General features: G+C 34.9%; 3 protein-coding genes and 1 pseudogene across 8 annotated transcripts; 2 read left to right on the plus strand and 2 right to left on the minus strand.

Moving 5' to 3' along the window:
• The first annotated feature begins 10,148 nt into the window (after positions 1-10,148).
• On the plus strand, positions 10,149-35,671 carry LOC142619342 (uncharacterized protein At3g06530). 3 transcript variants are annotated; one of them, XM_075792411.1, is made up of 39 exons: positions 10,149-10,416; positions 10,509-10,722; positions 10,810-10,905; positions 11,003-11,120; positions 11,305-11,478; positions 11,938-12,108; positions 12,806-12,861; positions 12,966-13,055; positions 13,144-13,292; positions 13,572-13,654; positions 13,742-13,855; positions 13,952-14,026; positions 14,379-14,547; positions 16,430-16,569; positions 16,719-16,811; positions 17,521-17,701; positions 19,995-20,092; positions 20,215-20,364; positions 20,489-20,648; positions 21,537-21,661; positions 21,846-21,927; positions 22,029-22,191; positions 23,189-23,264; positions 23,371-23,544; positions 23,627-23,692; positions 23,789-23,893; positions 24,823-24,912; positions 26,532-26,749; positions 26,884-27,094; positions 27,212-27,394; positions 28,267-28,362; positions 28,465-28,532; positions 28,617-28,965; positions 30,446-30,661; positions 31,373-32,059; positions 32,166-32,575; positions 33,636-33,894; positions 34,665-34,835; positions 35,162-35,671. In XM_075792411.1, the coding sequence occupies exons 1-39, from the start codon at positions 10,254-10,256 to the stop codon at positions 35,390-35,392; spliced, it is 6,474 nt and encodes a 2,157-aa protein (XP_075648526.1). In that variant the 5' UTR covers positions 10,149-10,253; the 3' UTR covers positions 35,393-35,671. The 3 variants fall into 3 exon arrangements, with proteins under 3 accessions (XP_075648526.1, XP_075648527.1, XP_075648528.1); XM_075792412.1 differs by having other exon boundaries at positions 26,541-26,749; XM_075792413.1 differs by lacking the exon at positions 13,952-14,026.
• A 1,099-nt stretch (positions 35,672-36,770) lies between these two features.
• Positions 36,771-43,197, plus strand: LOC142621004 (uncharacterized). Of its 4 annotated transcripts, none has more exons than XM_075794324.1 (8): positions 36,771-36,891; positions 37,137-37,311; positions 38,105-38,318; positions 39,987-40,153; positions 40,746-40,870; positions 41,534-41,594; positions 42,208-42,256; positions 42,837-43,197. In XM_075794324.1, exons 2-8 carry the CDS (start codon positions 37,144-37,146, stop codon positions 42,908-42,910), a joined length of 858 nt encoding a protein of 285 aa, XP_075650439.1. In that variant the 5' UTR covers positions 36,771-36,891; positions 37,137-37,143; the 3' UTR covers positions 42,911-43,197. The 4 variants fall into 4 exon arrangements, with proteins under 4 accessions (XP_075650439.1, XP_075650441.1, XP_075650440.1 ...); XM_075794326.1 differs by having other exon boundaries at positions 38,135-38,318; XM_075794325.1 differs by having other exon boundaries at positions 36,814-36,985; positions 38,135-38,318.
• Positions 43,198-45,008: 1,811 nt separating this feature from the next.
• LOC142618628 (F-box protein SKIP23-like) lies at positions 45,009-48,087 on the minus strand. Its single transcript, XM_075791575.1, has 3 exons — positions 47,953-48,087; positions 46,614-46,729; positions 45,009-46,513 (listed from the first exon to the last, which is right to left on the minus strand). The coding sequence occupies exon 3, from the start codon at positions 46,510-46,512 to the stop codon at positions 45,205-45,207; it is 1,308 nt and encodes a 435-aa protein (XP_075647690.1). The 5' UTR covers position 46,513; positions 46,614-46,729; positions 47,953-48,087; the 3' UTR covers positions 45,009-45,204.
• Positions 48,088-61,153: 13,066 nt separating this feature from the next.
• Positions 61,154-72,089, minus strand: part of LOC142620409 (cucumisin-like) — a 14,554-nt pseudogene continuing 3,618 nt past the window's right edge.

Raw genomic sequence — 72,089 nt, forward strand, 5'->3', positions numbered from 1 at the left:
ATAAAGAAAATGATTTTTTTTTTAATCTTGAATTTCTTTTATTTTCTTTCCCATCCACACAAACACAATATCCAACAACACCCCAATTTGAAACCAAATAATAGCAGAGTTGGTGAGCTAAGGTGCATGAGTGAAGCAATAGCAAGGGGAGCGCCTGATGAGGAAAGGTGCACTAATCAAGAAGCATGGACAACACTAGAGCCTACCTGGGCTAGCACAGATCTTTTAGAAGTAATTGAGGAAGTTCCCTATCATGAGCTGTTCATCCATAATTTTAAGGAGTTAGTTCCATGAAGTTAGGCAATTAGAAAGTTTGTTACGTGTGGATGTCACGTGTAAAGCTTGGATGGTTCTAGTAACTGATTTTCATGCCAAATAGGGGAGTTAGTTATTTTGCTTGTTCAAACTGTATATAAGTAGGATTAGGCTATGTATTTTCAACTTAGTTGCTTGTAAACTTCTCTTTTGATCAATGAAATTCTCTGAGTTCTATTTAGAATGATTATTCTATAAATTTTACATGGTATCAAAGCAACTATCATAGTTTTACTGATTTCCTAGCTTTTTGTTCTTCTTTGATTTTAGAAGTTTCTTTTCTCTCCAAACAAAAAATTTTCCTAAGAAAATTTTACTTTTTCTCTTCGATTCCAAGAAATTTCTTGAGAGATCTTGTTTTTCGATCTTGAGAAATTTCCTTTTTTTCATTGATCTCAAGAAACTCTTCTGAAAAAGCTTTTTACTTTTTTCCAATTCAGTCAATTTTTTCCCAATTGAGGTTCTGTTAAAGCTTGTGAAGCTCATCAATGGCGTTTGCTGAAGCAAGCAATCATTCTGATCCTACTTACACTCAATCTACACAACCAAGCTCAAGTTCTAATATTGAGTCTAAGTCTCCCAATCCATTCTTTCTCAGTGCTAACGAGAATCCAGGCAATATATTGGTTACTCAGTCATTGTTTAGGATGAAGAACTATCAATCTTGGTCTAGAGCTATGGTTTTGGCTCTCACTGCCAAGAAGAAGATAGGTTTTGTGAATGGAAAAATTCCAATGCCTTATGTTGATTCTCCTCTATATGAAGATTGGCAAAGTTGCAATACAATGGTTCTCTCTTGGTTGATCAATTCCATGCACATCGATGTCTTTAGTGTTAGGATTAGTGCCCTTAAATCCTATTGTATGATGCTATGTATGATATTATGTATAACATTATGTATGACTTAATATTGTGATTGATAAAGTTATTTTATTATTATCTAAAATAATGGTAACATGAATATGGGACATTATCATATAGTCCATGAGATGCATTGTATGTGATTTATGTGAAAAGTCACAAAAGATGTAAATCACAAATTCTTTGTAAACTCAGAATTTATAGTTCGTAGTCGGTGATGAAATTGGGCATTTCATCTGCGAAGACTATAACATATCAACTAAGATGATTTGTCTTGATCATGGAAGTGGAGACTTCTAGTTGATATGTTGATATGTTTTAAGAGTTAAAACATATTGAACAAGACCGCTGTGAGATTTATTATTATTCTAACGATTGTCAAATGAATAATAAATCTCACGACTTCTATTTGCATGAACTCTTAATCCTGAGAGAATAATGGACATGATCATGAGGTGTAGGTTGCTTTGATATATCAGGAGTGAGATCTAAAGTGATGGTCAAAACCTCAGTATGTTGGGCAGCCACATTTAGTGTTGATGGAACATATATTCTCAAGATGGAATTCATAGTCTCTTAATGGAAATATAAAATATTCTCTTAAGATAAATTTAATGGGTTCAGTTATTCAGAGAGTTAGGCCTAACCATTTTAGTAAGAAATTACTAAAATATATATTTATGAATTGGATTTCATAAATATATAATGAATAACTTTAAATGATTAAACTGGATACTCAAGGATAAGATGTAGTAATTTACAAAGTGGCAGTCTACATTTATGACTTTGTGTTACTGCGAATATTTTATGAAGGGGTTGCATGTATAATAAAGTCTTGGGATATAATTTATTAATAAGGCCTAGAGTGCAATTATATTTATATAGTGATATTAAATATAATTAATGGTAACTTTGGACTTGTCAAGAGTTGACGGAAAAGCCCAAGACCCATTGGAGCTAGTGTCTTATTGGTTTCTTTTGGTCCCACTCAAAGCCACGCTCTAAAACCCAATTGGAAAGGCCCAATAGGCCAATCCAATTAGATAATCAGTTAGTTATAAAGGGAGAAACATACAGAATTTTTGCTAAGAAAAGAAATAAGAAACGGTGTGAGAGAGTGTGAGACACACTTTCATTCTCCCTTTGAAAAATTGATTGAGAGACCACACATTTTGGGCGTAAAGTGGAATTGGAGTGAAGATTAAAAGTGTTCTCAAGTGCTTATAATCTTTGTTTTGAATTTCTCCATACCAAGGTACGCCATCTTGTTTTTAAATTCTGAAATTTACACAGTGCACGTTATCAATCATGAATGAAATAGATCCTTGTTTGTTGCTTCCGCTATGTGTTTTGTATGAGATACAAAACCAGAATTTTTCCTTCATCTAGCAGCATCATGTATTGTGAAACAGCAAGAGAGATGTGGATTGAGCTAAAGAATCTTTTTTATCAGGGCAATGATCCTAAAATCTATAATCTCCAGAAAGAGATCTCACATATTTCTCAAAATCAAATGTTAGTGACTAAGTATTACTCCAAGTTCAAGAAGCTTGGGGATCAATTGCTCAATTATGAGCCATTACCAACATATTCTTGTGGAGCAATGAAGACTCTGAGTGTTGCATATGAGAAGGCCTATGTTATGAGGTTCTTGATGGGGCTAAATGAGAATTTTGAGACTGTGAGGAGTCAAATTCTCATGTCTGAGCCTTTCCCCTCGATCAACAAAGTGTATGCTTTGGTTCTTTTAGAGGAATCACATAAGAGCATTGGACAAGGTGCATCTTTCTCACCAATGCCTGATTTGGTTGCAATGTATGCCAAATCCAAAGGCAATTATGGAAATAAAGGCGGTAACAAGAAGGAGAGACCTTTGTGCACTCACTACAACATGCTTGGGCATACTGTGAACAAGTGTTACAAGCTTCTTGGGTATCCACCTGGATACAATCCCAAAGGAAGGTCCAATGCTAATGCTAATCAGGTTTCATATAACCAAAGCAATGTTGTTAAGATCCCTTCAAGTACATCTATTCAATGTCCTATTTCTAAGACACAATGTGAATAACTACTTGTCTTTTTCAACACTGGAACTAGTTTTGGTGACAGTCATCATGCTGCCACTGTAAGTGCAGGTGATGGAGTGCAGGTGCTAATGCTAATCAGGTTTCATATAACCAAAGCAATCTTGTTGAGATCCCTTCAAGTACATCTATTCAATGTCCTATTTCTAAGGCACAATGTGAACAACCACTTGCCTTTTTCAACACTAGAGCTAGTCTTGGTGATAGTCATCATGTTGCCACTGTAAGTGCAAGCGATGGAGTGCAGGTGTTAACGCTAATCAGGTTTCATGTAACCAAAGCAATATTGTTGAGATCCCTTCAAGTACATCTGTTCAATGTCCTATTTCTAAGGCATAATGTGAACAACTACTTGCCTTTTTCAACACTAGAGCTAGTCTTGGTGACAATCATTATGCTGCCATTGTAAGTACAGGTGATGGAGTTTCTGGCTTGATTTTTGGAGCTTCTGGTGTGTCTGCTGCTGCTAGTGTGGCTTCCACTTCTTCCTAGCCATTAACTAGCACCAATTTCATTGATACCATGTTAGGTATCATTTCCAAATCTATCTTTCACACTTACCTTAAAGCATTCAATTTTCTCTACTAAAGTAGTTAATAGAGAAGCTTTTCATGCCACTGATTGGGTCATAAACATAAGGGCAATTGATCACACGATACAATCTCATTTGTCATTACACCTTTGGGGTCATTGTGTTCTTACTATTGTATATTTGATAAACAGGATACCAACCTCAGCTCTATCACACAAGACTCCTTTTGAGATTCTCTTTGGACATGGTCCTAGTTATTCACATTTGAAAGTGTTTGGGTGCCTATGTTTCACATTCACTCTTTCTCATAATAGGTCCAAATTTGCTCCTAGAGCTAAAAAATGTGGAAAAACAGACAAAAACCTGAGTGTGAAAAGGTAAGGTTTAGAAGCCTTGAAGGAAGAGAGATTGGAGGTCAGCTCTCTAAAGACACCCCATAGTAGAAAGTCAGCAAGAGGCTTTTAAGAAAAAAGTACCAAAAGAAGAAAACTATGAGAAACAATGAAGGAATTAGTCATCAAAGTTGCTGGCACAACATGGGCTCTGGTATCCAAGGGAGCAAAGGAAGGGAACCAGTAGTACCCTGGAACTCTAGAATGACACTATAAAAGGGGTAAGCAACCAATAGTGAAAATGCATTCAGCAACAATGAATCATAATAGAATCATTGAGAAAATTTTGTCAAAAAACTCAAAGAAAGTAGTAAAAGAAAGAGAAATATTGTCCGATGTCCCAAAATAGCCACTATAGAACATACTTAGATTCAAAGGAATTCAAACTTTGCAAGTCTTAGAGGCTTAGAGAGCCATCTAAATGTGTAATTTTTGAGCTTATTTGGACCTTGTAATACGTCTTAGTGAGCACATTGTAATTCACAAATTAAGAAAATAATAAGATATTCCTTATTGTTTCAAGGATCCTTAACGTTCATTTTGTGTCTTTCTTTATACATTGCTCCTTTACTATTTTCTTGCTGTTCAATACATATATATTCTTGCTTGTTAGTATGCACGTATTGTAGGATTCCTGCTCTGTGCACCACTTGGTTTGTAAACAGCTCATTTAGCTGCGGTGAACCAAGCCCAGTCCCTTTAAACAATAACTAAAAGACCCAGGGTCCTTGCTTCAACTTAGGCCTAGACACTGTCCAAAAAAGGACCCTCGCAGAAGTTATGAGAAAAAAGTAGATAATAGGAGATTAAATCAAATATGAGATTATTTCAAAGAAAAGGAATATACAATGAAAAATACAAATTAATACTGTAATTAAAACAATATTAAAGGAGATGTACCTTTCTTAATGAAGAGATAGTGATGAATTGAAAAAAGAAATTGAGGAAATCAAAGTGTGTGTGAAAAAAATAAAAACTGAAACGTGATATATATATACACACACACAAATAGAGCATGGCTTTTAAAGCTTGTAATGGCTGATCAGATGGGGGGGAGGGGGGTAAGAAATTTGAATTTAAATAAAATAGGTGTTGAATTCAAATAAGAAATTTGAATATAGGGAGTTTTTTTTTTTTTTTTTACATTTGTTTCTAATTGATATATATATATATATATATATATATATATATATATATATATATATATATATATATATATATATAATGTTCCTCTTTTTTCGTTTAGACGAGGGATTAAGAAATTGGAATTCAATTAAAAGGTGATCAACATCTATGTGTTGGATTGTATTTGTAGGAATCTATTTCTATATAGAGATATAGAGAAAAGATTTAGATATGGATAAGGATAAGAAATTTTTTTTTAAAGGAGCAATAGGCTAAGGCCTAGTATTTGAATTTAAATAGAACATAGACATTGAATTGATATGGATTGTGAGGTAAACAAAATTTTAATGTGCTTTTTTATATGAATTTGAATGTGTATTGAAAATTGAAAGTCCAAAGAAGGGAATCCAATTATATTTATAATAAATATAATATTGATATAGAATCACATATATAAATAATAAAAATAAGAAATTGTCAAATCATATTCTTTTCATAGTAATAAATATAGACATGCGCATAAAAGATGAGGGTGGGGGGGGGGGGGGGAGTACGGATATTAAACCATAGCCAAATGAGTTACTCATGAACTTAGTTTAATCATGGATAAAATCTAAGTATGGTCTATCCTCGAGATCATGCAGACCATAACGCAAAGCTGGAATGCTTTTGTTTCGAGCATGAAGTGTTGTTCGCATTTATTTGTACATTGGGTTTTTGATTTTTCCATTTTGAACTCGGCTTTACATTATTGTTTTTCATAAGGGTAAAAGACAAGTGAAGATGGAAGGCTAGAATCTGAATCTAGCGCTTAATTTCCATTATAATTAACACAAGTACAATCAAACCCATCACCCTCCCTATTAGACTAGACTTCCAATGCCTACACCTATAGCTATAACATTCCAAAAAGAGCTCCTACTAATTGGAAGTGGATGTAAAACTATGATTTATAAGGTTCTTTACATTTGAGTGTTGCCGATGTATGCAATTAAGATATAATAGTTTGAATTTATCAAAAAATATATAATAGGTTGAATTTATAGCCCAACATTTTTCTTATTCAATATAGAACTTTTCATTTAAATAAAACAGTTTTAAAGAATAGTGATTATTGGTGAAGTGTGGAGCTTTTAATTAGATGAATTTAGTTTGAAATCATGTCTCTTGACAAGGGCCATGAACTTTGTAAGTTGTCATGCAAGAACCTACCACTAATTTCCCAAAAGAAAGTTCAGTGGACCTAAATACTAACATTAACTTTAGAGTGCTAATGTTAAGGAATAGAAACATCAAAGATGTACAAGTACCTGGTACATGTTATCATTAATATAGTCAATTCCACAATTCGATCTAACCAAACACTTCACGCTTCCAAATTTATTGAGAACTATTTTTAATACAATAATCTAGATAAGTTAAATCATTTGAATATCAAAATTCATGGACGTTCATTTAAAAAATTTAAAAACACATTATTATCATTTATTGTAATTTAATATGATCCTATGAATCTTTAAAAATCATTTTATTATAAAATAGTGAATGAAATATTAGAACAATATTTCAAACAAACAAAAATTATGAATATGTTACAAAATCTTCCTAATGACATGTTGGTGGAAATATTTCAAAGGTGGAAAATGATTAAGCAACACCATTGAGAAATATCAAGTTAAAGTATAACAAAACAACTTTTTCAATGTATATATACTAATTTGTTTCCCTCTATATAAGTTATACAATCTATTAATTCAATTCTTTCATTTTTCTTAATCAATTGCAAAAGCTTCAACGAATTAACAGGAAACAAATTGGTCCTCTAAATGATTCGACTCGCTTCATATTTCAGTCACCTGATCCTACTAGATGACAAAGCAAAAAAACTGAATTTTTTAATGTTATGAAGCAAAGAATTCCCATGCACTACTCATAATGGGAACATGCAAATACTTCTTGAATCAAAAAATCGTTGAAGGAAAAAGATTGATTGAAGAAGCTATTGCATGTGGCGATTTCATTGCAACATGTATTCATGGAGTCATTATGCTTTGTGAATCAAATTCTGAAGGCATATGTAACCTTTTGGAAGTTTTGGATGATGAACATAGGCTTCTAGAAGGTTAGCTATGCCTTTCGGATTTGTTTCAGAAAGCAGAATGACTACATGAATATATGTTGCAATGAAATCACCATATGCAACAACTTCTTCATCAATCTTTTCCCTTCAACAATTTTTTGATTCAAGAAGTATTTGTATGTTCCCATTATGAGTAGTGCATTGGGATTCTTTGCTTCATAACATGGAAAAAAATAGTTTTTTTGCTTTGTCATCTAGTAGGACTAGGCGACTGAAATATGAAGTGAGTCGAATTCTTTGGAAGGCCAATCTGTTTTCTGTTAATTCGTTGAAGCTTTTGCAATTGATAACAAAAAAGGAAAGAATTGAATTAATAGATTGCATAACATATATAGAAGGAAATAAATTAGTATATTTACATTGAAAAAGTTGTTTTGTTATACCTTAACTTGATATTTCCCAATAGTGTTGTTGAATCATTCCTCACCTTTGAAAATATTTCCACCAACATGTCATTAGGAAGATTTTGTAAAGTATTCATAATTTCTGTTTGTTTGAAATAGTGTTCTAATATTTCATTCACTACTTATAATAAAGTGATTTTTAAAGATTCATAGGATTATATTAAATTACAATAAATGATAATAATGTGTTTTTAGACTTTTTAAATGAATATACATGAATTTTGATAGTTTTTTTTTTTTTTTGTTGAGAAACACATGAATTTGGATAGTCAAATGGTTAAACTTATCTAGATTCTTGTATTGAAAATGGTTCTTAATGAATTTGGATGTGTGAAGCGTTTGGTTAGATCGAATCATGGAATTGAATATGTTAATGATAACATGTAGCGGGTACTTGTACATCTTTGAAATTTCTATTCCTTAACATTAACACTTTAAAGTTAATGTTAGTGTTTAGGTCCACTGAACTTTTTTCTTTTGGAAAATTAGTGGTAGATATTATTATTATTATTATTATTTTGGTTTTCAATAGGGATAAACATTATTTTAAGCATGAAGAGGCACTTTTACCATCATGGTTTCCCTTGTTCTCATTCTCAAAGTATATTGTTCTATTCAAGTAAGAATCCATGATTAGTCATATTAAAAGGTTATAGTGATTAATATATATTGTTTGTAATTTATAAGCAAAATTAAGATATTTAAGTAATTGTAATATGTTATCATTTGATTAAGTATATTCAATTATAATTAAAAATATCAGATGATTTTTTTTAAATATTTTGTTTGTGAAATCATCATTGATGACCAAGGCCTTCCAACTTACAGAAGACGGGAAGATGACCTCTTTGTGCTGAAAAATAGTGTGGAATTAGACAATTGATATGTAGTCCCATACAATATTAACTTGCTGGTGAAGTATTAGTCACACTTAAATGTTGAGTGGTGTAATTAGTCAAAGGCCAGCAAATAATTTTATAAGTACATCAATATAAGTACAGATTGTGTTACTGCTATTTTGGAAGAAAATTTGGTTTGTAGTTTAGATGATGGAACATAATCTATAGTAGAAAAAGATGAAATAGAAATAATTCTGAATGTCCTTGACTTAGACCCCGTCAATTTCAGCAAGGGTCTTCAATAATGGACAAATATGAAGTGAGGTTGGGCTCTCTGTTACGGGGCTCATAATGGGGATAAAATGGCAATTGTGGAAGAAAGAACAAAATTTAATGAACAAACAAGGAAACTTCAATGGCTTGGAAGCACAATGAAATCATTTTTCTTTAAACAATATTTGCTCCCACACTTGAGTTGATATCAAATTATTGCAAACTAATTCAATACAACTAGGCCTATTGGGTTTTATAAATAACAATTTTAGAGAAGACTCACAGGGCTTCTAACATTTTTGAAAATTTTCATTAGGGTGAATAATGAAAGTATAAGCAATATATAGATTATCAAAATCCACCGATAAAGTGTTATAGTTGATAAGTAACGGCTAAAAAGAGTCTTCAAATGTTCATAAATGTATAAATATCTAGTGGCATAATTCTTAGTACTAATTTTGCGGAGAATTGTAATTTTTTGCATAATTTGTAAAATGGTCGTTTTTATGCCCCTGAAGTGATTACTTGGTAGTCTTTTAAAATCACACATTGCCACAACTTGCACATGTGTCAACTTCTTATTATATTACATCATTAACATATAGATCAACAACAGTGATTTGGTAAAAAGTACCCCAATCATCACTTAATAAATGTGCAAGTTGTGTTAGAATATATGTTCCTAGACTTTCCCATGTTGTTAAGCCATGCCATCTCTAAGTATTTATTTATAAATCCAAGATTTTCCCCAAAAATATAAAAAACCACATGATCCAAAATCGAGCCATATTTTTAAAAGAGAAACAACGTGGACACAATTTTTGCCACAACCCCAACGAGACTAATTGCAAATAATAGATAAAAAGTTATAAGCCACCCACAACCACAGTTTGCTACCTTAATTGTGACATTAGAAGAACTTATTTTTAAGTGAAAAGTTAATCAATGCCCTTTAAAAGTTCGATTTTTGAAATACTATATAAAATATATAAAATTATGCGATTTCTTCGCAGGTTTCTATATTTTCCATAAAAAATAGTATGAAAACCTTTTGAAAGAAAAAAAAAAAGCAGGGTCGAAACCTCGGGCAGATTAGACCCGACCCACTGGGGAAATACCTGGCAAGAAAACAGACAAAACCCTCCACCTTTTTTTTCATGTAAGTTTAGGGTTTAAGTGCTCCCTCCCACACACACAACACAAATACAAAAACCAGAGACCGCTTCTCACTCTCTCTCCCTTTGTCTCCGCTTTCTCACTTCTCCTTCGAACTCCAAAACCCTCTTCAATGGCGATGACCTCTCTAGCCGCGCAGTTACAAGTCATAAAATCGTTCGTACCAGGAGACTCTCAGCCTCTCAAGCGCCCTTTCACTCGCCCTTCCATTCTCTACGATCCCAAAGAAGCCGCCGACATCGATGTCGATACCATTCTCTCCATTGCTATCCAAGGTCCCCCCCCCCCCCTCACTTTCCTCCAACAATTAGCTAGATTTTCGGTTAAAATAGATTCTCATAATTCAGTTTTCGTTATTTTTTGTCAGGTTTGGAGGTTTTGATAGATACAGATGAGCGTTTTAGAAACTACAAGAACGATTTGTTTAGCCATAAAAGCAGAGAATTGGATAGAGACTTGTTAGGTATAGAGGAAAACAATCGAATTAACGCCTCAATCGGTTCGTACTTGCGGTTATTGTCTGGTTATTTTCAACTTCCTTCGGCCCTCAAGACGCTTGAGTACTTGATTCGCCGATACAAGTAAATATTCCGCTTCTTCGATCATTGCTGCTTCATTATGATTCTAACTTTACTGCTTATTTATTAATAATTTGGTTGGAATTGCAGCGTTCATATATACAATTTTGAGGAATTGATTTTAGGTACTTTGCCATACCATGACACACATGCGTTTGTTCGAATAGTACAGTTAATCGACACGAGGTTAGGAAGTTACTTTCAATTTGTTGTATGTGGTTTCGTAAATGGCGGTTTAGTTAAGCTAATGGAATCTGATTGTTTGCACCTATTTATGATTTAGAAATAGTAAATGGAAGTTTCTTGATGGTGTGAAGACCACGGGTGCACCGCCACCTAGAAAGGTCATAGTGCAGCAATGTATTCGGGATAAGGGGGTTCTGGAAGCTATATGTGACCATGTGAGTATTTTCTTCGGATATGTATTTGTTTGTTGAAGAAGAGCCCTTTGAACTCGTCTACGAGCAAATCAGTTGCCCGAGTAAGCTAGGGGCATTCACCCCTGATGGGCTACTTTGGATGTAGTTGATTGTTTGGTTACTTGTTTATTGTGTGGTCATATACTTGACTGTTCTACTGCTGCAGGCAACTCCGTCAAAGAAGAATCAGCCTTCAAGGTTCGTTATCAGCTTTTGCACGGCAGTTGTTGTAGAGGCTTTGGGTTCCATTACAACTGTTGAAGATGATGTTGTAAAGAGAATCCTTCCGTTTGTAGTTTCTGGACTTCAGCCTGGCACAAAAGGAGGGTCAGATCACAAGGTGGGATTTAAAGGCATACTGCCCTTAAATGGGAGTAGACACTTTTGATTATGCATAATGTTTATGAGGCAATGAAGATAATTCTTTCTGAATGATGTCACTCAATTTCTGAAACATCTTTGTAATTACATCTGTGGATAAATGGCAAACCAGCATGAAATCAAAGTCCTTATTGTGTTTTCTTTGATGTGATGGATTTGGAATTTTGTTGTTATATTGTATGCATTTGTTGTTATTTTGTGAATATTTTTCAAAATTGTTTTTGCTTTGATCTGTATTTTGCAAATATATTTCTCTTCCGTAGTCAATTGTGAATTTCGGCTGCATATTGTCTAAGTCAGCATGGTTTGACTTTTGATTTTTGTTCTGCCTAGATCTGTTCCCTCAACTCTAGGGTTGTGGGTTAAACATGTGTTATTGCTATTAAATTTTTAATTGAAAGTTCTCTTTCATATGTAGGCGGGTGCATTGATGATTGTTGGTTTACTTGCAAATAAAGTTGCATTGTCCCCTAAACTTGTGAAGAGTTTGATTCGGTCAATTTCTGAGCTCGCTCGAGAGGACGCAAAAGAATCAACTGATTTGCAATGGTTTCGGTTGTCACTTTTGGCTTTAATTAACCTTGTTCAGGTACCACTGTTTGTATAATCAGTTAGCATTCCAGTTGCATGAGCCTAGAAGCATCAGTCAATTTTTCTGTAGTTATGCTCTGTCCCTTTCTAATTAAGTTGCAATAATCTTCTCCTGTTTTATATAGTCATTTAACATTCCAGTTGCATAAACTTAGAAGTATCAGTCAATTTCTTTGTACTTATGCTCCGTCCCTTTCTACCTAAGTTGCGATAATCTTCAAATGTTTTGTAGGTTTTTTCCGCAATTCTGATATGTGTTTAGCAAAGTAGTTCCCCTTTTTTTTTTTTAAATTTTTTTTATTACCCCTGTACCAAGTGGTATGACTATTGAGTTCGGATCTTTTTTTATCTAAAAAGTTAAAAATCCTATATGTTGGTCTTTACTTATTTAAGGGGAGTCTGTGCCCACATGTGTGGGGGGAGTATTTAGAGTAATTTATAATGATTAAATTCATAATTTTCTAAAATCTTTATCTTTTGGGACAAGTGGTTGTTTTTCAATGGTCCTAATGGGTTCTTTTTCAACATAGGAGCTGAATGTGCCTTTTATTGGAGACAACCGCCAATTTTGTTGTGTCTATTTGAGAGTCATTTTTTAGTATTACACAAATTTTTTTTGAAGTAGTCGTATATTTGCTGAATATCAATTTTTTGTTCGTGGTTTTCCTCACTTTAGTTTGCATAAATTTTGTCAGATGCAAAATTTTGATGTGTTTCCAAAGAAGGCTTTGGATATTTTGAAGGATATAAGGTATTCCTCACTACCATAAACATCCTTGAGCTTATTAAGTGCTTAATATTTTTCTTGATTTTTCATTTGTGCTTTCTAAAATTCTTTCCTGCCCCAATTTGTAGGGATTTGGCTGTGATTCTTTTGGGATTGTCGAAGGAGTTCAATATTGATAAATTCCTTCATATGCTTTTCGAAGTCCTGGTTGACTGCAGGTGGGAAACCGATTCTTTTTTTCCAATTATCCTTATATTTGTCACTTTTTTTACTCAGTATTTGAAAATGATGATTATATGTTTGCAGTTCTTCTGATGAATTGTGCCATCTTGCTTTGGTATCAATGATAGAGACAGTTCCTGTAAAAGACGAAGTTTTCCATGTAGTCAGTAAGGTGCTATTGTCCTGCTTGAAATTGTCACAAAAAATTGGCGACCCAGGATCATCTGAATCTGGTATGCTCTTATCATACCACCTTTTTTGGTGTTTTTCTTTTACAGCACTGGTGTATATTGTAAAGACTCAAGTATTTGATTGCCTTTTCATCTTCTGTCATAATTTTTCTATATTATTGAATGTTTGTTTGGTGATTACTTCCTCAGATATGTCACTTTGTTTTTGTTTAAAAAAAGAAAGTCATTTTAGAGCTACTTCGCTGAATATTTGTCATTCGCTGCAAGTATCTTTAGGTAGTTGGCTCTTATTTCTCACCACAACTCTGAATTTTTAATCAGGAAGCTGGGCAAAGAGAATTTTGGTGGTTGTGAATAAGCATTATCCATCTGAACTACGTGCAGCAATTCGCAAGTTCCTTGAGGTCCATTGACCACCTTCTCTCTTTCTCAAACCCTCCCCCCCTCTCTGATTTTAGTTCCAGCTCTAATCTTTTGGCCATTTTCAATAGGATGTGAAAGGGGAGTCAACATATGAGATATTGGGGAAGGTGTTGGATACAAATTTGGATATGTCACTGGGTATATCGGATTCAAAATTTTGGTTGGCATTGCATCATCCAAAGGTATTAGTTATTTGACATCCTTTTTTGGGGCTGGGTTTGCTAATGCTTTTGCTTTATTTTTGTTTGACACTTTTATCTTGTCAACATATGGCATAGGCTGTGGTCCGATGTGCTACACTGTCCCGTTTAAATTCCTCTGGCATTCTGAAAATTAAGGCTGTTGATTCACAGGTAGTATCTAGTGCTATACACATATATGCACACCCAGAAACACAAGTGTGTGAGCCTTTTGTTTAATTTACATTGTTATAGGGTTTTAAAATATCAAGAAAATGACGTGATTTATATATATATATATATATATATATATATATATATATATATATATATTAGACAACAAAATTCCAGATTCAAAATCTTTGGTTCTCAATCATAATTTCCTTCTATTCTCTTGTGACTCAATTATTTTCTAATAAAGTTGATTACTTATAAAGAAAAATTAAATCTTTTCTTGTGGACTAGTCTTGTAACTATTGAAGATCTGGTTCTTATTCATACTTTTTTCCCCCTTATTGTGTACTAGAGTCTTGTAACTATTGAAGATGCCATATTACGACAGCTTCACGATGATGATCTAACTGTGGTTCGGGCAGCTCTATCTCTAGATGAATTGTCTGATATGATAAGTTCTTCCGATCTTCTAAAAGAATTGCAATATGTGCTTAAAAGATGCATTGGCATTCTAATGTCAAGTGAGTATGAAGATATAGTGAATGCTTTACCCTAAATATTTTTATTCTATATGCTTCACTATTTCTGCCATTGCACTAATATGCTTCTGTTATTATGTTAAAAATGAAAGTCACATGATGAATGTGATGGTGTTTTGCACTGTAATTAGAATGCTTTGCCCTGAATCTTTTTATTCTATATGCTTCACTATTTCTGCCATTGCACTAATATGCTACTCTTATTATGTTAAAATGAAAGTCACATGATGCATATGATGATGTTTTGCATCATAATTTTATGTTTTGGTGCATCATAGTCAATTGACATCTTACATTTATCAAATATGGTTAGAAGGGGCACAGCTTATATCTGGGTGCTATAGTTCGTGAAATTTCCATGATGAGCTATTGTTTTCTGGAATCACATTAGTTTAAATGGGTGGTTCTGACTCTTTTTTTTTTTCCTAATTGTGCAAGTTTGGATATTGCCCCCTTGTACCCAATGTCGTCTGTTGGTCAATATTTGAATTAAAAATGGCCTTATATTCTGCATTAGAAGGCTGTATTAACATCAAGACTGTACCATTCAATAAATTTAGCTTTGAGTTTTAGGGAGCCGGTGAGTAGTTTCTTGTTTCACATATGGTCCGTTTGGTTGGGTGGAAAAAGGGGAGGATGAAAATTGTGGAAGGAAAATGGGAGTTTTCCATTTTTTGGTTGGGTGGATGGAAAATGATGGGTGGGGATGTCTTCCACCCAGGCCCACCAAAACTTATAATCCCAAATTTAAAGGAAAATGGCAATGAAAATGTGAGATTGAAAAGGAATTATTACCCCTATTACCTCATTATTTCAAACTAAAATAAGGGCATACTAATAATATAATTTCTATCCTTCCACTTTTCCTCATCTCCTACCAATAAAACTTAGTGGAAAACTAAAATCTTTTCTACCCAAGAGCCCTGTAGCTCAATTGGTTAGCACCTCTTTGTTTTTCCAAATGGAGACATCTAAGGTTCAAGTCCCCCTCCACTAACTATTGAATTATATAAAAAATACTAAAATCTTTTATATTCTCCCAACATTTGCCATCTTCTTACTTTCTATCATCTTTCCAACCAAATGGAGCCTAAGGGACTTTTTGTTGTTATGACAGTTGATGTTCCTTTAAAACTTTATTTATCTAATTTTCTCCCTGTTGGAAGAAGGTTGATTCAGGATGCATAGAAGAATCAAAGGGGTAAAGGAACTTGTAATGAGTGGACTGCCTATAAGAAAGGCATAGGGAATCAACTTGTTTTATAGTTTTATTCTGCTTAGAAGGAAATTGCAGTGTAGCTTTTCTGGCCAAGAAATTTGTCCCCTATTAGGCCATGTTTGGGGGCTTAATGAACCCATGCTTTTGTTTATTTTCTGTTCATATTATACATCAAATTATAGAATTGAGTCTGTGGTGTGCATGCCATCAAGCAAAATTTCTGAGCAATTATGAATTGAAGATATACATAAATGCTATGCGGAATAGGTCTGTTGAGCTATAGCTCAACTGACTTCCTCCTCCCATAATAATGGATTGGATGGTAAAGTTATGGGCTCAAGACCTACTTGGTGCATGTGTAACTTACTAATACAAAGAAGAAAAAAAGAGGCAGAATGGGCTTATTATATAATTGTCATTAGGAAATTATAAACTAGATGTCCAGTCAGAGAAGATTCTCATGGAAATTCTTGGAGTATTTATCAATCTTAGATTTTATTGAATTCTCTACCTAAATAAGTAAAACTCATTAGATATATTCTAGCAGACTAGGGAATAAAAAAAAATTGCTAAATTAAATTTCTTTCTTTGTCGTCTAGTCCGTTATAAAACATGTCTCATTTGTTGTTCTGTTTCTGTTTGCAGGTTCATCAGATAAAAATAGTCTAGCTACTGATGTAGCTATTTTATGCCTGGAGAATGCCAACTCAAAGTTTGGTCAAGATGATGATTATCTGAAGACATTTGCTGCCATGCTGTTTCCTTTACTCTTAATTCTACCAAAGGTTTTTTGTTCTTTATCTTTGACCTTATGTTTGATTTTCTAATATTTCCATTGTGGCATCAATCATGCATCTTATACTTTTTATTTTTTATATATTTTTATTTTGTTTGGTTGTTGATTCTTTTATTTTTTCTGTCTTACTATGTACAGACACAGAGGCTAAATTTGAAGGCTTTGCAGTTAGCCAAGGAAGTAAAGTGGCCGCTTTACCAGAATCTTGCTGTTGCCCCCAGTGCAGAAATGGTAAATTATTTTGACGTGTGAGATTCTGTTTAGCTCACTATATTGAGTTGGTCTATATTTTCACAAGAACTCCTGTGTGTAATGTTTGATAGATTATCTTGATCTCCTGATCATTCTTGGATTTCCATAGAAAAGGAAAATATTAATAACTTTCTATTTGTGTGTATTGGCCATAGTCAAAAGGGGGTTCCTGTATGTTCATGTGCCCCTACAATATAAACTTAGGTTTGGAGTTTTCAATTCATGAATGACTAGTAGCACTGCCAAATATCATGCTATGAATGATCTATATATTTCTGGAAAAGGACTGTGATTGGTGGATGAGATCAAGGAGCAGCAATGTAGTAGGAAAATGTTCATTTAAAGTCAATCTAAAGAAATATTAAATGTTATGTGGAAATCCACTTAAAACATTGGCATTTAAATTGTTGGTGTGGATAAAAAATTGCCATTGCTTATATGCATTAGGGTCAGCTACTTTGATTTGAGTGTGTTAACATGAACCCCGATTAGATGGCTGGTTCGACCCATACAACATGATTTTAGTGTCATGTCGGTGGATAGTTTAGCATTCAGTTGTTATTCTACTTTGCCTGATATTTTTATTTTATGGTTCATGTCTGTCGGATATGTTTTTATGTTGGTTTATTTATTTATCTCCTTATTTATTTATTCTCCCGTGAATTATGACGTTGCATTTGAAATGCAGAAATTGCAATTTGGAACCCTTTCTTCCATTAATATGAAGACGGTTACTAGTTTGGCTGAGGCTTTTTTGATGCACCCTGAAGAACATATGGCTTGGCTTAACAAGATTAACAATGATTTTCAGTTGTTAAAGACACACTTACTCTTTATGCTGATGCAGTCATTTATTATGATGAAAAATGGTGTGTTCTCTTTTTTCACTTTAATCGAGAATTGATTTATCTATTTTTCTGTTTTAATGGTTGTGATTCTCTTTCTTTTTGAACTTTGATCACATGTTTAGTTCACACTGTATTTTAGAAGGTATTTTATTATTAATTTTTTGTTGAAAGCATGGTATATTATATATATATATATATAGATTTTTGATAAGTAATGGTATATTAAATATTTTATATGCTCGCTTTTTCTATATGTCTCATTCTCCTTGCTCCTATAAACCCCAAGTCTGTAATTTAGGTATTCTCTTGAAAATTGTGTTAGAGCCAGTTAAATAGCAAAATCATTAACCATATTTATAAGTTTGAATTTTTTAGGGTGGTTATACGAAAGCCCTTTTTCCTAGAGTCATGTATATATATGCATGTATTTGGGACATTCTTATTTTCTTTCCCTCTTTTGAAAAGTAATTTGGGTCTAGCACATTTAATCGTGGTGGGATGTGGGGTTTCTTATGTGATTTAGAACATTAATCCAAGTTTTTCTTTATAATATTGAACTTAATTTTGCTGTTTTTACTTTTGCAAGTGGTAAATTTATTAAAAAAAGCACATTGCGCTAGCCTATCGTGAAGAAATGGTATTTTATCTAAAGGTGGAAGAGTCACTCTGATTAATACCATGCTTTCTAGTTTACCTACTCATTTATGTCTATGTTTACAATTTCTGTTCGTTGGATAATCTATAGGCAACACCACAAAGGGATATTTTGTAATATGGATTGGAATATGGTGTAAAAAGTGACAACCTTTAATCAATGTTTGGTGGGGGAGTAGTTTTGGTGTTTTGGGGGTGAGCAGAGTCATCTTTGGAGGTGTGATGTTGATTTGAGATGTGGAAGGACTGGGGTCTGTGGTGAGAGGGTCCAACACTTTGAGATTGCAGTTGAGCCCAAGGTGGTTAAATTGGGAAGCATTCTTTGGACATTTGGAATGTTGCTTTGCTTTGTTGGATGCGGCTATTGTGGAAAGAATGTTATAGTCGCACTTTGAGGATAGGGAGAGACCTCTGGATCAGCTGAAATCCTTGTTAATCTGCACTTTGTTTGAATAGTCTCGTGTGTGGGGTTTTGCTCATTTTAACTTCATTTTTGAGTTCCAAAATTCATTCTCTTTCTGTATTTGTTGTAATTTTTAAGATTCTTTGTGCTCATTGCCGTGTACATGAAGTACCTTTTTTTTCCCTTTCAATATAACTTTATTACTTAAAAAAAGAGTGTAAGGGGAGTGTGAGTTGGTAGACTATTTTTCACTTCATTGTAGGGTGGTGAGAAATTTATAGTTCTTAGCGCCAACTCTTTTTGGAGTATGTTGGGTGATGCATAGGACATTTGCAGAGGCAATTACTGTTGTAAAGGGTCTGTTTGGCTGTAATGTGAGCTATGAAATATGGGTGGCTGCTGCACAATGGATTGTGGCAATAACACAACTTTAGATATTGGTTTCTAGAGTCAGTGTATGCCTGTTGTCTGCTTGAGTTATTCTTCTACCTTCTACTAAAATTTATTAGAGTGGAGAGGAGATGTAATTTGCTTGCAGGAGATTAAGATGGATCTGTTTCAACGGAGATGTTAAGGATTTTATTATTGGGCGGGAGGACACTTGGAAGGCAATTGAAGATTGAAAGTCCTTATGAAAGTAACTTTCTTTTGTTGCGTGAGCCTGTTAGCTCAGTGGAAAACTCTGGTTTCCACTCCCCTCTCAACTCACAAGGGGGAATCTGGGGTTCTTGATGGGGATTTTCTGAATTAACAATAGCAAAAAAAAAAAAAAAAAAAAAAAGACTTTTTTGTGTTCAGCAGCATTAGGGAATTTTCACAGTAGACAACCTTATCAAATGGGGAATTTTTATAGTGAATATGTGGTGTGTGTGCAAACAATACTGTGAGCATGTACTTTAAAGGCATTGCATGAAGCATAATGGGACCATGTTTTGAGTCATATTACTCTGGTGCCTACTAAATTGCATCCAACATGCCACAAGATGCACAATAATGCCTTTTCTTGATTAAGACAATCTAAAAGATTATTCTACTGAGCTACTATTGTTGCTTTTCTGGTTGTACTTAACTGTTGCCTGTTTCCCTGTTGCTGGGGTGTTGCATAGCATGGTATGTCAAGTTGTTGAACTCTTTTATTCACTTTTGTGAGACTCTGCTTTTATTATTACCTTGATCCTTGCCTCTTATACTTATACTGCTCTGATTCTTTGAATTATGATAGTAGGATACTAAGTTTTGTATTTTCTTGCATGTTAGAAAGAGGCCAGTTTTCAATTCTCTTTGAAGCTGTCTTTCCATTTCTGAAGAGAGAGTGGGAAGCATTTGAATCTGTGGGTGATGTTTCTGTGGAAGAGGTACAATTGTGCAAAGGGAAATTAGCAGCAGATGGGCATTGTTTTCTCTGTTCATCTCGACGAAGCTGAGTTCGAATTATTTTTTCAATGTCTAATGTTTGTCTTTGGTGTTTGATTGACAGTTCAAATCTGAAATTCAAAATTGGGATGGCAAAAGATTCTTAGAACAGCTATCTGATACTAAACTTAGAGCATTAAATACAAATATCTTGATTTTCATATTTTGGAAGTTACTGGAGGCATTATCAGAAATACCTGGAGATGTTTTAGTGGTTAGTGAATTATTTGGGTCTATCTATCATATCTTCTAAGACTACTTTGGTGACTGGTCATTGACAGTGTGGCATGACTTTTTAATGTGGTCTCAGCTGAATGTATAACTTTTCATTATTGCAGGATGATAATGACAAATGGGTTAGCATTCTTGAAGATTTGTTCATTTTCTTCTCTACCTCTAAGTATAAGCATGTTTTCAAGGAACACCTTCATTACCTTGTCAAAAGCTGCAAGGTTATTGCTCCTGCCCGTTTTCTGTCCAGATTTTTTACGGAAGAAGGTACTTCCCTGGTTTTCCCCTTCACTACTTGCCTTCTTATTCTTTTATTTACCTAAAAAACATACTAGGTTGTTTTTGGTTTTTCTAGAAATGCTTACCTTGGCTTCCTTCTTTGCAACTGCCTTTTCATTCTTCAATCTACCTTGAAGAACAATAAAACTTTGTTGTACATGCTTAGATTCCAGGCTCAGATAGAAACACCCCTAGGGTGGCGCTTGGCCATGATTCACACTGCTGAGCATGACAATCATCATGTGCTGAGTCAGCACATTGATTTTTGGGCAATGTCATGAAAGAATTATCTTAAATTTGTACAAAATAAAATTTTTATTTCTGGTCAATTTGTCAATTTGCATCAAATTCCATAATGATGGGGCCTTTTTTTTTTTTTTTTTTCCTGTATTGAGCACCTTTGCAATGACTGGTAATGGGCTTAGGGAGAGACATGTTTGGGTCAAGTAAAGATCATGCTGGTGGCTGGTTGGTCACATAATGTGTGTAGGGATAAAATTGAGGGTTGACTCTTTTTTGTGTTTTATTAATATTTAAGAATTGAGAGTTTTTCATTGACGTGCAAGTGTTGGATCATAAAACAGCTGAATGATATGTGTCAAACTCTGAAAATGGGTGTGTTGTCCACTGATGCATTTTTCAGTGATTGTGTAACAGGTTTATTGGGTACTTTTTTTAATTATTGTTTTTCAATCATCTGAATGATGAACATAAAATTTATTTTGTTTCGTGGAAAATTTCACTTTTTGAGGTATATTTTATATTTCAGAAACTTGTTAATAACAATTTTTTTTTTAAAATTATTATTATTATTTTATTGTTGTTCAGTATCAGATTACATTCACAAGATATGATGCTGTCTATTACTTCTTGTAGGTGGTCCCGTTGCTGTCAAACTTGAGAGTCTCCGCTGTTTTTCATTTCTTTGTTCTCATCTACAAGATAACTTGTCAATTCAATTTTTTCCTTCGGTTCTTGTTCCATTGGCTAGTGATAATCAGGTATCATTGCAAATTATTATTACTTTTTCTTACTGTAATGGCATTTGTGGCCTCTTCGAAGTATTAGGTTTTAGAAAAAGTGTTTCCTAAATGTTCTCTTATGAAGTGAGGTGATTGTTTATTTTCCTCCTGCAGTTGTTGCATTGTAAGTATATAGATTTTTGATGTCTGTCTTTACTTTCAGGATATAAAGATTGCTGCGATGAACTGCATTGAAGGATTACAAGCACAGTGGGCTCGTGTTGACTTTTCTAGCAAGAAAAATGGTATTCCTGCTGTCATAATTATGTGTGTTATATGTTCCCCTCCTTGGTTATATCTATTTTTTGCTATTGTATGGCTATATTTGTAATCTGTTAATCAACAGGGAACAGTGCAATTTGGAGCCATTTTCTTGATGAGCTTTTGGGCTTAATGGTTCAGCAAAAAAGGCTTATTTTATCAGACAAACAATTTCTCCCGTCATTATTGGAATCTTTGATCAGCTCATCTTGCAGTAGCCTTCTAGTGCCACAAAATATTCAGCAGAGGTATTTATAATAATGTTGTTTTTAATGCTTCACATCACCATCTTTGTCATCTCAATTCATCCTTGTCATCACTTGGAAGATTTATGATATGCTATAAACGAATTGATCCTTCTCCAGCTTCCGTATGTTATATTAGTTTTATTTCTTTGTTTTACTGCTTTTTCACTTGGCTGTTGGAAGTTGGAACAGGTCTTTATTTGGGGGTTTCTTTTCACTTTTCTCCAAGTGTACATTGTACATCTCTGACCATACTTCATGTACAGTATGGATATTTCTAAGCTGTCAATAATAAGTATTGTGTGTGCAAATTGGTCAATAGTAGGGATGGTTTAAATGAGTACTATGGATACTTAACATTCAAATTTTTATGATTTAATAAATAATTACCTCATGGATTTATAAATGTTTAGTAGAAATAAATAATTACCTCATGGATTTATAAAATTTTAGTAGAACCCTCTCCCCGAAGAATTTGCTCAATTTATTATAGATGATTATATTTGTTTGAATCAGTACCTTGTCATGTTGGTAGCTTAGTTGATATATTCTGTTTGTAGAGCCTGATTCCTGCACACTACTGTCAAATGTCAGTAAATAAAAATGAAAAAGACTTCAATTTCAAAATCACACCTTAATAACTTAAGTACGTCTTCATTAATGTTTCTTGCCTTGTGTTTCTGGCTTCATCATAATGCCCTCTGAGCTACAGAGCCTTATAATTGACACACACGCGCACTCTCTCTCTCTCCATCTATTGCCTTTTAGCTTCTTAATGGTTTATGCCTGGAAATGATTTTTTTTTTTTTTGTTTTTTTTTTTGCATTTTCCATGTTTTATGGTTTCTCATATCTAGGAAACCTTCAAGTTACTCATGCAGTTTTTCTGTTTGATAAATTACCATCATCATCTTAGTAGGTCAATTGTGAAACTTGTTGAAGTGTTTGATGTTATGCTTACGTCTATTATTGAGTATATGAATTTTTCTTAAACCTTTCAGGTTTGATCAATCTACAAAAGAAAAGATTCTTGCCTTCCTTTTGCGTTCTGCTCTAAGCATGTCTAATTATGGAAAGGTTTGCACTCTATCTATTTTCACACATTTGTTTCTTCACACACTAGAACTTTCCTATATAAGTTTGGCAGGAAAGCAAGGTTAACTAGAGTTGATGTCTTTTGCAGCTAATGATTCTATCGTTACTCAAAGGAATCGGCAGTACCATTATGGTTTATAAGGATGTTTATTCAGTTTTAAGTTTACTTTTGGAAAGACGCAGTCGATGTTACTTTGACTTGGATAAGTCATGCCAGAAATTGTCAAAATCTGAAATTGAAATGCTATGCCTTCTGCTGGAGGTAAGTCAATGGATGTTTTTGAATGATTGTTTCGTTTGTCTGGTAATTGTGTTTAATTTCACTTCATAATATGCTGTATTAGATCTGTGCTGTGCCCTCTCTGTCTGGTGGATATGCTCTTGAAGACCATTTATTTCAGGCTTTGCGAGTAAGAAGTCACTTACAACTTGTACAGATTTTATTCTAATTTTCTGGACTTTGATGTTACCTTGCTCGTATTGACTTCTTATTTTGATCTCTTCAGTTGGACAGTATGGGCTCAGAAGACCCTGCTGTTATACAGCCCTGTATCACTGTTTTAAAGAAGCTCAATGGTGATCTATACACTGAGTTGAAGAAAGATATGCAGGTGAGCTTTTTTAATTAACCAGGACTTCGCACAGCATATTTCTTGGAAATCATGATTCTTGAATATATGTTTTGACATGCCACTACCAGCTAGTTATTATTAGGATGATTGTTCTGGTCCTTCTGGAGTCTGGATATGTATAGATACATATGAAATTCTGGGAAAAAGGAGAGAAAATAGTTATAAAAAAAATTTCAGGGTGCCATTATTTAATAAAAGAAAATAATATTATTTTAGGCCAACAGTTAACGACATGGTTCTTGTACCCATGATATGCTTTAAAATAATGCATGCCACTTAATCTATAATTAGAGTAACATAAAATTGTCACTATGCAATATACAAGCGATTGCAATGATAGAAAAATACATTTTTGATTTATAAATGCTTGAGGTAAGTGATTGTTGTCTTTTCTGATACCAGCTTATATAATTTGTCTTTTTTTTTTTTTATGACATACATATATATATATTTTATATCAGATAGATGTTTGTTATGTTAAAAAGGAAATATGTACCCTGCTTGCGTTGTTCTATTTTTGTATCAAGTTTGCATGTAATGGTTGAATACTTGTACATAAATCATTAAAAAAGGTTAAAGAGTGATTTCTCTTTTTAAATTAAAAAGACTGAGTTTGTAGACTTTATGTGTTTAAAATGCATTAACTGCATAACTTTATCCCCTGCCCTTTTTACCCCCAATCTGTATTTTAAGTTTGTTCATTAAAATATTTGGAATCTGCCAGAATCTTTTTTTTTAGCATTATTTTTTAAGATATAATTGCAATTTCTGGACAAAAAAATTATCAAGAATGACCTGTAGGCGTGAGTTTTTAATTACATGGGAGTAATCATTTCTTTGAAACACTGGGTATTTCTAATTACTCTTGTTAAGGGCTAAAAATCTCTCTTCTTTTTTGGTCTGAGCAGGATCTTCTGTTTTATCGGCTTGTATTTTTATTTCGGAATGCTAATGGTGATGTACAAAATGCAACCAGAGAGGCCCTGCTGCGCCTAAATGTTTGTCTCTTACTCTTTAATTTTTTTAGTGTCTTTTCTTTGTTGTAGTGCTTTCAGCATATTTTGTTATGCTATAGTTTTTCGAGCATATGAATTCTGTTGGTTGAAGGTTTTTTTATTTCATGCCACTTATTTACTTCAATTTTGGAGACTGCTAGTTGCGGGTGAGCTGCTCAGTTGCCCTTTATTTGGGAGGAGGGTGAGGGCGTGGGTTCAGGACCCACTGGGTGTGTGATAAATTGGAGACTGTTATTTGATAATCTGAGGGAGAAGAGGAATTACATTGTGATGGTCACAAACACTAATTGTTTATTGTGTGGTTGGTTTGTGCATGAAGGAGCTGAATTGGGCTTCTGTCCTGCTGTGCAAAAGATTAATATGGCTCTCAGAAGAATTGTTTCTTAAGATTTTAAAAATTAAAATGCACATGGAAGCCTTCACATGGGGAATTATGCAGATAAAATATTCTCAGAGGGTTATCTACTTCCTTTATAAGCTGCATATGATTTTTCCTTCTAAGAATAGAATATAGCAGATAAAAAAAAATCCTACTGAGCAGCCCTGTTTTTTCTGTGTCCATCGTGCGTACCTACATACAAGTTGTTATTCATGGTTAAAAAAAACATTATAGTATGAAGCTTGATAGTTGTCACTTTACTGAGAGTTTTGAAGGATATTTATATTTAAAATTTTAAGATGGTGACTATTTAATTCACGGTTTTTTGAGCTTGAAGGATAAGATATATACAAACAAAAGCATATCCCAAACAAAATTGTTGTTTCTATGTCAAATTTTTTTGAGTGGCCTGCCAATCTAGACTTTTGTTTTGTATCCATAATTGCAATTTAATCTTCTTGAAAGCTTTTTACAATGTGAATCACGCTAGATGTTTCTTTGTTTCTAGAGTGACAGACTTTTCCACCAAAATCATCACACCATGCCTTTTTTATGTGTTGGGTGGGGCCCAAGTAGGGTGTGTGTGTGAGGGTGATTTTTTGGGTAAAAAAATTGGTGGCTCTAGCAAAACTCTCTCAACTTTTTGTCTTGTATCATCTAGTTAATAGGATGGAAAAACTTCAAATGTATTTTCTGTGGGGCAGAATGGGCAGTGCCTTTAAGTTCATCTAGTTAATTGGGATACTTCTTGTGCTCTAATTAGCCAAATGGGGTTGGGTATCAAGAAACTCTTGGGCTTAAATAAAGCCTTGTTGGGAAAAATTGCTGTGGCGTTATATGCACAAAGTACTGGCATTGTGGAGAAAGTATATTCTAGGCGGTTGGGACAACCTCCTGTAGTTCATCAGATATAATATTGGTGGTGGCTCTAAAGTTCGGTTTTGGCATGATTAGTGGCAGGGGGAGGCTCTGCTTAAGGAGTTATCCCAACTTGTATCGTATTGCAAGAAATAGTGAGTCTGTAGTTGCCTCCTGGGCATGAGGATAAACCCCTTAGCCCAGTAGCGGTGAAAATCCCCTGGATTACCTGTTAACTAGTTCTAGAGGGTGGGGTCAATTTTTTTAATTAATGAATTATTTACTTATCAAAAAAAAGAAAAATTCCCTCAAAGTCTTTGCTTTTTTGTTTGTTTGAGTAATGTAAACATAACTGATGCTTTAGATTTTGCAGATTTCTTGTTCTACTGTTGGGAAGATGCTTGATTTTGTATTCAAGCAGGAAAGTCTTGCAATTAGTTCAGTGAATGGCAAGAAAAAGAAATCAAATGTGCACAGTTGGTCCAATCTGTCTCCGGATGTGATATGTAAAGGAGAAGATGCACTCTCTTTTCTTAGCTCTCTTCTTGATTTTTTGCTACTGAAGAAAGACATAGCAGATAGGTATATGCTTTTATGAATGTGTCTAATTCTGGATTCTTTAAGTCATGCTGTTGGGGTTGGCATATTACTTGCCACTTCTAATGCCATGACCTTGTACATTCTCATACTAACTGGTTTCATGTTATTTGTTTCAGGGATTCTCTTATAGGACCCTTATTCAAGCCTCTTGGAAAAGTTTTTTCAGATGAGTGGATAGGTGGTACTCTTACTCGGGATGATAAGTTGGTCCAAGTATCGCCCAGCATTTCTCAGTCCATGTCCAGCACAATATGCTACATTCAACAGACACTGTTAATAATCTTGGAAGATATTTGTGCTTCACTCATCAATGCTGTTCCAATTAAGGTATGCCACCAATATTTCTGGATTTGGAAATTTAGGATGATTACGGCTTCTGTTGGTCTGCCATTTCAGTATTAATTCCTGTTTATTCTAATTACACGTGATACATTTTCATGGCAGGATGACATCTTAAATGAAATCAACATTAAATTGTTGGTTGAGTGTGCCCATTCTGCGAAGGATGGAGTCACCCTCAACCTTGTATTTTCATTAATTTCCTCTGTTGCAAAGGTTGTCCCTGAAAAAGTTTTGGAGCATATACTGGATATTCTTACTGTCATTGGAGAATCTGCTGTCTCACAGGTTTGTTGATATATTGTCTCACATTTTTGTGTGTACGTAACAGTGGTGTTTCCTGTTTGATCAATGTGCTGGTGTTCAACTAGAGGTGAAAACAATTTAAAATTTATCCTGGAGACTATGAGCAGCTTAGTAGATATTTTACACAAGTATCCCTCTTCGGGATAAGATTCCCTCCCATTGAACCCTCCAATTTTTATATGTAAGACATTTGGCATTTAAAAATCCAATAAATGTCACATCCATCTGGGTGAAAATGGGGAGTAATTGGAGGGGATCCTTTCCCTTGTACTTCAATTATGGGTTAAGACTTAAGAGTGATGCAGGGGAGTCTAGGTTTCACCACCTAGAGCAGCCTGAAAACCTTAGGCCTCACCACTGATGGTTTGCTTGGAATCATATTTAAAAAGCACCACCTGGAGCCTTTTGTAGAGTTTCCAGGAATAAAGGATCATGTCCCATTAAGCTCTCAACTAAAGATAATCTAAAAACTTATTCCTATCTTGAAAGATATGAAACCTAATACCTATTTGAATTCAAAATAAAATGAAGTATAAAATAATCCAGTCACATAAGTTGAATTAATCCCTACCTAAAAAAAATATAAGATGAATTAATCCCATGAAATGTGGTGTCTGCACCAGAGTGTGTCAGTTGCCTGATGTTAAATGTCCCCTTGTCCCCCCATTGGATAAAGTGGTAAACAAAACTTATGCACCCATATGGGGTTGACCCATGACCTCAACCTTTACCCCTTATTCATGGGGGTAAGAAATTCCGTTTAGTCCAATGACTATTGTCTAAAATTCAATTCCATTCTTGGAATGACAATTCTTTGCCTTAGATTTGTACTAATCCCTTCAATCTTTCTATAGATTGACAGTCATTCGCGGCGTGTATTTGAGGATCTTATATCTGCTGTTGTTCCATTTTGGCTATCTAAGACGCACAACGTGGAAAAATTACTTGAGGTAAACTTTCCACCTTGGTGTTTAGCATTAGCATCTCTTCTACACCATTGGTCGTAATTGTATGTAAGCTAGTTTTCTAATTTGGTTGGGTTTGTCTTTTAGGTTTTTATGAATGTGTTGCCTGAAGTTGCTGAGCACCGGAGGCTGTCAATTGTTGTCTACTTACTAAGGTGCTGTCAAGTTGTTATTTTTTTTAACTGTACTTCTGTTGTTGGTTCTTCATCTCTTGTTTACGTTAATGTTCTTATCCTCAGGACTCTGGGAGAATGTAGTAGCCTGCCTTCGTTGCTTGTCCTTCTATTCCGTTCATTGGTTTCAAGGAAAGGATTACCTTGTGTTAAAACTTTGCAAAATCCAGATAGTTTCACGTCACTGATGCATAGAGAGTGGGAGTATGTCTTTGCAGTGCAAATTTGTGAGCAATATTCATGCCAGATATGGCTCCCTGCTCTTGTTATGCTGCTTCAACAAATAGGGAAGGGTAATTTGTGCCAAGAACTGTTTATGGAATTGCTGTTTGCCATGCAGTTCACTTTGCACAAAATGCAAGATCCAGAATTTGCGTTCAAGCTTGAATCAGGGGAACGTTCTGATGACATTCAGGTATGTGTCTTTTACTCTCTTCCCTCTAGCTTTGTTAATTATTAAATGTTGGGTTGTTTTCCAAGAACTTGTTGGCTAGATTATGTCCTGTTATCTGCATCCTTACATTATTGTACCCTGCTATCCTGTTGAATGATAAAACTGCAGGATTCCTCTCAAATTGTCACAACAGATGTTGTATTGCCATTCTGATAGAAATGTAGTGCAAAGGGAATCATCTAGTGGATTATAACGTTATTCGTACTTTAAAATAAGTCTATGAATAAATAAAGTTCTTGGAGAAGGGAATGGAAATGGCTGGTTTTTTTTGCAATTATATTCTTGATTGGTTGATCCATATTTATACACGTCACTAGATGTGATTTTTTTTTTTTAAAGACATGAGATATAATTCATCTCTCAATTTTTTTCTCAATTTAATGAAATCGTCCACTTTTGATCTGACTGATGACACTAATATAGGCTCATAATGTGTGCCTTACTATGCTGCTTTCTCCTTGTTTATTGGAGGGTGATGAATGCTAGAACTTTTGATGGTCTAGAGTTATCAATATTTAGATTGATATCTGATTTTTTTTCTCAAGATATCTTTAGACGGAATGAAGTCACTTGGGGGATTCCATTCTTTCTCTTTGTTGGATTTTTTAGATCATTGTAATTGTATGGATTGATTTTGTGAATCTTCTCTATACTTCCCACATACGACAACTGTATCTAATTATTATTATTATTATTATTTCTTTTTGTTACTCTTTTGGGGAGAGGAAGGAGTGGGTCAAATCTGCCACACAGTGACTGGGAACTTTTGGGGGGGGGGGGTGGGGTGGTGATGGTAGGTGCCAATCAGACTTCAAGTCTGATGGTGTCTTTATAATAATAAATTGCAATTAATCACCAATAGCATTATAGCTGGTGTTATCAATGGAGGTATCTAGGATTCAAATCTCCCATTCTTTGTTGTAATTATTGAATTATCCAAAAAAAAAAAATCGCAATTAATTATTAAAGAATGTTATCTTCACTACTTCAGTTTCCCATATCCTTCGTGTTTATGTTTGAGCTAACATGAGAGTGACCGTTTGTACTCTTCATAAATTTAATTCTTTTTTACAATCGACATGTTTAGTGCCACTCTTTTATACAAAAAATTTTTGTGGTCATCATTTTACATGTTTAGTGATCAAAGTAATCGACATTTTTTTTATCCTTTGTGTTCATCATCGTGTACATAATTTTTTTTTTCTTTATCAATAAAATTGCGTCACTTACCTTTAAAAAAAAATCTTTTATATATGTCAGAGACTGTTTGAATGAGTAGGGGAAGATTATTTATTTATTTATAAGTGTGATCAGGGGAGGATACTGTGACATTGAAGTCCGCTATATCTGTTGCTATCTTTAATTCGCCCCTTTTTTTGTGGGTATGTATGATAGTGAGCACTTATAATTTCAATGACGGTGATTGGTGCTTTAATTTCAGAGGAAACTTGAAGATCTCATGGAACAGGTTGCTCCTCTCTTGCAACTTGTGGATGAAAGTAGGAAGCAAATAAGTATTCCTGTTGCTATCAGGAAAGAATTAAAGGAGTGCATGCGTGTTGTCTTGAGGACTATTACCATGCGTATGATCCCTTCAGCATACTTCAAAGGCATCATCAAATTGCTTGGCCATGCAGATGGAAATGTTAAAAAGAAGGTATTTCCCATGATGCCTTTTGTATATAAGATAATTGAGAAAGACGTGAATTTGGAACTGTGACTGGAGTGCATCTTTTCTTGTCTCTAGTGGACCAGAGATTGTTGACATATAGGATTCTCATAGAATACTTACTATGCTTCACTGTAAATCAGTTGTATGCCTATATATATATATTTGTTGTTACTTTTGCAATTTTGGAAATATTTGATTGTGTTATAGATTATTGTGGACTGGAATTCAAAATCAAGTGCATCTTTCTTTATTAATATACGTTACTGATCCCTCTTCTGATATCTGATAAAAGTGGAATACCAATATGAAAACAATTTGAATTGTTTGTAAATTGTACTAGTCTTTGTGAAAATGAAAATGGAATGGAAAAAGGAAAGATCTTAAGAGGACCCAGAAGTGACAGAAGTAAAATATGTTAACTGGGCACCGTATATCACACCTATACTGCTATTTTATTTGGATAATTATGGTCCTGCAGTGGTTCTGCTCTACCTTATATTTGTCACCAATGAGTGATATCTCAATTGGCACTTTCTCATCACATAATAATTGGATGGAAGGTGAGGTCATGGGTTTAAGACCACGGGGTACATGTATAACTTATCATTTAAAAAAAAAAAACTTATATTTGTCTATTACTGCATATGCACAATAATAGTAAAATCTCTTTATATAATAAATTATACTTTCATGCAGGTTCTTGGACTTCTATGTGAAACAGTTAGGGACCATGACACAGTTAAATTAAAGCATAAGGGCAGAAGACGTCTCAACCCAAATTCAAGTAGTACTTGGCTTCATATGGATGAGAGTTCAGTTGAAACATTTGAGAAGATGTCTTCAGAAATTATTCTGATAGTTGATGAGTCTACTGACGATTCAAATGCTTCCTTGAAACTGGCAGCAGTTTCTGCACTAGAAGTTTTGGCCAACAGGTTTCCTTCTAATTATTCCATCTATAGCATGTCCCTTGCTTCTGTCACAAAAGGTATTACTTCGCACAACTTGGCTGTATCTTCTAGCTGCCTTCGCACAGCTGGTGCTTTGATCAATGTGCTTGGGACAAGGTCACTAGCTGAGCTTCCTCGGATAATGGAGAATTTGATAAAGATTTCGGGCGAAGTGTCTTCATGCTCAGATCTGAAAACAAAATGTGATGATGACAACACCCCTGTTGCAGTATCAACTTCCAAAGATTCTCTTATTTTGTCTATTCTTATCACATTGGAGGCAGTTGTAGACAAGCTTGGTAGTTTTTTGAATCCATATCTTGGAGATATCATGAAAATTTTGGTGCTTCATCCTGAATATTTATCAGAGGCAGACCTAAAGTTGAAACTGAAAGCTGATGTAGTCCGAAAACTGCTCACTGAGAAAATCCCAGTAAGCCTTATATCATAGTCTGATATTTGACCATGTTCTGAAAAACCATTATGTTGAGATGGCTTTTGTTTATTTTTCTGTATCAAACCTTGTTTTTCTTGTCCAGGTACGGCTTGCACTTCCGCCTTTGCTAAAAATATACTCCAGTGCTGTTCAATCCGGAGATTCAAGCTTGGCAATTGCTTTTGAAATGCTTGCTAACTTTATTGGTTCAATGGATAAATCATCTGTTAGTGGTTACCATGCAAATATTTTTGACCTTTGCTTGCTCGCTCTTGATCTACGCCGTCAACACCCACCTTCAGTTCAAAATATTGATGTTGTAGAAAACAAAGTCATCAATGCAATTATTGTTCTGACCATGCGACTTACTGAGACCGTGTTCAAGCCTCTTTTTGTTAGGAGTATTGAGTGGGCAGACTCAGATGTGGATGAAACTGAAAGTATGGGAAGTTCAAATATTGATAGGGCTATTAGTTTTTATAGCCTGATGAACAAACTTGCAGAGAGCCATCGGTGAGTAAACATCTTGTATATGCTCTTGGTGTTGCTCTATTTATGGTTTCCAGTGTTTCGGTTTTTAATGATCTAATTTTTCTTTTTTTCATGTTTTGCTTTCTTGCTGGTTACCTGGTCTTTTAACACCCAATCTATGTGTTGTTGGTTGAAACTTTTTGCCCTAGATTTGAATTCAGTGGGATCAAAATTATGATGCCTTTACAAGCACCGGATTTAATAATTTGTCCCTTATTGTGTATGTAGCGCATATAGTTAGGTGAAATATAAAATTAGTTAGAGATGAACAGTTAGTTACTTTAGCTTGTAGTTTTCACTTTGAATCTTTTCTTTTCTATTTTATTCTTTTATCTCTCTTGAATTCTAGTAGTTTTAAGTTGATCTTTCATCTGCTAATTGTATGATCAAACATCTATTGAGTTTCTTTGCAAACATTCTCCATGTTGGTTTTTTTTCCTTCTTCTTCCCTCTTTAGGCTCTGAAAGGATTAGATTGTGTGTGTGTGTGTGTATGTAAATGGGTTTTTTTTTTTTTTTTGATAAGTAATAATGCTTCATTGAGTGTGTATGTAAATGGTACAAGTTTTGTACTACCCATGGTTTTATCTTCAAAACATAAGATAGCTGCATGTATGGGCTTGTCAAAAATCAAAATCTATTCTGAGTTACCGCTCCCTCCTCTCCCAACCTCTCTCCCTCTTTTTCCTTCTTCCCCCCCTGCAAGGCTGCAATTATCATTAACATCTCTTGTACCATGGTTACTCTGTGTAAGTAAATTTGTGGTTGTTAATAAGTCTAAGGGCTAGCACAATGGTTAGGGACCAGGCCTCATAAATTGGAGGTTATTGGTTTAACTCCCCCCTCTTTGACCTCTTGGGGCCACTCATCAAATATAATATCTGTATTTGTTAGTAATTTTTTTATGTCAGAATTGTTTTTGATTTTCAATTTCTGAGAGTGTGAGGGACAGAGACTTGTAATTTTGATTTAATTAACTTGTATCTATCTATCAATTCTTACATTATAACCAGTCATTTCAATTGTACTTCTCTATGATGCAGGTCTTTATTTGTTCCTTACTTTAAATATTTGCTGGACGGTTGCATACGGCATCTTACTAATGCTGGAGATGCAAAAACTTCTGGTTCTACGCGTAAGAAAAAGAAGGCCAAGGTTATGGAAGCAGGCAATATGAACGAGGAAAACAGTGTGTTATCACTAAGAAATTGGCATCTTAGGGCATTGGTCTTGTCATCGTTACATAAGTGCTTTCTCTATGATACTGGGAGCAAGAAGTTTCTCGACTCTTCAAATTTTCAGGCTAGTCAATTTCTACTTTCTTCTCTGATAATTTTCAAGACTCTGGAATACATTTTTAACAAACAAAAAGCAGCTGCTTCCAGAACTTTCCAAATTTAGATATTTGTTTGGGAATTTTTGAGTTGCATATTGTGGACACTAACAGCAGTTGTTGCAGCATTGCTTCTAATTGCCTATATGTTGGGAGTTTTCCTCTATTGACACTGAAGCCACTGTAGTTCATGATTGAGCTTCTGGAATGTCTTATCACTTGAGTTCTTCTCTTGTTTATTGGTCACACATAATAAAATTTTCAGTTTCACAAGTTCAAGAAATCAAAAGAAAAAAGTGCATGCGCACATGTTGGGTAGTGATAGTTCCTCATGGTTCCAAGTAATTGTTGCAACCTTTGTGGTATTTGTACTAGTGGGGCCTGGATAAATCATTTGTTGGTCTATTCATCAAATACACAAATGCTTTTACTGCCTGGATAAAGTAATTTCCATGCATTTTAACCTTGAATGAGTCTTGTATGTTTTGCATTATAATGGTTGTTATACTGGGCTGATTAAAGCTTTATTCCTATTTTTTCATAGATCATTGTACATTAAAGCATAATAGTTGGTTTGAGATATGAATTACCTGATTCCAATCCAATCCTCTGAAATTTTGGACCAAAAATGGAAGCAATAAAAAATTATTGGAGTTTTTATTTTTAACATGTCCTAATTCTATTGACATCTCATTTCTTGGTTGTCTTACTGATTTATTCTTTAAATGCCTTTTCACAGGTTCTATTGAAGCCCATTGTTTCACAGCTTGCCATAGAACCACCCTCTTCTCTTGAAGAGAATCGAAATGTACCATCCACAAAGGAAGTTGATGACTTATTGGTTGTTTGCATAGGTCAGATGGCTGTGACTGCAGGAACTGACCTTTTGTGGAAACCCTTGAACCATGAGGTGAGTTTACAAGCTATTACACTAGTCTGCTGCAATCTCTCATTGGCTTTCATAAGAAAGCTCAGTGTCTTTAGCCTAACTTCTTGGGCTTTAAATAATTGAGTTTAAATGCTAAAAATTAAATGCAAGACATCTTATGTATTAATTGCAAAATTGGAGAAAGATGTGCTCAAATGTGCTTGTCATCTTATATTTTCAATTACCGGTAATATATAATTGCTATGTCTTTTAACTAGTTAGGAATGTTCTTGCATATTGGAATAAAATTTGGAACAATGGTTTGCAAACTCTCATATCTTTTTGCCTTTCAAAAAATGTTATTGCAGGTTTTATTGCAAACTCGTTCTGACATGGTGCGGACTCGAATTTTGGGCCTGAGAATTGTTAAATATCTTCTGGAGAATCTGAAAGAAGAATATCTAGTGTTATTGGCTGAAACCATCCCCTTCCTTGGTGAATTACTTGAGGATGTAGAGCTATCTGTTAAATCTCTAGCACAGGAGATTCTCAAGGACATGGAGTTCTTGAGTGGTGAAAGCCTCCAGGAGTATCTTTGATGTTGTACACTAGCTGAAAATGATTCTCTTTTTTCCCAAGGGTTGACATATTTGGTATAGCAGATATGGGCTTGGGGCTTCAATTTTGGTAGGGTTTTCTAGGAAAGCTGTAAATTGTAGAATTTTGAATTATAGAAGGCTGCTAATTAAGTGCAAGGTGAGGGTTTTGCTGAGAAATCATGGCTATAAGCCCTTGTAGTGAAATTACAGTGTGCAAGGTATTGTCACATTTTTGTTCTTACTACCATATCTATATTAATATACGCAGTTTTAAGGAAACCCTCTCCCGTTGTTACTGTAGTAGCAATACAGCTTATATTAATCAATATTCTATCAAAACTGATTTTGATCTCGGTGTCTCTGATTCTTGTGCTATCCCTATCAAATTCAATTTTGCCAAAACTGAGGGTCATGTAGCTTACAAAACGTCTTTACAAAAAACCTAAGGATTCATTAACAAATTCCAATTGTCAGTTCAATGCGAGAAGCACACTTTTTGAATTTCTTGAATCAAATTACCAATGATAAAAAAGGATAATTGATTCCATCTAAAATTCTAATAGAATTTGTAAATAATACATAAATGGCTGAGTGGTGGACAATTATTTTTAGAGCCACAACATTTTTACAACAAAATTTATTTGGCAAGTTGTTACGGGTTGTTATTGGTAGAGTAGAAAAGTAGTTTTAGTGGTAAGTTCAAATTAGAGCTAATAACAACTAACCATCTATAATTTGTTGTAAAAATATTGTGGATGTAACATTTCTCTTATTTTTATATAGATTTATCACTTTTTATTATCCATTCACAATCTGTCTATTTTTAGAATTGTGATGTAAAAGTTGTGTTCTAAACTTTTTCATTTGTAAATACAAATTGTAGTCTTTTAGAGTGTTGTTACAATTTGCTACATGTGTTTTCCCAATAATTTTATAAACTGGAAGATTATTGTCTACTCTTACATATATGAAGATTATTGTTTACTCTTACATATATATGTATTAATGTATATGTAAAATTTGAGTTTCAAACTTAAATAATTCTAGGATGTCGTTATACATATGCCATGTGGACTTTATCAATAGTACAGTGAAATGAGAGCGGATTCTAAGTTAATTAAAATATAATTTAAAGAAATGTTTATTTGTTTTTTCTGATTTTTCCCTCCTTTTCTTTAGGCGCTTACTTTGATAATTGATTCAATTTTGAGTAACATCAATAATGTTAAATTAACTTCCAAAAAGAAAAAGAAAAAGAAAAAGCAATGTGGTTTTAATTTGATGGCGCCACGGGTAGCGACTTCCTTGCTGCGCCCCAGGGGTATTTTGGTCTTTTTAACCTAAACTCGGACATGAGTGATATTGTCCGCACCGAATAATTTCTCCTGGTGTAAGATGGAAGAAATAGTAAAATGAAATGAAAAGCTAAAAAAATGGACGGAACGGAAGTGGCTGAGAATACGATTACGTGGATCCCGAAAAAGTAGTAGGGTTTAAGAGTTAAGACTCACTCACTCTACCATTATTATTATTATAATCAAATCATTCTATTTTCCAAACACTTGACGAAAATCATTTTCAATCCACACAAAGGTAAATCGTCTTATATATATATATTTTGGTTTCAGAAATGAAAATATCTGCTTCCAAAAAACACTTGTTCTGTTCAGAAATGAGATTCTTCACATTTGTTGTTGTTGTTGATGTATTGGATGTGTTTGTTTTGAATCAATCTTTGTTGTAGGGAATTCATGATGTTGCCAAGGTGGAGCCGAGCCATTGCTAATCTTTCGAGAGCTGGCTTGCAAAGCAACTTCAAGTACGGAAATGACTGCTCCAATGTTGTTTTGCACCGAAGCTATGCCAAGGTTGCTGCTGCTGCTGATTCGGTTCTAAAAGGTTTCCCAAATCAGCCTTCGGTATGGTTTAAGAAGAACCTAAACTTTTTTTTTTAAATTTTTTTTTATTTTTAATTTTCCTGTGTTTGAAAGATTAGCTCTTATGATCATGGTTTTGTTGGGAGTGTAGAATGCTATGCTGTGATCATGGTTTTCTGTTTCGGGTTTAAGCTCTATCAATGTGTAGCTCATCTCATTAGACTCATGGACTAGGTTTCTGGCTTGATTCTGCTGTCATCTGTGGCTCTTGTGTGTTTCATTTATGCTGGTGGCTACCATCCCGTATTGTGCTGAACATTCATAATAGCCTCTTTGCATGTGATTAATTTTTGTAGCCACTAGTTTGTTCTTTGACTTCTTTCATGTGGTGCAAAATGTTCTTAAAAACAACCTTGATGCAAATCCAACGTTTTCTTTTTTTTGGATTTGTTCTAGGGCTCTTTGAGATTCAGTGATTAAGTGCACCTTGAGCCTTTCATACCACTAAAACTGCTGTAATCCCAGTGATATATTATATTATTAATTGTTAATCATATGATAGAACAAATATATTCAGTTATTGTTTTTCAGAAAGTTACTGTTGTTTCCTGTTGTTTCCCTCTTTCCTTTTGGATTTATTATCTATGAGAATCTGGAAAATCATAATATCTGATGCGTCTATGCAGACAACTTGAACTTTCTTCCCTAAAAATGTCATTTTATTTCAAATATCATATGCTAACATGTATTGCTACTACGCATATCAATTCACGCTTTTAATGTTATTCTTCTTGCTTAGCTTGTTACTGAAGATTAGAGTAACTATATCCAACAGATTAATTTAAATAAAATGTTTTGGTCTAAGCCCTGTTCATTGGCTTTGGCCTCGGACTCCCCTCTGAGAGTTGACGAACCAAAGTATGAGGGAATTAAGCATACTATCTTCAAGCTGCTGCTGTTTTATAGTAAACAAAGCCAGTCTATTCGAGGGGCAAATGTGGTATACAAGAGAATCATTTCACAAGTTGAGAAACCTCTCATTTATGAAGGTGAATCCTCCCTCATGTTATTGCTTATGATAAGAATATCATTAGATTTTTTTCTTTCACTTTTTATTTTCCCTTTCCTATTCTTCCTCTTTGGTTTTTTTGGTAGCTCCTTGCCCCGTTCAAGGCACTTTGAAGAATGGACTAGTATCTTGTGATTGGCTGCATTTGCCTTATTAAATAAACTCCTTTTGCTAAACAAATCAATGTCATTGGTTTATAAGGAAATGAAAACAAATTATGTTGTTTCACAAAATTGTTTCGTGGTTGAATTTTGTATCTTCTACTGTACATTTTGGGCAAATGGTAGGCAAATCTTGGTTTACCAGACCTGCCAATACTATTCAATGAAAAGGTTCCCTCTGGTCCTGTTGCTAGGGTTCCTGTTCTTGGCCTTGGTACCAGTCTTGTCTCACATGACAGCAAGTAAAATAATTGGCAGTTTCCAAAGTCCTTGATCGATGGTCCCTAGTAGCTATCAAAAAATGGCTTTCTTTGAAAGACTAGGATGGCTCCCTTGATACAATTACCTTAGACAGCTTGCTTTACTCACTTTAGCAGGTGTTAGCCAAATGCATGTGTATATGTTGTGTTTGTAATTTCCCTTGTTCACAGATGTTAGCCTAATGTTCACCAGTATATTGGGCAAATATAGTCTCACTTTACTTTTGTTGCAAATGGTCTCCTTGAAAGAACACATCCATGTATCTTTTTCCCCTCTCTCTATCCTTATTTATTTATTTATTTTTCACTTTGATTGGTATGATTTGAATTTAAGGTCTAGTCTACCCCTACCACCCCTTTTTCTACCCTTGCCAAGGCCCAGTGATATACAATTGTTTTCTTCCTTCCACAGGATCCCATGTTAAATTAAGGTATGGATTTTTACAGTTTAAGTCGTCATAGATTCACAACTCCAGAAAACAGCAATATGTCTGCTTGGCAATGGCCCATTCAATATTTTCAGTCTTTGTTTCTTCTTTTTTCTTTTTGGGGGTTGTCGTCTGCTTATATCACATGCCCATGCCCTGACTCTCAAAAGCACATTTATACATGCATACATACATAGCAAACACACACATACGCCCCTACACACTTGTGAACAGCCAATCTATTTTGTAAACTCGATTTATGGTTGTAGACTTTGTCATTCTGCTGCAAGTAAAAGAGGGATTTAGGAAATTGTATTGCAAGTCACTTTCGCATATAGCCCTGCATAGTAAAGAAAGGGATTAGAACCGTGAAAATAAGATCTTTGCTCATAAAGGACTTGATTCTTCTTAACTATGAATTTGCTATTGTATACTAAAGAGATATTTTGATTTATGCATGCTCTGCTGTGCAAATCTGAATATATATATAACACAATAACAAAGCCTTAGTCCCACATTTTTTTGGGGTTGGCTATGGTGAATTCATTCATAATAGTCTTTACGCTGGCCCTCAACCTACCACAACCTCCGTCCTTTTCTGGGCTTCGGACTGGCTGTGAACAACATAGGCAGAGTTGAAAAAAAAGAACTAGAACAAAAACTCAAAGCCCTTGTTATGCTAAATTTGAATTTGTGGAGAATGTTGTTATCATATTTCATCCATAATCCACATTTAATTCCTGATTACTATGTTACAAATCTGTATTGTCTAATTTAAACTCGTCTCTTTCTCATGCAGTATTTAACTTGGAGAAAACATTCAAAACAACATTCTCTTTGCTTGTACTTCATATGTGGCTTTGCTTACGCCGCTTGAAACAAGAGGGAAAGGAAGGTGTTGAACTTGGGCAGTACTTGTATGAAATTTACAATCACGATGTGGAGATGAGAGTTTCAAAAGCTGGGGTGTGTTATAAAATTTTCATCTTTAATATTCTTTGGAATTTAACATTGTTCGCACTTTATTGCTTTTGTTGATTATATTTTCATTGTAATTGAATTATTCTTCATGTAAAGTAGATCTTTTCAAAATTGAAAATAGAGGCAATGATCAGATTGTCATACTATTCTTCTCAAAAAAAGAAAAAAAGATTGTCATAACTATCCATGTTTAACGTTTGTATGCTTTCAAAAACCATAAGGAGTTCTTTATATTAACTGTATTTTTACTTATCAAAAAAAAAAAAAAAAACCATAAGGAGTTGTTTAGAAAGAATCTCGTTAGCTCTTGGCATCTAATATTTTACAGATGAAAACATGGCATGATATTAACATCTATTTTCCTTTGTGAGAGTGCTGTTGCAGTTCAGTTGTTGGTTTTGGGGCTAATAGTTTTTATGCTTGCATTGGTAGAAAGCTCTGGAGGCAGAATATTTTTGGGGATCATAACTGAGCCTTTTTTTTGTCTTGTACATAACAATATAAATGCACTTAATTGTTGAAAAGGCTTTGCATTTGTGATACGTGCATATTGATATATATATGTTTTAACCTGCAGGTTAACTTACTGTTGCATAGATGGATGAAGGATCTGGAGAAAATATTCTATGGAAACATTGTTGCCTATGATTCTGCAATTCTTCCAGTGGCTAAACAGGATGAGCTATCAAATGTGATATGGAGGTTAGACTCATTAGCACTTGGTTCTGCCATCACTTATTTATCTATTTATTATAACAGTGTTGAATCTGTTGATTGTAATTTTCTGCACTTGTTTAGGAGTTGAAATGACACTGATGTTTTTTTTTTTTGTTTAAATAAAAAAATAGAAAACATTTATGATTTAGTTCTTCAAAACCTTTAAAATCTGTTGCAGCAGTTATACTTTTTCGCTTACAGAGTCCTAACTCAGTTTCAAATAACCCTGCTTTCTTTTCTCCACTGTGTGTGCAATGTTATTGTTGTTATTTAAAAGAGCCCCACTATCTTTCCTCAACTTTGTGCAATGTCACATTTTCTAATATTTTTATGCTCCTGCCCTTAATTAATTCATTATTCTTACAATTCATATTTGCAGCTGTCAAAAAAATGATAAAAAGCTTATATGGCTAAAAATACTAGAAATAGCAAGAATTTTTTTTCCCCCATTAAAATAGTACTGAAAATTGGAATAACGAAAACTTTATTGGTGATATGTTGTAGGGATATTTGATAATAAATTAATACTATTGCTAAACTGTGCAGTAGCTATTGAAAGCCAATGGGCTGCTGAAGAGACACCATTTCTGATGTTAGATGCTAAATTTGCTCTTCTTAACACTTGCCACTTGTGTTGATTGTGTGCAGGAATATCTTTTCTGATGATGGTTCATTGCCACCAAATGATGCTGCATCACAGACAGTCCAGGCATGTTCTCTTTTACTTTTATTACTGTGAATCTGTGATAGTGACCAGGACAATTGGAATACACACACACATATATATTATATTCCTTCCTGGTTGTTGTGTAGGGACTGTCTCCCACATATCTGAAATTAAAATTTGTTTTTTTCTTCTTGAAATGCTACATACATGTATGCAGGCATGTCCCCGGTATATTGCTGTCCTAAACGGACATGGCAAGGAATTTGTCATTTCTATGCTTCTCCACATATGCAAGATGTGAAATCTTGGTTTATTGTATTTATGGAGAGATGCACCAAATGAAATGTGTTATTCTTGAAGTTTAAGATAATAGGAAGTGTCCTTTTTCATTTTTTGGGAACATGAACAGTAACAAAATCAGTATTTCTGTGCCACATTGGAAAACTGTATTGGTCACTGATCACAAAGAAAAAAACATGGAGAGAAGTTGGTAGGCGGAGCTGTTATGCCTTTCATGTTGGATGTGTATTTTGTCTTGCATTGTATACATGTTTCTCAGTGTAAAGAGGTGTTTGAGAAAATATTAATATCCTCCAGCCTTTTTCTCTCCTATATTGATTGCTTAACACCACTAAATATTTTAATGTATCTGCAGGCAATGGCAAGGTATGCTCGCCGGGAAGTTAGCTGCCTGTCCTTAACCGGTAGTGTACCCCCTTTTTAATCTTCTTAATGTGTACCGTTTTAAGCTCTTGGGGATAAATATCTGTTGGTATATCAAATCAAAAGTACAGGAATATAAGCAAATTCTTGAGTTGGCTCAAGTAGTAGATGCATTGCACTCGCAATGCAAACAAGGAAGAATCCCGTTCTTATAAAGGGAAAATAAGAGTAGTTGGGGGACAGTTTGGATATTAGAAGAATACAGCTTGCTGAATTGTTCTCTAGATAGGATGGCTTAACTTGTTGAGCAACCAACTTGACCTGGTACCAGGTTTTAAGAATGTCCTGTTTGGAGCAATTTTGGTGACAAAGCATACACAAGTGCAAGCACTCACTAACACACAGCACAAACACACACAAAATTTGTCATGTCTATGTTAATATATGTAAATCTGTTTCGTATTAGGCACTTGAAATGTTTGATATTTGACTCTATTTGTATTGCACAAACGTGTTGGATGTTTTCACCATGGTACAATTTAGGTATAATACATTAGGTTCTTCACCATTATGCTTCCTAGTATTTCAGCTTTGACAAAGTTGTAGAATTTGGATTTGCAGACAAAGAATCTATGTTTTCCGGCAATTTCATGTTTACCTCGTTAGAGACTGAGAAGAATTCGAAGGGGCGTTAAGTGAGAATGCATTGAATGATTGGATTAAAAAAAGAAATCTACAGAAGATCCTATACATTTATATTAAATGACAGTTGTAAAGCCCTAGCTGAAAGGTATTGTTTTTCTTTATTATTTCATGTAATCTTCTCACCTAGTGATTGAGCATGTAGGGGCCATCGATTCAATTGTTGGTGACTATTTTTTTTTTTTGGATAAACAATTGTTGGTGACTTTTAACTCTGTAATGATGGGTTTATTTACGCTGATGCAGCGTTTCAAAATAATTGTTTAAAGTTCCTGATGAAGACAAATGTCTGCTTCTCTCTCTTTCTCAAAAAAAAGAAAAAGAAAAAAAAAAAGCTTTTTCTTAGTGAGTGACGCCCAACTTCTCGAGGTTTTCCCTCAACAACATTAATCTAACGTCTTTACTTGATAGACTTGTAGAAGAGGAACTAATAAAAGGTTGAAAATTGAAGTCAATTTTCTATCTTTGGCCAATAGTTTATTAGTATTAAATGCGAGGCAGTGGAGAAATTTTGGCCGCCTTTGTTTCAACAGAAAATGTTTTTCCGAATTTTTTTTTTAACGTGTTTGGTTGTGTTCCTAAAAATGTTTTGAAAAATATTTAATTTTGTTGCATTCTTGAAAACATAATTTTTAAGGTAAAATACTATTTTGGTCCCTAAACTTTATTAAAAGTTTGTTTTTTGTTCTTAAACTTTAAAAAGTTATTTTTTCATCCCTAAACTTTGTAAAGAATTTGTTGAACAATATAGAGAAAAAAATAAGGATGAAAAAAGAAAATTTTCAATAATTTAGGGATGAAAAACAAAATTTTAGTAAAGTTTAAGAATATAAATAAAGCATTTTTAATAATTTAGGGATGAAATATGAATTTTCAATAGTTTAGGGATGAAGAATGAACTTCTTAAAATTTAGGGATGAAAAATAAACTTTTGATAAAGTTTAGGGACTAAAATAGTATTTTACCCTATTTTCTATTATTTTCTCATGTTTTTTCATCCCCATAATAAAAAAGTGAAGTTTAGATAATAAAAAAGAAATTATGACAAGCAATGGAAGTAATTAGTGACTCGTAGCACCAACTGAAAATAAGAGACTAGCGACAGCAATAAAGAATTGTGTTTTAGGCTGCTAACAGTTAGGGGTGGTGGGTGGAGTTTGGGATAATGAATTTCGAGTGAGGCGTAAAATGTCATGGTCGCAAATAAAAGTGTAATATATTTTATGCCCAGGGTTCCTCTATTTTAGAGTTAATTGGAAATTGTATATATATAAAAAAAGAGTTAACTGGAAATTATTTTCAAGTTGACTAGCAATTTTAGTCTTTCAAGTTGACCAGCAAATTGAGTCACCCAATCACCTAGAAATGCAAAAAATATTTTTCAATAATTAATTTGTCTAAACAAACGTAATTAATATTAAATGTGAGAGAGAGTAGAGACATTATGATTACAACTCAAGATCACTTGCTCTTTAAGGCCCTAGTGGCACATATGATATTACCCTAGAAATAGATTACTTGCTCTTATTCAACAATAAACTATCACTTATCCTTAAAATTGTTTGGAAATTTTGCATTTTAATTGTTTTACTACTATTCTAACAATATCCTTAGTTTCCAAGAGCCTTGTAGATGTGATTCAATTGTTTGACACCTCTTTGATATTTCCAAATAAGTCATCTAGGACTTTAAATCCCCAACTATTGAATTTATAAAAGTAAAAAACTCTTTTTTTTTTTGAGAATGAAAAAAAAACCCTCATTTGACTAGGATTAGGATCCGATGTAATATCGAGTGCAATTCACCATTTTCTTTCACAATTTTTTTTTTTTTCACTTTTCACCTTTTTAACTTTCACTTTTTACTTTTTAAAAATTTTTCTTAACTTTTTTGAATCAATAGTTGAGATTGAAAGTTACTTTTTGCAATTATCAATCTCAACCATTCAAAGGAATTGCATCAGGTGCATACGTAGATGCAATACCCTAGGTGCAAGTATTACACCTGATCTCAATCCCATTTGACATAACATTCAGACACCTCTTGATATTTCCAAATAAGACATGTCTTGATATTTCCCAAAGACATCTAGGGTTAAATCCCTCAACTATCAAATTTATAAATAAAAAAAAATTCCTTATTTGACATAATATATACCTACTATAGAATTTATGCAATATTCTTGGTATAGTTGACTCATCAGTCATCAGTTTTAGTAGCTTTTATATTTCTAATAACGGGAGAACAAATTCACACATGCCAATAAACATATTCTCTCTAAAAAAGATTATAGATACCAAAAAGGAACAGAAGAATAAGTAGAGGGTTTGCTGAGAAAATGGTGTTCAACAGTGCCATTTTCCACATTAAAGACACCCATGTCATGTCCATGTCCGTATAGAAAGTCATCTGTGAAGTATATGCAGTTGGCTTGGCAGCTTCCCCTACTGTCTGATGCATTTAAAGACACAGATGAAGTACCTACAAACAGTGTCTTGCTGCCCAAGTTGTTCAATTCAATCCAATTGTACTTGTATTCACTTCCCACTTGAGCACATTCTTCCAGCTTAAAAATTTTGAACCTATACGTCCAATAGGGAGGCTCCTCAATTCTAACATCATATTTAGTCCTACGAACACATTTTGTGCGAGCCCTTGAAACAAGCAAAAGATCACCTGAAGATTCAACAAGATACTTTATGAAAGAATCAATCATTCCCTGAGGGCCTGGTGCAATAACAGTACCTCTTGGACTCTGGTCACGAACAAATTCAAAAACAACCAATGCACCTTTGCAATCAACAGCATAAAATCTGTCCTTATAGTATATGGTGTCGAAATAATAATGAGAGGGTACTTGCACTTTGGTCCAAACCCTGTCTCCTGGTCTTGCAATTGCCAATATACAAGCTTCTGAGAAGATTGCCATTATTACAAAGTCACTTACTTCATAGTTGTTGCAAGTTGAGTTCTTCCAGGGATTTGATGATAGAACAGCTTTCCGTATGAAGGTGTCACTGAAATCTTCAGGCTTGTGAGTCATGTTAGGATCAAAGAGCTCACTAAATGCAGGGTGATGAGGATCAACCAGATCATCAAAGTTAGGATTAGGAGGAAGCTGAAGTTGATGTCTTGAGAAGGGATGCAAGAGGCTAATTTGTGAATCCACACTTAAAGTTAGTAACCATCCAAATTTTGATCCTAAGCATCTTTTGTAAGCAGATTTTATGAAATTAAGCCTGCAAACATGGGACTCAAAACGCAGTGTGCAACTCTCACTTGTGCTTGTTCTCTTTTCCTTCTCTAGTGAAACAAAAAGTCCTCGTGAAATAAGTGTGAAGGATTTCTGGATTTGCATATTCTTCTTGTCTTCATTGCCTCCTCCTTGTTTATCTTTTATTTGTATAAGCATCAGTACTGGAAACTTGGGAGGCAAAGAGGGCTTCTCTAAAGCAACAGCCAATTGCCATGACTTACAGACAACGCTAAAGCTAATGACATCTTCCAAGAAAGTCAAATGTTTAGCTATGGTGGTCAAAAGTTCCTTTGGAAGATTAGCCCAATCAACCTTGCCAACTGTGTACTTAAATCGCATGCTGAAATAAAAAAGGCAAGAAGAGAGGAAAACTATTTTAAAAAAAAAAAAGTGCAAGAACAAGAATGAGGATTAGCTTTCAACAACATATTATGGATTACCTTGCCACTAACTCAAAAGTCCCAACTGTTTTTAAGAACAATTTTCTGCCGTACCAATACTTTCTTTAGTTTTCTTGAAAAGCTAGATTACTTCTTCAATCATGTTAGAATTATACCTGTTGGATCAGAAATAATTTCATCATATCTTTTATCATATGCATAATTTCATTCTAAACACTGCTACAAATAATTCATCTAACATTGAGCTTAACACAATCTTATGATGAAGGTTGCTATGTGGTTACAGCTAGAATGATCTTTTTCTTTCAAACTTAGGAATGCAATTACATAACCTCTTTTATGAGTACAAAAAAACATAGTAATTCTAAAGTTAGCACAGACTAGTGAAAGAAGTTTTGCACTCAAGATCCTATTAACCAAAACCTAAATGAAGGATCAGTTATAATCTCATTCAAAATTTATAGAAATGCATCTAAAAATCATCTCAGCCTGAGCAAATTCAGGTACCTTAAACTGAACTTGAAATGCAGGAGAATAAAATATCACTGACAATTCATATGCCTTAGCCAAAAAAGAAAAAAGAAAAAAAAAACAAAGGACAAATGCGAAACTATTTTACAACAGTTTTACAAACGGTTGCTGTGGCCAATTATTCAGGTTTTCATTTGGGCCGACCACTAGGATCACTTTTTCACGTACTAATAATCACTCACCATATTAACAGTAAAAATTTTGTAGCTCTAGCATTTTCCTCTATATAATCATCAGTTGATACAAGGTTTCAGTCAAACAATACAAAAAGCTCAGGAAATTTCAATGTAATAAAGACCATTTCAGCATATCTGCGGAGAAATCGAACTTAAAATCATGAGAAATATTGTCAAAATTTTGAATTAAATCAATTTCTGGCGTTTATGAATTTGAACAAAGACACAGATACCCAGTTCAGGAATTTCGTGGTAACTTTTGTTAATGAAGATAATAATTCAAAAGAACGAAAGAAAAAAAAGGAAAACCACTACGAATTTCATATATCATCGATGAGAAAAACCATCTATCTAAAACCCATAAATAGACAACCCCAGAAAATCAAATTCAATCAAGAATCTAAACCACACACAGAATATCAGATTGAACCCCAAAAGCTTCAGCTCATTTCTTGAAAAAAAAAAAAAAGGAAAAGGGATAGCTCCAATTTTAAGCAGTTTGATGAACCAAACAAGGACAAAATAAATCCCTGGAATTCATTTTCAAAAAAGAAAAGAAGAGAAAGAATTAAAAGGCAATTAATGAAGAAAAGCATATGAAATTTAACATAAGAGAGAATCATGAAGTTGTGCATAAACAGATAGCAAGATATTTAGAGCTGAAAAAGTACCTGGTGACTGACTGACTGACTGACTGACTGACTGAGAGAACAACCAACCGACCGACTATGTTGCGTTTGTGAAGAAAAAGGGTGGTAGAGACAAGAAATTATACAGTACTAGACTGGCCTTCAGTGACTTCAAAAGACAACCAACTACTCGTTGCTTTTATATGTATAGATATTTATTACTCATTCTGCTTTTTCTTAATACTGGCGGTGGAGAAAATGGGTTTTTGACTTAATTTTTTTTAAATATCTAGCACAATCTGGCTTATTTTTTAAAATAATTAGCACAATGCCCTTATTTTAAAACTATATGTTGATATTTCTCTGTTTTGAAATTTAATTTTCTTAAAATTGAGTTTTAACATAGAATTCGAGTTTGTGGAACTCGAGTTCCTTGAAAATTTATATTGAAACATTTCCTTGCATAGTTTCAAAACAAGGACATTGTGCTAAATATTTTAAAAAATAAAGGCTAAAACCCATTTTCTCCCACTGATGGTGGTCCAACTTCCAAACTTAGTTAGGAATAATTTGTTCCCTCTTTTATCAAATAAAGAAAAAAAAAAAAAACAGTGGTGAGTTCCAGTTAATTCAACTAGTAAAGTCTCTGATGGTTGTATGAGAGATCTGGGGTTCAATCCCTGCCTACACCAAAAACTGATTGGTGTCTTGGTCTGATGGTAAAGAGCTATCATCAGGAGCAGATGCTATAGGTTGAAACTCTCTAAAAAAAAAAAAAACCAAAAAAGTATGTTATATTATATCATTGCCCAGTATCGGTGGGTTTGGTTTTTTTTTTTTTTCCTTATTAATTTTATTTTAAATTAGAATTATTTTAAAACTTCATCTGGGAAGAAGAAATGAAATTAAGGCTGCGTTTGGTTGGGTGTAAAATATTTTCCGAGTGTAAAATAATTTCAGGTGAAAATATTTTCGGGAAAGGAAAATATTTTTAGGTGTTTGGTGGCATTTTAAAAAATATTTTAGAAAATATTTTCAAGTGTTTGGTAACATTCTGAAAATGCAAATTTTTTTACTGATTTCTCACATTTTCTCAACCATTTTCTTACATTCCAAACAAATTTTATAATAGAAAATTACAATCCATCAACTTCTAAACAAACAAAAATCAAAACAACACCATGGCCAAATCATTCGGTCAAATTGAGAAAGGGAGGTGAGACAGGGAGGAGGAAGAGAGAGATCGGTGGATCATCGATCTCGCCGGCACGATCATGTGCGTCGATCTCGCCCAGCACGAGCTCGACGGCGCGAGATCGCGCCGAGATCTCACCCTGTGCGAGCTTGACGACGGGGCTTTGGGTTGAGGACGACGATCTTGGCTTCACCGGCGTGATCTGACCGATTCAACGATCTCCCTCTAGCTCTCTCCCTCTCTCTCTCTTTTCTGGTGTGGGTCATTGCTCTCTCCCTCTCCTTCTCTGTTTTCTAACGGAAAACTCTATTTGAAGGTAAAATAGAAACGGAAGTGATTTTTAGTCTGGAAAGGGGTATTTTACGGTCAATGGGAAGTGATTTTCAGTTTGACCAAATTTTCAGTTGTTGCCAAACACCCACAAATGCGTAAAATATTTTCTGGAACTCATTTATTGTCCAACCAAACGCAGCCTAAATGAAAAGAATAATTTTAGAATAGTATTCAATTTCCTTGTTTAAGAGTTTTAATGGAGGGAATGAAATGGATAGAAAGGAATTCTCATTTTTCTCTATTCCTTTAAAAACTCAAAATTTTCATTTCCCCTGAAAATGGGAGGAATTTGAGGGAATATAATTAGATTTAATGATTTGTTTACTAAAACTCTCAAAATACCCTTATATATTCAATTCTTTATTTTAAAATAGGGGTCTAATAATAATATCGTCACAAAATAATTTCATTCTATTTCCTTTATGTTATTTCCAAACAAAACTACTAACATTCCATTTATTTTCATTCCCTTCTATTCTTTTTTTTTTAAAACATCCAAATAAGGTTACTTAATTTCATTCCATTTTATTCCTTTATGAGCTTCCAAACAATCATTCCATTTCATTCACTTATGAATTCTCAGATGAAGCCTGATAATTGGGGAGATGATTTGAGCATGGATTGTCTTGGTTGGAAACAAGAATGCGATATGTTGAATTACAAAACTTTTTGGATGCTAGTTTCACAATATTATATCATTGTCTCCAAAAAAGTATGCAGTAGTTATGGGTAATTTTTTTTAAAATAATATATAACTTTCGACTTTATTGGAAATACCTTAAGGTGGAATGTAATAGTTGAACTATAAGACTTTTGACTATTAGTTTTAGTATAAAATAGCTATATATATATATATATATAAAGTTTGACTACAAACTTGGTTATAGTGAATGACTATGTCTCCACTTAATATCTTTTTTATTTTAATTTTTTTATACGTGAATTTTGATAATTCTATTATTGGATTACATTTTGTTTTTCTTCTATTCTTCATGCAAAATTTCCAAAAGATCTAAGATCAATAACTATGTCATTAATCAAATATTTAAATTTCAAATTATTGTAATTTAAAATTTTGTATAAAAATAAGTTTATAGATCGATTGTCATGAAATTTGACATGTGTGTTAAAAACACAAAGAACATACAACTTAATGGTTAGAATTTCAAAACATATAGTTATATTAGTTTCTCTATTGGGAGTAATAGTTTTAAACTTAACTAAATGTGTATCTAAATTTTGTCTTATATATTATAAATAGATAACGAAGGAGGGAAACAACAGCTTTATAAATCATACTATATAATATAGCCACAATGTTATACCATAAAAAAATTATACGTAACCAAAGACTAGTCAAGTCTGTGGGTTCCTGTTAGCTTAATTGGTAAAGTCTCTGATGGTTGTATAAGAGATCTGAGATTCAATCCCCACTTACACCAAAAACTGATTGGTGTCTTGATCTGATGATAAAGAGCTATCATCAGGAGCAAACGGCATAGGTTTGAAACTATCTCTAAAAAAAGAAAAAAAGAAAAAAACTAGTCAAGTCTTCTCAAAAAAAAGAAAAAAAGAAAAAAAAGACTAGTCAGTTTTTGGAAGACCGCTAAAAGCGATAATGACAGAAATATTAAATAAATAAAAGAAACAAATACAGAATTTTTTTTATTTTTTTATTTTTTTATATTATAAGATCAAGCTTACTTAGAGAACTCACACCTTTGGAGTTGGAGATAACATAAAATAAAATAAAATAAAAGAAGAAATACAGAAGTATTAAATAAGAAATGCAAAGTTGGTGAGTTTCTTAAAAGATTTGGGCTGGTAGTACACGGTCCTTGGTGGATTGGTGGTGTTGGGTTTTTAAATTTCCATAAAAATTCACAATGAAAAAAAAAAAAAAAAACTGATATCATAGGACCACTTTATACTTTATTGTGACCCTCATTCAGAAAATAATCACTATTACCTATGAAACAGGTCATGTTTTTTCCGCCCTAATCCCTGTCTATACTAGTAGTATTTTCGTGCAAGATTATATAATTCAACTTTTTATGTAAAAGAAAGAAAATAATTTACTAATTTTAACAAAATTATCTTAATAATTAGTAAATCACATGAATTTTAAGAAGAGTTTTACCTATAATCAATTAACTACCTTAATAATTAATAAGTTACATGACAAAAACAAATTAATTTTACAATGTGTGTAAGTTTATTGTATTAAAAATAGGAAATTATGATAAATGATTAAAATAAATAATTTTATTTTGTGGTAATATATTTTTAGTTGAAATAGAATTTTGAAATTTCTTTAAATTAGTTAATAGATTTTTATCTAAAATGAATTTCGTAATAATTAATAAGTCACTTGATAATTTGATAATAGAGTTTCATTTGAAGTAAACTTTATAATAACTAGCTTGTAATCCCATGCATATGCATAGATATGCTTAAAAGATACACATTAAGAAGCATAGTATAATAATCTTACATATATAATTTAAATATTATTGATAGTAATTCTTATATTTTTTTTAACTCTTTAAAATGTCTTGTAAGAATGTTATTAGGTAGAAAACATAAATTGTTCATTTTTTAAATATTTTTATGTTCATTAATTCTAGGTTCTTTGGTTTTTGTACACAATAACTCACTTGAATGGATATTTATGATATGGTTCCACATTTGATTCCAAAATTAATAAATAAAACTCTCTAAAAATAAATAATTTAGGACACATGGCGCAAAATTAGACTTCAATTATAAAATTTAATTGGATTTTCTCTAAGTTTTATCTATTAATATATATATATATATATATATATATATATAATTTTTGTGCCAAATGAATTGTTTTTAGTTATAAAAAAAATTGATATATATAAAATCATTCAAACTCTCTCTTCCTCCTCTCTAAAAAAAAAACTATCTCTTCATCTAATTTTATATATAGTGTTAGATATATAATTATATTTTTTTATGATTTATTTATATTTGACTCCTCGTTTTCTACTCTAAATGAACTCATTTGGCACTGAAATTTAAAAAATTTCAATTAAATGGAACATGTGACGTAAAATTAAACTTTAATTGAAATCCAATTTTTACACTAAACTAACTAACTTTGTTCAAAAATTTAAAAATTTAGATTAGATGAGACACGTGGCGTAAAATTAGACTCTAATTGAATTCCAATTTAAAATGTAATTGAATTTTCTCTCAGCTTTTATATATATATATATATATATATATATATATATATATATATATATATATATATATATATATATATATATAGATGACTTATAAATTTGAATTGTTTTTAGTTCTACAAAAAAAAGGCTCATAAATATAAAATCATTCAAAAATTATGTTTTTATTTATTTATGGTTTACTTATATTGAACTCCTCGTTTTTACACTAAATTAACTCATTTGGTACAAAAATTAAAAAAACTTAGATTAAATAGGACATATATCACAAAATTAAACTATAATTAAAATCCAATTTTTACATTGAATTAACTCACTTGGCACAAAAATTTTAAAACTTAAATTAGATGAGACACGTGACTTAAAATTAGACTCTAACTGAATTCCAATTTGAAATCTAATTAGATTTTCTCTCAGCTTTACTTATTATTATATATATAGATTAATGATAACGTAGCCACTTGTCATAAAGAGAAAATAATCACTTGATATAGTTACGACTTCTGGGACCTAACTTCTATATAACTTCTATTATATAGTATTATTATTATTTTTTTATTATATAGTTTATGACATGACTAAGATTTTATAGGAAAAAAAATACAATTGAAGAAGAAAATATAATAAAATGAGAAAGTTATACCTCTTTTACATGGGTACGGGGATTTCAGGATACACACACACACACACATATATATATATATATATATATATATATATATATATATATATATATATATTTTTTTTTTTTATTAAAGTGTATTATACGCTAAAGAATAAAGATTACACTGCTATAAAATAAAAGTACAAACAAAAAACAAAATAGTTATTCCTTAGGAATTACTATTACTATTACTAGTTGCAGACCCACAATGCATGGGAATAAATAATTACTTTGTAATTTTGATATAAATATAATTTCTTCTCTTAAATTTGTTGAAAATAATTTTCTCTACCAAAAAATTAAGAGAAATTTTATGTCGACAATAATTTCATAACACTTTCACAATAAATCATACGTAGTAGGTTGTTATTGATTGTTATTGATTAGTAAAAAAGTAATTTTAGTAATAGGTTTAAATTAGAACCGATAACAACTTACCAACTATGACTTGTTGTGAAAACGCTGTAGATGTAGCATTTTACAAAAATTAAATAATTTCTAAAATTATTTTTCATCTCAACATCTCTACAAATAAAAATATATCATTCTATTATTTTTGGGTGTACTTGATTGATATGTATCCATTTTTTAGGTGGTTCATATCCCTTTAAATTATGTTATAGTGCGTTATGTTTTCCTAATTTGGGTTTTTAGTTTTAAATTTTGGATTATGCTATTTTCTTCAACAACATGATTTTCTTTTTTGAATTTTCTCCTCTTAAATATCTAGAATACAACTAAACTTTTTAACTAAGTATTAGCTCAAACAAAAATTAAATAAAAAAAATAAGAAGGAGAGAGAGGACTTATGATAGAAAACTCAATTCAATTCAATTGGTCTTCTTCATATTTTATCCAAATTCAATTTCTTCATATAGCCAAGCATACATCTTTTTGGAATTTCTCACATCCAATTGGTCTTTGTGGATTTTGAAACTTTGTCCAAACTTGGATAATCTTTCACCCTAGTCTTTTTTTGGTTGCCTATTGCTACCTTATATAGTTTTATACATGTCCCTTGATTTCATTTTCTTTCCATTGACATCAAATTCTACAATTTTGGCAAAAAATCTTACAACAAAGGCATCCCATAATAATATCTAAATTTGTTACAATAAAAAAAAAGTAACATATCTTGTACTATGTTATTCATCTACATTCATGTCACAACTAAAATGTATGTACAATAGAACTGATTTATGCTACGCATATACAAAGAGAATCATTTATCCATAATGGAGAATGCATCACACATTCACATAAGAGGTATAACATCAATGGAAAAAAAATCATTAATGATTAACAACCACATAAACTATAGTATTAAGACCCCATTGCGATTCTTGTAATGTATTCTTCACCATGGCTTTGAGATTTTTTTGGTTGGTTTTATGGGAACCAATATTGTTGACACCTGAGATCTCCGATGGCACATCGAGCACTAGCAAAATTAATTCAGAAAACCTGAAGGATATGGGGGAGAACGAAAAGAAAAAAAAAAAAAAACTTCACTTAAGAGGGACTTTCCAAATTTGCAGGCGTGAGGTAGAGCAATTGCAAATATATGTAGACAAAAAATCAGTAGGGTTTTTTTTTTTGTGGAATTCTAATAGTGGCAATTGAACAGTTTTCATAACTACTTGGTTGGGGAGAGGGAGAGTCATAAAGTTGAAGGAAGTTTGAATTATTATCAAATTGGGTTTGATGGAATAATAAATGGAAAGTTGAAAAGTTAGGAAACGTTAATTAAGAGATGAATATTTTTATTTGTTTTTTGTTTATTGATGTGATTGAGAAAATGTTAATTTGCAAAAAGAAGGAAAAGAAAAAGAAAACGAGAAATTGCACTTTACCCACCTGTGGTTTGGCTCGTTTTAAAAGTGCCCACCCATGGTTTAAAAGTTATCGCTTACCCTACTTGAGGTGACATTTGTTAGACACCCGTTACCCACCTCTGCCATTTCCGTTAAAAAATCTCATTTATTATATAAGCCACAATAGAAACATAATTATAAGCAACATATTGAAGAACAACTTCTCTCTTACCATCTTATAAATCAAATCTTCGAACCCAAATCCCATATCGTGACTTGAATCTTGTTCAATCAACACAATATTTGGTTCCCTCTTGATGTATATACTACCAACAAAAAGGAACCCAGACAACAAAAGAAAACAAAAAGGAACCCATTTTTTTATATTATTTATTGAAAGGAACCTAGAAGATTTTCCATTTTCTTTTGAAGCCATAGATAGAACAAATATGCCAAATCCTAACAACTCACAATAGGAAAAACCATTACACTCACAAATCCATTAACCCACAAATCCATTAAACCCAAAAAATTTGAACCCACCAACCATAAGGAAATTTAAACCAACCCAAAAAATTCGAACCCACAAATCCATTAACCCCAGAAAATTTGAATCTACTACTCTCCGCTGCTTCGATCTCAGCCGATCTAGACAATCGGGTTGTTCTGCTGCTCAGCCGATCTCACGATTTCGTTTTTCTTGTTTCTTTGTTTTTGTTCCCGGTATGGGGTTTTGGGCGGTGGCTAACAACGTTGGTGGTGTTGGAGGTGGTAGGTTGGTGAGGTTATGATTTGATGGTTCAGTGAGTTGGCTATGGTGTTGGATTTGTTAGATTGTTGGGTTTTTTTTTTTTTTTTTTTTTGCAGTTTTTTTTTGCAAGGTTTTTCTTGTTTCTTTGTTTTTGCATCCCGGTTTGGGGTCTTGGGCAGTGGCTAACAGCGGTGGTGGTGTTGGAGGTGGTAGTTTGGTGAGGCTATGATTTGATGGTTCAGTGAATTGGTTGTGGTGCTGGATTTGCTAGATTGCTGGGTTTTTTTTTTTTTTTTTTTTTTGTAGATTTTTATTTTACTTGCAAATCTGGGTTTTTTTAGAGAACCTAGCAAAAGTGAGAGGATTAGAGTTTTAGAGAGGGTTTTTTTGCTTTGTCTACCCTCTTTTGTAAAACTTTGTGCTAATTATGTATGTGGAAAATGATGAAACAAATTTTATCTTGACTTGTTTTTTGATATTTTTCTTTTATGTATTATGTGAAGAAGAAGAAGAAGAAGGAGAGAAAAGAGGAGAGAGACATAAAATATAATGAAAAATACACATTTACCCTTATTTTTAACGGTGAAATGGAAGAGGTGAGTTCTGTATGTCTAACGGAGGGCACCTCAAGTGGGTTAAGTGACACTTTTTAAAACACATGTGTCTTAGTTAAAACTGGCCAAACCACAGGTGAATTAACTGTAATTACCCCTAAAGAAAAAAAAAGAAAGTTAGTGGGACTGATGATGTGACCCAACAGGAGCGTAGTAATAATAAATGCTACGCTTTAACTTTTAGATAAATATAGATGTAATCGTGTTTATTACAATCTATCAAATATGTCCAAAGTCCAAAGTGTTTGTAATAATTGTTTGTTTTTTTTTTTGTTAATACACTCTTTATAACTAATTCTAACCTACCATAAATGTTTTAGAGTTGCTAACATTTTATCTAGGGTTGTCCAAGCAACTCAGAGACCTAGTCCAATTGACCAAACCGACCAGAACTGACCCATCACAGCCAAATCCGCCACCTCCGGTAGTCGGTGACGGGTCTTAACCTCTAAAACCCAACTCCGGTGGGGCGAGTGGCGGGTTTCAGTCTCTAAAATCCAAGCCACCCGATCCGACCGAAAAATGCTAAAAAAAGAGACCAAAATTACCTAGATTCGGCAACGTTCTGGTGTTCCTTAGCTCTGGTATGGCCACCCTTGGTCTTCCTTCGCTCAGATCCAGTGGTATTTACTCTGATTCACTCAAATTTAGCCAAGATCTACTCTCCTCCTTCGTCAGATTTGCTTAAATCCAGTGATATTTGGTTAGATTTGACTCAAATCTACTCAAATCTGGCTATTCTTGTTTAGATTGGGCTTCGATCTACTCAAATCTGGCGATATTTTGATAGATTCGGTCGGCCTTCAACTCAAATCAACGAAGATATATCTTCTCCTCCGCCCGCTGTTGCTCATCATCGGACTCGATCGAACTAACTGTTCGCTCCCTTGAGCCCGACCGACTCTACCTGTGGTGGTCGACGGTCGGTTGCAGGTCTGTTCTTGTTCCACCTGACCTGATCGGGTTGAGTTTGGGTTGAGGCCAAAACTGACCCGGACTGATCCATGGACAGTCCTAATTTTATCAATTCGGTATGTTACTAAGGCTCCGTTTAGAAGTTTATAAGGGAATGGAATGAAATAGAATGATCATTAAATGAATGAAATGGCTTTAGTAGGGAAATGAATGGAATTTAAAAATCTTGTTTGGATGTTATAAAATAAAGGAATGGAAAAGAATGAAATATAAGTAACATTGTTTGGAAGTGACATTGGAAGGAATGCAATGAAATTATTTTATAATTACATTACTATTATATCCCTCATTTTAAAGAACATAAAAAATGATTCTAGTTTATGGAAAAAAAGATTTTATTGTAGCTAAAAATCAAGTTATATATATTTTTATGTTGTAAAGCAATTCACACAACACATATTTATTTTTAACAAAATAAATATTGTCTAAAAATGGAAACAAATATCTTTAAAAAAAAACTCCTGTAATGAGTCTTGCCAAAACAAAACAAAATAACAAAATAAAGCAAATCTAAAGTTGGCCAAGAAATCCCACACTTTTTAATTTTTAGGCCTAGACATCAGTGTCAATAGGACACATTTGCGCTCATAATCTAGGCAACCAAAGAACATCTCCTTATATGTTAAATTTTCCATCTAAAATCTGTAGGCCTCATATTGGATCCAAGTCCAATACGCCCAAAGCTGCGTGAACTTTTGCTCCATATGACTTTGAAAAGTACTTTGTCATAATCCCAGTCGCCCTATTAATTGCCATTGATACATTATCGAATGACTAGGAAATTACATTCCCAAGTTTATCATCTTCTGCTAGTCTTCTTTTCTTGCTTTTAGAAGACCTTGCATCTTGTGATGTCACTCGAGAACGTACAACATTAATTTCTGGTGACCTCTGATCATTTTTGACTTCAAAGTTCTCCAAAGAAACTTTATTTTGAGATATCAAATTATCTATCTCATCAATAGTGGTCGATGCAGCATATCTAGCATGTTTCTCCTTTGCAGTTTCAACATGATCACATTTTGCTCTATCTTTAGCCCAAAGTTATACCGTCTTAGAGTAATTGGACATAGGTGTTATCATTTACTTCTTAACCGCAGGTTTAGACTGTTAAAGCTCTATGATTCATTTACAAATGATTTTGATATAATTTATTTTTGTTACTAAAGCTCTGTGATTCATTTATAAATGATTTTGATATAATTTTTTTGGGTTATTTTGTTGAGAGATTGTATTAAAGATTACACTGTAAATGAAAACTTTGATTTGATGTTAAATTATTATTTTTAGAGTTAAATGAAATTGATCAATATCCATTCATGAAATCCATATTTTGATCATATCTCGGCCATAGACTCTACCATATTTGGTAGAGATATTGAGATCTTTGCTATGACATGCTGGCACCACCAAATCTAAAGCAATTTTGATTTCGATTGACGACCATTGTAACTCCCAGTCATGGTATTGGTGGTTGACCCATATTCCCGTAGTTGGCAGTAGGTTGGATGTTTTAAGACTTGTTATGATCGGTCGGTTGCCAGGTTGAACCCAAAAGCAACTCTAATTGACCCATGGACACCCCCTAGTGCTACATTGGATTTATTTTTTTACTTCTCTTTCTTCTATATAAGAATTAATTTGAAGAGTAATGCTAAGAATTTTTTTTTTTTACAACTTGCTAAGATGATAAATTGTGTTCTTGTGATATAACTTTTATACGGATCCATTATTGATTAAACTTTTTATTATGTACCAACACAAACACACAACATATCATATTAATAATTATGAAAAATGTTGTAAGAAGTTGTATTAATAGACTTATTATTATTATTATTTTCCTGTTGACAATTCTTTTATGATTCCCATTGATGCCTTAAGTTGATTTTTCATGAGTTGATGGGTTGGAATTTTATTTTGAGTCTCATGTTGGGTTGGGCTCGGGGAGCTATTTTTTTTTAGTTGCCTTTTTAAACCAATCCCAACCACTATATACGTAAAATTTATTTGATTACTTTATTTTAACTATTTAGTTTGATATTTTAGAACTAGTTTAGATAAATTTGAATTTTTGCAATCTAATTTAGGTATATTATGTCAATTATAAAAATTTGTTATAAAAAGTAATTAAATAAATGATGAAAAATCCCAATTTTTAATTAGGTATGAAACATGAAAGTACAATGGTACAACCTACCAACTCAACTCTACTCACTCACATGCATGTTGGAGTTGATTTCTATACATGTGATGAGTTGGGTTCAGTACAAAATTTCTCAAACCTTAATAAGTTCAATTGAGTTAGATTAACCCTTTCACCCCAAACCATGCAGCCCACAACCCCCACCCATATTGTTTTTTTTTTTTTTCGAAGTGGTGGGTTGCGAATCAATTTTAATATTCCCAATAATTCTTAACTTTCCCACCCAATGTCACACTTTTGTTTACGTTGCTAAGAACCAAATGAGCACACTCACTGAGACTCACTGCTACATTCTTCTGCCTAAGATTACATAAATCACTTTCAAAACCTTCAGAATTCCCAGCCCCAATAATGCTATGATTGGTTCCCATAATTTGATTTGATTCTTGATCTAGGGTTGAGCTATATGTAAGTGATGAATTGCAAGTCTTGCATCCGAATTTGCTACTATTGCTCATAAGTTGTTTGATAGGATTCCTAAATTTATTTTCTTTTGGTATGCGAATTTTATTTGCTCTTTCTAAAAGAAAACAACTATTCTTTTAGTTTGTGATTTTCTTTATAGATATAAGTTCTCCAATCAATGGACTGCCATATTTTTTATGCTGAATATATATAAACTGATCAAAATATTGGAAAAATAAAAAAGAAGGAAGTGATTGAGTTGAATTTGGCACACTGATTTTATCATTTACTTGAGTGTTGGGTATTTGAAGTGGCTCATAAGATTGAGGATTTCAAGTTTCTCTTGGGAGAAAGTTACCATAGACATTGAACGGATTTGATTATATATACAACAACGATAACAGCAACAAACCTTAGTTTCATAAGTTTGGGGTCAGTTATGGATTTGACTAAATATGAAAGGTATGAAATATACACTGAACGGATTGGACTGAAAGTGAATTGAGAATTTTTTAGGGCCAATATTAGATTTAGAATTGAATTGCATGCTAATATTTGATATGCTATGACTGATGATTTTGTTTGGTACAAGTTATGTTTGAGATGTATTCAAAAAATTGTTTTAGCTTAGAAGAGTTGGTTGAGCGGTATAAAATCAGTTTAGTGATATTTTTCTTAAAGCCTTTCAATGACTTATCAATAGATAGCAATATGTACTTAGAGAACCTAATTTATATTTTGTCACATGCACTATTTGACATATTCTGTGCATGCATCATGTGTTATTGGCAAAACAATATTTCTATAAATTTATTAAAACATGATAAATATATTGAAGTGAAATACAATAACAATGTCACTGAAAATATAGCATAATGAGTGCCTCATGTAGAATCATAGCAATTGAATGTCTTGTTATAGGATATCCCACACATAGCGGTGGTTAACACTAGTAGCATAATTGTAAGGGAAGGAAGCATTATTATAACAATATCATTGGTTTTGCCAGAGGTACTACACTACATTCATGGCACCAATTCCACATCTAGGCAATATAGCCTCAATCTCCCCCTAAACCACATTGGAATTCACTGAAATTTTTTTTGGCGCTGAATTCGTTATTTGATGGGAGGGATTGTCAGCAAATGCTGATGGTAGAACTGTGTAAACTACAAGCGGGGTTCTTACCATGTGCACAACATCGATCCAACTAATTGAACCTGATACAATTGGCACCTGAGTTATGTGTTTTCCTTTAACGTTCACAATGAATGTTTTCTTGTCTCCAACAGCAGAGACTGAAAGAACAGATGGTTCCACTGTAATGTTGAGAGAATCAGGTTTATCTATTTTAGCATGGTAGGTTGAGTCTGGTGAGCCAACATTTGTAACTGTCCTATTGAAAATGCCACTGATTTTTTGGCCATCTTCTATGGCTAGGGACAAGGAGGGATAATTAAGAATTTAAGATCCCATCCCCTGCCAGCTTTGGTGCTTTTACAAACACTGTGTTCACCTGTGACTAGTCTTAATGTTGATGTGTTGTAGCCTTGCTTGCATAAAAAATCAATGTAATCTGAGGGAGATGCGTCAAAGACCAGCCCAGGATCTACAGCCTTCGTTGGGTTGAGGAGGCCAGATCCATAAGCAAATTCTCTTACATCTTCATGCTTTGTTGGGTCCATGACATATGCTGCGTTTAAAAACAAAATGTTAAGTGCATTTGAATACAGCTTTTTATTGAAAGCTTATCTAATTATTTGTTGAAAGTTGATTGAAGTATGAAGTCTTATTGTTGTCAGGTGAGATGCAAACTAAGCAGCATTTGGGCTGGCTAAAGTGGCAGTCCTTCTCTTCACCTGTGGTCATGAGTGCGGATTTGATTGCTGCAGGAGACCAACTTGGGTGAGTGGCTTTCACATAAGCTGCAACTCCACTAGCATGTGGGAAAGCCATTGATGTTCCAGAGTCTATATAGTACTTGGTACTCCTGGTGTCCTCTTTATAAACTGAAGTGGGTGCAAGGGGAGTCCAAGCAGCAAGGATATTAACTCCCGGTACAGTGAGGTCAGGCTGAAAATTTTAAATCCAAGTGCTCAGTTCAGAAAATAATATTTTCAAATTTCCTAAGGTAAAAAGAAGTGACAAATATTAAATTTAGTTAATTTGTTTACCTTGAAAATGTCAGGAGTGATTGGGTTGGGACCTCTAGATGAAAAAGAGGCAGCATAGGGAGATGTGATATCTTGTATTTCCTCACTTACCATAAATAGCTTCTGGATTCCTGAGAAAGGTAATCTCTCGTAATCAACATTACTATCATTTTTTTTCCCTCTCCCTTGTGTGTGTTGTTTCTCAAAAAAAACATTACTATCATTTTTCAAATGTGAAAAATATAAGAGTAAATTTATAAGCTATTGTGTGTTAAGTTATATATGTAAAAACAATAACTTTGATGGTGAATTAATTACTTGGAAGATCTTATGTACTCCCATACTTTAAAAATGTCTTTGGTGCTGATGATTGTGGTAGGCAGAGGGAAAGGAAGTGCAACATTTTCAACAGGTCGACTAGGCATTATGACACCTGCCCTGTTTGCCATGATAACACCAGAACAATCTCAGCAGTCTTTGCAAAGAACAATTTTACGCTTCACTTTGTTCATGTCCAATGCCCCAGGGATACAGTACTTTCAAGTTAGGGAAATGTAATTGCCAGAAAAGTTTGTAGCATCTCCACCCCATATCAAAGGAAACAGGGTACCATTGAGCTCAAAAACATTTACAACAGATCCCTTGTGATATATTGATTCAGAATAAAAATCAAGAAATGAGTAACTTGTTAGCTAAAGGTTAGGACCATGCATTTAAAATGTCAAAGTTTTGTATATTGAATAATCCCTTACCATAAATATCTGTCCGCTTCCAAGAACCAAGTGGGACATAAATTGCCTGTCAATGCTGCTAGCTGCCACAGTTAGTGACGATGGTGAGTAATTTTGGATAACTGCTCGTTCTGGTCCATAATTTCCATAAGAAGCTGAGGTCAATATCCCATGTTTCATTGCATAGAAAGATCCTATTGCTACTGGATCTTCCAGTACTGGAGTACAGTTGGTTTTCCAATAGAAGACTGATATGAGATCGCCCCATCAGCAATCGCATCATCAAAAGCAGCAAGGATATCTGCAGCATAGCATCCGGCACCTAACCAACAAGATTTGTACACAGTGACTCTTGCTTCAGGGACTCCACCCCTTGCTAGCCCCTCAGCTAAGCCAAAGTAATTTGCTCCTTTTACCTTACTACCTGCTGCAATTGAAGCAACATGAGTACCATGTCCCTGTGAATCTCTTGGAGATTTGATGTCTTGAGGAGAACATAAATCTAGGCTATTGTAGTACCGAGCTCCAATGATTTTGCTGCAAAAGTTTTAGCTATTTCATGAGCTATTAATTATCAAGTATGAAGATTAAGAAGGTCAAATGATCATAAAGATATCTCACTTGTTGCAGGTAAAGTTGTGGTTGGTTTGGCAAGTTCCTTTCCATTTTGCAGGTGGAGGGCCAAATCCTTTATCGCTAAAGCTTTCTGATTCTGGCCAGATTTCTGCAGAACAACAGAAAGTCCAGTAATTTACCTGAAGATGGTTTAAAATGGAGCCTAAAAATATTAAGTACATTAGAGTTTCACATTTCCACCTGAATCTATAATTCCAATAATTGCATCTCCTACTTGAGAACTTCGAACATGGGATTGATTAAATCCCAAAAAGTCCCATGATCTTGTTGTGTGGAGTTAAAACATGGTGTTAGGTATAACTGAGACTACTTCTTCCATCTCTGCAGTTGAAAATTCAATTTAGTTCATGCAGACTAGCAAAAGAAAGCAATCATATTATCAGTGCTGAATACACGTATGAAGATGTCACCTGAAAAGGTTACAACTTCTTCATCCAATAGTTTAGCTGCAAATCCATTAAAACTCCTTCCATAACTGTAAATGAGTGATTCCTTTGCATCTTCCGTACTGCAAGTCAAAATGTTAAAAAACAGAAGATTCACCTAATTGTTAAGCTATGTTGGGAAAATCACACGAAAAGATAGAAGGCAAACATCATGAAACACAAAATTGCAACCAAAAATAAATTCATTACAATCACTCATAAACTCTCACAAACGTAAGGTGTTCTCAATTCTCATATAAACACACTAGAAAGGAGCTTTCTAACTCTCACACTCCTACTAACAGATACACCACCACTATGTTCATGGGACTATCGCACCTTTTTAGCTTTTTTTTTTTTTGGCTTATAAATACGAGACTCACAATCTTAATAGAAATTATTGTTCCTTATTATTATTTTAACTAATGTAGGATTCCAAAACCAATAAAGAGATTTCTAAACTTATCCCTCATGAGTTGGAATTAACAGTCTCAACAAGCCTGTGAATGATGACCTGAATGGCTCCACAGAAAAAAAATTACATTACTATTGAAAAAAAAAAAAGAACTCTGTAAACAAAATATCATGAATTCATCACTATTTAATAATTGAATTATTTGTGACCTTCCAAGATTTCTTTCTAACATAGAGCAATGCATGTCGTAAGGCGCGGATGCTTCCCTTGGTTTGTCTCCCGTATATACAACATGGACCTGTATTTGAAACCAAACTCACTCAGAAGTTCTAAAGAGTAACTTCTTGTATCCAAATTCCTTTTTGATGCCATAATGAACAAAACAATCAGGGCAGAAGTTGATTATTAAACCATTGTGCATCCCTTTTCAAAAGCATTGAATGGTATCTGATAGTGACGTTTTTTACATGCTGTCAATGCGTTAAGGAGGCTGACGGGAATATACAACCCGTCAGCCAGTCTCATTAGGATGCCTCATTTTGACGTTCGAGGCTATACCCCTTACGTGGCGACGTTAGGCTAACGGATCAAGCTGACGAGTCAAGGCTGACGACCTTGGTTGTAAGGGTCCTTGGCTGACGCTCTTTGTGGAGACATATATAGGCTGACGACAGTGTAGGAGGTACACGTGGGCTGACGACCTTGGCAGGTAAAAGCTGAAGGAGTAGTCCAACCTTCATTCTTAGCCTATCTTGACTTCTACATGCGTGAATATAAGGAAAGTTCTTGCGCCACACGTTCGATTTTAGTCAAGAAGATTCCTATAAGGAAAGGGCTCTATACAATAGGCAAAGATCCACGAATTACTCTTCTAAAAGGAAAGTACTTCTTTACCAAGGTGTTTATTTCGGTTCATACCACTATATATACCCCAAAACCCTCATGACCCAAAGGTACGCACAATTATCTCAACTCTTACACTCTAGGGTTGTTTAAAAGACTCTAACTTGATCGTCGGAGGGTTTTTGGCCGGCACCACACCGGTGCTCTCTGTCCGATCATCTATTTGCTCTTTGCAGGTGTTGCTTCGATTTGAGGAGTATTCGCAGCTTATTGGTGATTTCTTCGGCATCATCAGTTGGCGCCATCTGTGGGGAACGAAACGAGAGCATAGAGAAGACTATCTAGCTTTTGCTCTATCCCTAAGACAAAAAGTTGCATGGTACTCACCAGATCAATGGCAACAACCAATAATCAAGGCGAAGAACCGCACGCCACGACGCTAGAGAGGCAAGTCAAAACGCTTGCGGCGGCAGTTGAGCGCTTCACCAGACAGAATCAAGATCTAGAGGAGCAACTACGACAAAGGAACGCGCACCAAAGTGCGCCAGAGGAGGACCAAGAAGGTGCTAGCCCGGAGGGGAGGAATGCGGTAAGGCCTGAGGGTAGCAACGCCCCGACTAGACCAGAGTGGTAGGAGACTAACCTACCGTCTGTTTCGGACGCATTGCCGCCTTATATCGTAGCTGAGATGCAGCAAATGAGAGAACGTATGGACGCAATGATGAGCGCCCTGAGGGGACGAATCTCAAGAGACCTGGACGACCTAGTCCATAGAACAGATTCACCCTTCACAGCACTCGTGAATTCGTACCTTCTTCCTCTAAAGTTCCGCATGCCACACATCGAGAACTATGACGGATCCAAGGTTCCTTTGGATCATTTGGAATCTTTCAAGACCCTAATGCATCTTCAGGGCGTGCCGGACGAAATCATGTGTAGGGCCTTTCTCACTACGTTGAAAGGACCGGCGAGGGATTGGTACAGCCGACTGACGCCTAACTCCATCAGCACTTTTAAGGAATTAGGCGCATAGTTTGTATCACATTTTATCGGGAGTCACCGGCATAAAAAGTCTACTGCGTGTTTGTTGAACATCAAGCAACGAGAGGATGAGACCTTAAGATCGTACTTAGACCGATTCAACAAGGAATCCCTCTCGATAGAGGAGGCCGATGACAAGATACTCGTGTCAGCATTCACCAACGGACTACGGAAGGGTAAGTTCCTATTCTCCTTGTACAAGAATGACCCAAAAACTATGTTTGACGTATTTTACAGGGCGATGAAGTATATGAACACGGAAGACGCGTTACTGGCTCGAGAGGACAAGCCCAGAAAGAGGGAGAGGCAGGAAGATGCACAGCCGGACCGGCCACGAAAAATGGCCAGAACTAAAGAACGGCGGGACGATCGACGACCCAAACCGCCTACAGGAAGGTTCATGAACTTCACTCCCCTAAACACACCCATCGACTAGGTACTAATGCAGATTAAAGATGAGGAAACTTTAGCCTTTCTTGGCAAGCTGAAGGGAGATCCCAACAGGAGACCAAGGGACAAATACTGTCGTTTTCACCAAGATCATGGCCACGACACCGCCGATTGCTACGACTTGAAACAGCAAATAGAGGCTCTTATTAGGCGAGGAAGGCTACAGAGGTTCGTCAATAAGGAGAGGGTAGAACTGCCGCAAAATCAATCCCCTCGGCAAGACAATGATCGCCCCAGGTAACCTACCAGAGACATAAGGATGATTGTAGGAGGAACTGTGACTGTTGGGTCATCCAAAAAGGCCCGAAAGACATACCTCAGAACGGTTCAGAACGTCCAGATGGCAAGTCCCGCACTTGAAAGGTCACGGATCGACAATCCCACCATCGAATTTTTAGAAGGAGACGCCCGGCGCCTTCATCATCCCCATGATGATGCTCTGGTCGTCACCATACAGGCAGGAGACTACAACATACACCGAGTCCTTGTAGACAACGGTAGTTCGGCAGACATCCTTTACTATCCCACTTTCCAACAGATGGGGATTGGAAGAGAACGACTAATTCCAACTAACGCCCCGCTGGTTGGCTTTGGGGGAGCAAGGATACTTCCACTTGGCATTGTTACTTTGGCAGTAACCATTGGAGACTACCCACAGCAGGTCACTCGGAACGTGACATTCCTAGTAGTCGATTGTTCGTCGGCCTACAATGCCATCATAGGGCGTCCAACCCTCAACTCGTGGAAAGCCGTGACATCGACATACCATCTGATGATAAAATTCCCCACTGATCATGGGATTGGAGAATTGAGAGGAGATCAAGTATCCGCACGAGAATGTTATGTGGCTATGATGGAGATGGACAATCACATCCAGGCCATGAATATAGAGGAGCGTCGGGTGGCGACGGAACCTGCAGAGAAGCTCGAAGATGTGCTTCTCGACGAAGCCCGCCCGGAGCGAACAACCAAAATCGGCACCTTAGCCAGCTCGACGGTACGTCAAGAACTCGCGAACTTCTTGAAAGAAAATAGGGACGTGTTCGCATGGAGCCATGAAGACATGCCAGGGATCGACCCATCAGTCATGGTGCACAGGTTGAACGTGTCGCCATCTTTCCCGCCCGTCCGACAGAAGAAAAGAACCTTCGCTCAAGAAAGAGATCAAGCAGCAGCAGAAGAAGTCCGCAAACTACAAGATGCGGGATTTATCAGGGAAGTGTACTACCCTGATTGGTTAGCAAATATCGTGATGGTCAAAAAGAACAATGGAAAATGGAGGATGTGCGTCGACTTCACGGACTTGAACAAAGCATGCCCCAAGGATAGCTATCCCCTCCCGCGAGTCGACGTCCTGGTGGATTCCACGGCCAAACATCAGCTGCTGAGCTTCATGGATGCATTTTCTGGGTATAATCAAATCCGGATGGACGAAGCCGATCAGGAGAAGACTTCGTTCGTGACCAGCCAAGGCCTCTTTTGCTACAAGGTCATGCCCTTTGGTCTGAAAAACGCTGGCGCAACCTATCAGAGGCTCATGAATAAGATGTTTACATGGCAGATTGGAAGAAACGTCCAAGTATATGTTGATGACATGCTCGTCAAAAGTCAAAGGGAAGAGGCCCATTTGGAGGATCTCAAGGAAACATATGACACTCTTCGCTCCTACAAAGTGAAGCTCAATCCAAGCAAGTGTGCCTTTGGAGTGACGGCGGGAAAATTCTTAGGGTACATGGTATCCCAAAGAGGTATCGAGGCCAACCCGGACAAAATTCAGGCCATTATAGGGATGGCCCCTCCTAAAAATATGAAGGAAGTACAAAGCCTCAATGGCAAGGTCGCCGCGCTTAGCAGATTTGTGTCGAAAACGGCAGACAGATGCCTGCCTTTCTTCCGAACATTGAAAAAATCCTTTGAATGGACGACCGAATGTCAACAGGCGTTCGAAGATTTGAAGGTCTATCTCTCTTCACCACCGTTACTAAGCCCCTCACAGCCAGGAGAAGAACTATTCCTCTACCTGGCCATTTCCCAAGCAGCTATCAGTGCGGCCCTAATCAAAGAAGACGACAAGATTCAACGGCCCGTGTACTACGCGAGCAAGGCATTGCACGGTGCAGAGGAGAGATACCCCCCATGGAAAAACTCACCTTCGCCTTGGTCACGGCAGCCCGCAAACTCAAGCCATATTTCCAAGCCCATACGATAGTCGTCCTAACTGACAAACCTTTGCGACGAGCAATGGGCAGCCCTGCAGCCGCCGGGCGAATAGCATTATGGTCGATAGAATTAAGCGAGTTTGACATACAATATCGCCCCCGCACCGCCATTAAGGGGCAAGTGGTTGCCGACTTCATTGCGGAATTCACCAGCATGGAAGACAGAGAAGAAATAAGTCTCCAATGGATTGTTTTCACGGACGGGTCGTCCAACAAGAAGGCTGGAGGGGTCGGGGTCGTACTTAAATCCCCGGAGGGCGACGAACTCAAGTGTATGATTCGCCTCGATTTTCCCACAACTAATAATGAAGCCGAGTACGAAGCCCTGATAGCGGGTTTAGATCTTGCCCAAGTTGTAGGGGCTGTAAGTATAGTTATTCACTGCGACTCCCAGGTCGTCACAAGTCAGGTGAACGGCGAATACGAGTGCAAGGGTGAGAAAATGAAGAAGTACTGGGAGCAAGCGAAAAGAAGGATAGATGGGCTGCAGGCCAAAATAGTACAAATTCCACGAGGAGAAAACGAACACGCCGATCGTCTTTCCAAAGCCGCATCTGCGGAGTCTATGATCACCATTGATGGGGTGCTTTCTTTTACTCAGTCCTCACCATTAATTGACGTTTTCAATATACAGGAAATTGGATCCGAGAACAATTGGACTACCCCTTTGATCTCCTACCTAAAGGACGGCACGTTGCCTGATGAGAAGGAGGCTGCCAGGAAGCTGAAGGCCAGGTCAGCACGGTTTGTCTTGATAAAGGACATCCTCTATAAAAGGGGCTTCTCACGACCATACTTAAGATGTGTAGGCCCTGAAGAGGTGGACTATGTTATGAGAGAGGTACACGAGGGAATATGCGGCAACCACTACGGATCTCGGTCATTGGTACACAAGCTAATTCGGGCCAGATACTACTGGCCAACAATGCGAAGTGACGCCCAGGTTTATGTGAGAGCTTGCGACAAATGCCAAAGGTTCAGCAACATCATCCAGCTGCCGGCGGAAGAACTGACCCCCATAAGCGCCCCATGGCCGTTCGCGCAATGGGGATTGGACATCATGGGACCCTTCCCAATGGCAGCAAGGCAGCTGAAGTTCCTCGTCGTTGGCATCGATTACTTCACCAAATGGGTTGAAGCTGAAGCCTTAGCCACAATCATTGAAAAGAACATAAGGGGTTTTGTTTGGAAAAACATTATTTGCAGGTACGAAATTCCAAGGGTCTTTATTTCGGACAACGGTAAGTAGTTCGACAACGACTCTTTCCGAGCCTTCTGTTCAGAGTTAGGAATTAAGAACCATTATTCCTCCCCGGCCCATCCTCAAGCAAACGGACAAGTTGAAGTCACTAACCGATCCTTGCTTCGAATCATCAAGACTCGGCTCGAGGGGGCAAAGGGCATATGGCCTGAGGGGCTACCCAGCGTATTATGGGCATACAGAACGACAGTACGAACCCCTACAGGAGAAACCCCTTTCCAGTTGACATACGGGAGTGAAGCGGTCATTCCAGCCGAGATAGGACTCACGAGCTATAGGGTGGACAATCACGACGAGGAAAGAAATGATCAAGAGCTTCGTTTACAACTGGATCTAATTGACGAGGTAAGGGCGGTGGCAAAGCAGAGACTCGCAAGATACCAGGACCTCGTAGCCAAGCACTACAACTCCCGAGTCAAGCATCGAGACTTCAAAGTCAGAGATCTTGTTTTAAGGAAGGTGATGGGTGCAGCAAGGGATCCCACACAAGGAAAGCTCGGCCCGAATTGGGAAGGACCATACAAGATTGCATCATGGATAAGAAAGGGCACCTATCACCTAGAGACTCTTGACGGGCAGAAACTACGACACCCATGGAACGCCGAGCATCTCAGAAAGTACTACTAGTAGAAGATAGCAACCAGAACATTACTCCTCATTACCAGTTTACGCTCTTTAATTATTTGTCTTAGCTTATTCCTGTCTATAGTATATTTTAAGTCCAAAGGGCTGAAAAGTTTATCTTTCCTTTTTTAAACAAAATTTTTACTTATGCATTCATCATAATAAGAGGAGGTTCATTCAGAAACGACTAGTAAATTTTTTATGTCTTGAAGAGAACAGCAAATCCTCTACAACTAAGTCCACAAGTTGGACAATCTTATGGCCAAGTTCACAAAGTGGACGGCCTACTTTTAAGTCCACAAAGTGGACGACCTACTAATAAGTCCGCAAAGTGGACGATCTATTTCTAAGTCCACAAAGTGGACGGCCTACTTCTAAGTCCACAAAGTGGACGGCCTACTTTTAAGTCCACAAAGTGGACGACCTACTAATAAGTTCACAAAGTGGACGATCTATTTCTAAGTCCACAAAGTGGACGGCCTACTTTTAAGTCCACAAGATGGACGACCTTACACCTAAAATCCACAGGGTGGACGACCTCATTGCTAGGTAGGGGGCCCCATCACTAGGTGCACAAGATGTACAAGGGCAATAAAGTGATGATCTGTTCCCTCTTGGACTCGTCACCTTGCCATGATGCAACAAAGTGACGGTGTTATGTTCAAAATGACGACATAATAAGTTAGCTAAGCTGATGGCATTGTTCGTGGAAATGATGGGCGTATAGCTAAATGGATACATCGAACTAGCTTAGCTAACAAAAGAAGAGCTGACACCGTTAGGAAATTGATAGGCATACAATTAAGTTTTACCTAACGACGTCGCCCACGAAACTGACGGAATGATAATAAACGACCCTAAGTTTTTATGAAAAAGAAACTGACGCCGTCATCAGTTCAACAAAAATTGAATTGAAAGAGAAAAACGCCGTCAAAAATAAACTGACGAGCTCATATAATTTTGACTTGGAATAAAAAACACACATACTTGAAGTATAAAATGACATTAAAATTAACATGGACGATGTCTTTACAAAAACCCAGAAAAACGGGCGTCAAGTACTACAAGTTCGTCTACACTTTTTCTTAAAATAAAAAATAAATAAAAAAAAGAAAATTTTGAGTCCATAGGAGGGTCTCAAGGTCTTCCATCGTCTTCGACAGTAAAAGGCTGGGCGCAGGAGAGAGAAGGGCTGACGGCATTTTGGTC

The sequence above is a fragment of the Castanea sativa genome, chromosome 12 (genome assembly GCF_040712315.1).
Source record: "Castanea sativa cultivar Marrone di Chiusa Pesio chromosome 12, ASM4071231v1".
NCBI classification, from domain to species: Eukaryota; Viridiplantae; Streptophyta; class Magnoliopsida; order Fagales; family Fagaceae; genus Castanea; species Castanea sativa.

What these genes read in the sequence shown, in the direction of transcription:
- LOC142619342 (XM_075792411.1), top strand. Translation starts at nt 10,254, where the DNA reads ATGGCGATGACCTCTCTAGCCGCGCAGTTACAAGTCATAAAATCGTTC. An exon ending in CCACAAAATATTCAGCAGAG is followed by an intron (nt 22,192 to 23,188) that starts GTATTTATAATA and finishes TAAACCTTTCAG; the next exon opens with GTTTGATCAATCTACAAAAG. An exon ending in AACGTTCTGATGACATTCAG is followed by an intron (nt 28,966 to 30,445) that starts GTATGTGTCTTT and finishes CTTTAATTTCAG; the next exon opens with AGGAAACTTGAAGATCTCAT.
- LOC142621004 (XM_075794324.1), top strand. Translation starts at nt 37,144, where the DNA reads ATGATGTTGCCAAGGTGGAGCCGAGCCATTGCTAATCTTTCGAGAGCT. An exon ending in CTATCAAATGTGATATGGAG is followed by an intron (nt 40,871 to 41,533) that starts GTTAGACTCATT and finishes GATTGTGTGCAG; the next exon opens with GAATATCTTTTCTGATGATG. An exon ending in CTGCATCACAGACAGTCCAG is followed by an intron (nt 41,595 to 42,207) that starts GCATGTTCTCTT and finishes ATGTATCTGCAG; the next exon opens with GCAATGGCAAGGTATGCTCG.
- LOC142618628 (XM_075791575.1), bottom strand. Translation starts at nt 46,512, where the DNA reads ATGCGATTTAAGTACACAGTTGGCAAGGTTGATTGGGCTAATCTTCCA.